Consider the following 72,089-nt stretch of genomic DNA (forward strand, 5'->3'; position numbering starts at 1 on the left):
AAAACTTCTCGTGCACCACATTCTGGTTTTCCCAGTAATTTCGGTACCTTGCTGCATGCCTGTTGAAAACAATAATTTACCACCATGAATAAAGCTTTGGCTAGGCACTCACAATCCGCTCCATGACAGCAACTTTGGCATTTGAAACAGGAAATGTAAACAACAGAAGGCACGGATGTCAATAGTTCCTTAAACTATTTGCGATAATAAGAAATATGTATTTCGAAGTTCCTCATATATGCTCGTCGTCTCAGAAGTTGATATATCAAACAGTGCCAGCGCACGAGAGAAAACGTTTTCCAACTTGCCCGAGATCACGGCACTTTTTGCTAACCATACTTTCAGGCTCATCATTAGCAGCAGTGTCATCATCATTATCAGCTTAGTTATGTCTATTTCAACACTTCGCTGGAAGATGCCTTCCAGCGATATCTAATTAAGGTGTGTTGTGATCAGCCGACTCCATGATAGGCCAAAACGTTTTCCAATCACATCGCGATCTCCAAATTTTCTGCCACCTTCCACTGGGTTCCTATTTCTTTGATATGAATTCTGCTACTCTAATAATCCATCATTATCTCCTCCATATATTGTACATAAGCTAACCAAATTTTCGTGTTCCTCTCAAGCTGAACTATTTGTCCGTCTTTGCTCTTGTATCAATGTCCTGTTCCTGTCTCTTACAGAACCAATAGTGTTTGCTATATCCGCAAGCAGACACTGCGGTGATTTCAAAGCGATATCGATTTCTCGACTTTTCTGCAGCACAAATATTTTCTTGCACTGAGGCTACGACACCAGTACGGGGAAAAGTACTAATCTTGATTGAATATTTGAGGCCCATATTATCCAGTCAAAAAGGGACACCCATTCTGACAGTGGAGCTTACACTGTTGAAATGAAAAGTACACAATCATTGCATTCTACCGGTGCTAACATACGGGGCAGAAATTTGGAGGTTAACAAAAAAGCTCGAGCACAAGTTAAGGACCGCACAAAGAGCGATGGAACGACAAATGGTAGGCGTAACGTTAGGAGACAGGAAGATAGCGGTGTGGATCAGAGAGCAAACGGGCGTAGCAGATATTCTAGTTGAAATTGAGAGAAAGAAATGGAGCTGGGCAAGACAAGGAATGCGCAGGGTAGATAACCGGTGGACCATTAGAGTTACTGTACTAATACCTAGTTTCTAATACAGCTACAAAACACAATGCGACCTTTAGTTATAGGTAATGGGACATATTATAGCCGGGTCAGATGCGCCGTTAAAGGCACAATAAAGAAATATATTAAGTCGGGCTTAATCAATAGAGCGTTCTTCTAGAAATTTATCCTGGTATTCTGTGTGCCAATATATCACCTCGTCGCGTAGAAAATTGCCGTCGAAGGTTCTACTGCTGATCCTCAATTTGAACCGCCCGCGCCAAAACTGGGGAAATGGCGTAATCTCCATATAGCCTCTCTCTGTGCCACCATGTTCTTTTAGATACCTTTTATTTAGTTTATATACGAAGGGCACTGCTTGGCGGCAGCAGGAGTCGCTCTGCGGCTCTCCTTGGGTCCAGGATTCCGGGTACGGCCACTTGAGTCTTGGCGGCCGTAGAGGAGGAGGATGGTTGTCGCCTCAGCGGTTGTAACAGGGAAAGCGATGCTGCTCGCAGTGGCTGGACATAGCAGTCGCTCTCTGTTATTCAGATAGCTGATTCTCGTCTCATATGAGAGTCACCGTAGTCCACAGCAGGTGGCGCTGCTCTGATTTTCCACTTTGGTAATTTTCTCGCATACAACAGCTCTGTTATTGTTACGAATGACGAATTCGTTATTACAGAAGCCTAATCTTTCATTCTATCTCGAATTAACATTTTCCTGTAGCTCTCCTTTAAGGACGTGAAACGGGAGATTTTGTGGTATAATGCACGCTCCGACACAGCTGAATTCTTCTCATTTTACAAGTTACTTCATTTTGAAGAAGTTCGGCGCTTAAATACATTAACTCCTTTTCCACTAGGAACCGACGGCATCATCTGCCTACAAATGTGCTGTTTTCACTCTGTAATGTGTAAACAAACAACTATCTGACTGCATGAACAATGATGGATTGGGCAAGGGGGCACATAAAAGTCAACAAAACAAATTAACTTATTCGGAGTGTGCAGTTAGCCAGTAGTTCATTTATAAAAGCAAGTTATCACATAATATGGCATTATATGACGACGAACTTTCGACTGCTACTGACTACAAGGATTCAGCTGTTTATAACTGCCAAAAACCGCCCCCTTTACGAAATACATAGCAGGAAGTTGCATAAGCTTACCGTGTCATGGGCACAGCTGATAACGTACTTGTACTATTTACGCGATTTAAATACCTGTTGTTGTTATGTTTATTTTTTCGTTCATTTGCTTTTATGCATATCACAATACTTCAGTAATAATACCCCCCTCTTCATGTAATGCCCCATTGGGCCCTTTGTGTACCTAAATAGATAAATAAATGAGTTTGCGTGCCTGAGCCTTTGCCGACATTCGCATTAATTGTGGAATTCACAGTGAAGCAGGCTGCCACTTATTCAAAAGTAAATCGCTGCTCGATAACGTTTTTCCCTGTAATCATACTAATATACATTTGTGGAGGTAAACAAAGCATGCATTGTCTCAAGTCCCTGGTAATGAGACCGTGGTGTTTAAGGGGAAAGCCTGAGATCTCTATGTTTCAAGGTCGCGTCGTGAGGTACAGAAAAATGGAGCGCACCGGAAAAGGGAAACAGCAGCGCCAGAGGATGGTTCTGAGAAAGGGCGTCGGAGCGCAGTCGGAGAGTTGAGAGGAAAAGGCAACGGCGGCACAGTAGGAGCGTGGAGGGAAAGGGCAAGAGCGGCACTGGTTGGAGGAGTAGGGACATGTAAGCGGTGGCGCCTGTAGAACGTTCTGGAAACGGCGGCAGCTAGCGGCAGCACGCTCGCAGCGCGCTCGCGCGCCTTGTATACTTGGCCGTGTGGACTCAGAGCTTCATTTCACATCGCTATGGTTGACAATGCACCAGGCCCTAGTCGCGGGCGGGGAAGACCGACAAAGCACGCCACGGCGGAAGAGGCTAGAGCAGCGCGAAATGCCGCTCGTCGTAACCGCCCTCAGGAGGAAGCGGCTATGGGTGAAGCTGCGGCAGCGGCCCCACGAAAGCAACATGCGGCTCTAATCCGACGCAGGCGTTCTGGGAATGCAGAATTGGTGGAGAGAGAGGCAGCTGCCACACGTGCAAGACGAGTCGCATTGAGAGGTGAAGGTACCGACGGGGGCGAACAGGGGGCCCCTGGCGATGGCGAGCGGCCGGTACGAGCTTCGGAGGGTGCTGTCCAACTAGGCTTTCGCTTTCACTTTTTTAGAAAGTTCTAAGCATCCCCCGTAATTTTGACACATGTTATGACTAATAATAAACATTTGACACTCCATGCATGGCTGGGCTTGGAAACAACTCGTTTATTAAGGCGACAGCGTTGAGGGCCCTCTGTGCCAAAAAATGCGGTGTCGGCGCCGATCGTCGTTTGTCGAGAAATCATTCCGAACCACAACACACGCAGGCCCTCCTCGTGGCGTAGAGGGGATACTAAACTAATTGAATTTCTCAAAGTAAAATGCGTCAGCAAAATCGCAAAGTGCAACTTAAAAGACAACCTACAGACACGATAGCGTCGGATTGTAATTTGAGTATACGAGAAAACATAATTCTGCTGCGCGTAAACTCAACCAGAAAACCCTTTACCAGCGTTTCTACCATTCATAAAGCGGCGCGGCCCGCTTGGTTCCTTGCAACAACACCATCCAGATGGCGCTCGACTTCACGCAGCCACGGCGTGCGCAAGCGAAGGTGGAGAAAACAGAAAGAAAGCTGTGGTTGCTGGGAAGCGTGAGAAACAGTCAGGGATCTTTGAATGCTATCGCGTTCCACTCTTAAAGGCGAAGCTTAAGCGTCCTCCAATTTTTTATCTTTCATATGAATTCATTCATAAGGCGAGATTATGCCGCTCTGTAGAGCTCATTAAAGGCAGCAGTATGACACACGCTCGGTTTAGCAGTGTGCATTTTTGTATCATGTGGAATGTTAAAATTAAATTCTGAAGTTTTACTTGCCAAAACCACGATATAACTATGAGGCACGCCGTAGTGGGGGACTATCAAATAATTTTGACCACCTGGGGTTCTTTAACGTGCACCCAATAGACGGTACATGGGGTTTTTATTGCGATAGCAATTATATGGACACTTGAACCGGATTTCTGCCGTCGGCGTCGTCGTCGCCGTCGTCGTCGCCGTCGCCGTGAGGTTCCGTATAGATAAAATCTTCGCCGCGCGCCGTATGCCCCAGAGGCAGCGTGCGGGGACGCGCGCTATCACGGAGAGCGAACGCACTCAATCTCCCACGCGCAAGCAAGGAAGCGGAAAGCCAGCGCCGGAGGGAGCAGGGGGGGGGGGGGGGGGGGGGGCACTTCTCTGCCAACAACCGCGCTCGTCGCTCGTCCGCACAGTCTCTTATCTCTCCCACGCGCAAGCAAGGAAGCGGGAAGCCATCGCCGGAAGGAGCGGGGGGGCGCACTTCTACGCTGCCAACAACCGCGCTCGTCGTTCGTTCGACCGCACCGTCTCTTATCTCCACACGGCTCTGACCTTTATGCGCATTCGCCGCTCAGTTTCCGTTGAAGCGATAGACCGCACGTACCTTCGCCCGCTGCTGCGGCGTATATATCCGCTCGCTGCCAGCGTTTTGACGGTCGTTGTCTGCAGTCATTCAGTGTGATATATTCATGTTTGTTTGTGCGCGCTCGCACCACGCTTGTTCAATCAGTTAATAATAGTCGGGCCACATTTTCCAACGCACGCTACACATTCAATGCTGCCCGGGTCGGCAGTGCAGCGCTACAGGTGTGTCCCTTCGCACGCGCTGCCCACGGGAAGCGCTTCTCATCAACACCACCGTTTCACACGCGCCTTCTCGTGGTCATCGAGTCTCTCTTCATGTCGGTCTACTTGCGCCGCAGCACACCTGCTTACTTAATCAGCTCATGTTTACTACAATTCATATTGCTACCAAAGCCGCTCACCTTACTTCGTATGACATTGCTGTGTTGCTATCGCATTCATTGCTTCGCCCTTAGGGCGAAACTGTGACATTTTTCTTTTTTTTTGTATTGCGATATCATTGACAATTGTAATATTAAAGCGACTACTGTAAGCAAAGAAACCAAGATCACTGGCATCGAAAAGAAACGTTTTCGCACTCTGAGCTTGGGAACGACAGCAATAACTATATAATACTACTTACGTGTACGCAAACACGCAAATGACAATCAGGAATATGGCCACGTCAGCGAAGCCCAGTAGGAACGTCATATCTCCCTAGACATCAGACGCCAAGAGAGGAGACAGCACCAGCACATAATGCCAGCAAGTGGTATTGCACTGTATATGGGGTCAGAGCAATCAGCAGAGCTAAGCGAAATAATGGGTCACGAGAACAAACATAATACAGCTGCGAGCGACCACGCACTATAGTGTGCGGTCGCCCGCAGCTGTATTATGTTTGTACTATGCCGTCACGTTGAGCACTTGCAAAGAAAATCAGCCATATCATTAGAGCTACCGTAGCTACCAAAACATGTGAACGAAAAAGAAACCGCGAGCATTATGTGCAATCGCATAAGCAACACGAGAGAGGGGCGCTGGTGTACATGTGGCTGGCGTCTATTCTGCTGGTGCTTCATACAATATGACTGCGATGGTGCCTTTGTATGTATATTCATTTTTCCTTCTCTTTTTCTCTCATCACCGAGCTGATAGACAGCCTGACAGCCCGTTTAAGGACCATTTCTTTTCTCATCTTGTTTTAATGCAAACTCTTTTCCTCATTTACGCTGCTACTTACTACACCATCAGTGTAGTTCTACCACTGATACGGCAAGTATCATAGATTTTTTTAGTATGTTTGTGTGGGGAACTTCTATGAATGTCATGCCTAAATGTTACAGATGTGCACTCAGAAGAACGACTGCAACCAGACAACCTACATTCTTGCTCCTATGTGGCTACAAGCTATCTTGCGAAGCCTCTTGTCCATCGCAAACACTTGACAAACACGCTGACCTTCTTTGAGCTCGGGCGGATGTTTGTACAGATAAAATCTCGTTTCTTTGTTTCGTACACGCTTAGCTACTAAACACGACGCTGCTAAAATGAACGTAACTGTCGAAGCTGCAGCATAGTGACAAACTTTCTTGAACAAGATGACTAACAAGTTCTTTTTGTAGTTGCATTTGTTATTATAAGCGGAATAATCTAATCTTTCCAGTAAAAACACATCGAGTGGCGAAAGCGTCCTTCCATATATTGACTAAAGCCCAGCGACTTCTTGTCAGTTTGCCTTTATAAAGTGGGCTAGATTCAGCTCTCGGCAGCGAATACGGCTTTCAATAACTTTTTTTATGTGTGATGGATTCTCAGTGCACGGGAAATACGACAAGCTTTCTGCAACTATTTTATTCGTCGCTATGGAATGCACTAATATTACTTTATTATACCTTAGCTATCTTTGGCTGAATAAAGACTCATTCACACCGGCGACTGACAGTAGTCGGGCGACCTAGTTGGTCGCAGAGCGACCAGTCGCAAATTGCCGCAAATGGTCGCTTTTTTCGAAAAGCGACCATTTTTCGAAAAGCGACCATTTTTTTCAGTCGCGCGACCGTTGTCGCAAAGCTGCTCAACCAATCAGCGCTGCGCCGAAAGTGATGGTATGCGTTTTTATCCGGCGTTGTCCACGCCAAATGCAATGTTCACGCCACCATATGCAGACTACAAGCCGGTAATTGGTGTCTTGTCTTGTGATGCTGGGACGCAGCAGTTGCAGCAACGTGTCGAATGTACGCGGTAGCATGCACTGGAAGCTAAACAGCCGGAAAAGAAAGCACAACACAAACCCTTTCATTTCGATAGCAATTATATGAACACTAAAAGCGGATTTCTGCCGTCGGCGTCGTCGTCGCCGTGAGGTTCCATATGACGTCAATGGCGATGAAATCGTCGCCGCGCGCCGTATGCTGTGTGTGCGAGCGTGCTTTCACAGAAAGCGAACGCACGGCGGAGAGCAAACGCGCGTTCTGCGCCAACGTTCCTGAAGGGCTGAAGAGCATCTCTTTCCACCTTTACAATCACCATATATTTGGTGATTGTAAAGTTTGCTAGTTTGCTTGTGCTTTAATTGTATTAAGTAATCCCCCCTTACTCAATGCCCTTTGGGCCTGTAAGGTATTTTTAAATTAATTAATTAATTAATTAATTAATTAATTAATTAATTAATTAATTAATTAATATAGAGCAAAACGCGTTTTCTTCCGTCACGCGAAACGCCGTGGGGGGACGGGAGGGACGTAGGGGAGGCGACGTTTAGCTGCGGCCCCAAATGCCTATTTATATAAAAAAAAATCACAGCATATCCACGGGGTGAATGATGATGAGTGGGCGAAGCTCCGGAGGGAATCATCGGATCTCCCGCTTAAGGCGACGCTAGCACAAACGCGTTAGAAACGTGCAGTACTCTCTAGTAAGGGGGAGCGGCCACAGCGTCTTACGCAGCCATTTACACATGCCGGAACGTGCACCGCGTTTGCCGACGCCATCACATGACTGCTGAGAGAGTATACCCCCCGTATTCATAAACGCTCCTCGACTTGAACTTGACTTGTCACCGCCTTGGGCAGCGCGTTCGAAACGCGTTGAAGGTAAGGCGGAGAGGCCACAGCGTCTTACACCAGCTTCTTACACGGGCCGTAACGCGCTAGCACAAACGCGTCGCTAGAAACGCGGCCTTTCGGTAATGTTGGGTATTTATTGCCATCGTGGTGCGCTTCGTGGCGTAGTGGTTAGCGCCGCGCGTTCGGAAGCGAGGGGTCCCTGGTTCGATTCCGCGCTACGGACACAACTTTCGGATTTTTTTTTTTCATAAAACGCCGGAAGCGTTCTCCGGAAGCCGGAAGCTGGCTTCCGGAACCGGAAGCGGAACCGGAAGCGGAAAGGGAAGCGGAACCGGAAGCGGAAGTCTGCGTCCGGTTATACTATACGTATACATTTATATGTATATATGGGTATACATACATATACGGACACACAACGCCATCTATTGAGCAATTCATAAAACTAGACGTGGCTACCTACTACGACGGGGACGAACGGATGCCGCTATTGACCCTTTTCGCGGAGCAGTTTGTTTTAGAGAAACGAGATGGCGCTCACGGCGGCGCGCCATACCTCTCCTCAGCGACCGCGCACGAATACGAAACCATTACCGATCCTACCTTGCTTCTGTGCGATCAGCTGTAGGAAATGCAACTGAGTTTTCACTAACACACTGTGCTCCAATTATGCTAGATTGAATAATGTGGATTGAAGACACGTGCAGTAGTTGGCTGCAAAAATAGTGACTGTTATGTTAAGGAATAGAATGAATCTGTGTGGCGAAGTTCGCGGACCGCTGCTGCAACTGTCCGAACGTGTTACCGGCACTTCGTGATGTACGGCTTTCCTCGAGGATACAGAAATTTGCTCATCCACCAGCCTTGTATCGCTAACCTTTAAAGAAAGGGCTTCATCCCCAGAACGTCGGCAACAGTGAGTATGCCACTCGTTAAACAATGACAAACAGAGTAGCGCCGCTTCCTGTCATAGTAAGTTTCGCGCACGTTATCTATACACATCTGTCCAAAGGGCAGGAAAACTTACGCCCACTCTATCGCCGACGTATCAAGAATAAGTGAATGGACGCACACGTGAATATATGCGCACTGTATACACACAATAAATGACGGACTACACCTATGGCGCACCAATGGTCGAAGCTGAATGTTTCGTGACGGTCCACAAGCGTAAGCAAGTTACTAGCTGTAATATATATTTTCTACAAGGTATTACAATGCACAAAATAGCTACGTTTCAAGCCTTGTGCGCAGCAAGAACAAATCTATCGGATTCGGAACTGAGCACACCCGCGAGCGATTAGGCAGAAAATACTCAGATAGTGGCCGCACCGAGGAACTTCACTGAGTCAGAAACTGACAAGCCACTGCTTCAGAATATTTTCCGAATAAATAACAAAGAGCAAAACACACTAATCCTGACTGAATTCATAATCGCAAAGCTTGGAATGCATATTTAGCCCCGCTTTTAGAAGAAGCACCATATAAACTGCCTGCGCCGTTTGGACATAGCTCAATCTGCTCCGAAAGAGCTTTTGCATGTTCTCTCAAGCTGTGATCAAAGCTTTGTGTCGTCCACCTAGTCACCGTCTACGATATCTCCGAAAACAGAGGTTTTCTAAGCCGCGCCGGGGTCATACACTTCCATTGTAAACAAGGAGGCAATGGAGGCAGTTGAGGCAAGCAATGGACGCGTCACCACGTGATCAAATATGGCAGCGCCCACGGGATCGCCGCGAAAAGGGTCAATAAGGAGCTTCGCCCCTAAAACGTTGCGAGGCGAGAAGGTGGTAAAGACTTCGGACGCTGCTCGGTGAGTGCCCCGTTCTGATCTCGTCAAAAACCTCCTAGCCGCCCCCATGAGGCACCGGCCACAGTCACCAACACCGAGCGCGTTCGGTGCGAACGCGGGCAAAACGCCGCCGGCGTCGACAACAGTTCTGCGCGTTGCTGGTGCTGCTACATGTCCTAGTTTATACAGCTGATAAAACTACTATCCTTACTCCGTATAGCTCTCTACTAATTTGCTATCCCAATTGATGCTTCACCTTTCGGGTGAAACTGCGACATTTTTTTCCGGCTGTTGTTCGTTGGATAAGCACGCCACCGAAAGGTGAACAGCTTCGCTTTAATATTATGCACCGAATCCCACCGCGACGCGAACAAGAAAATACAACTTGCTCTCGATAATACTCGTTGTCATGCGTACAAAGTTCGAGCAGGAGGCGGCTTGCGTGGCCGGCCACTTCACGCGAGCGGAGGCACGGGCGCACCCACCAGCGTCGCGTTTTCTTCGGAAGCTTCCGCGCTGCCAGGGCTGACGCCACGGCAGAGCACATCAGCACAAGGACGACGTCTTCCTCTTCGCTAGCATCGAAATCCATAGCTATTGCCGGAAGGCGAAACCAAAGCGAAGTGCGCTAACTGCGTAGATCTCTAGAATTCTCGCTGAGGAACGAGAATCTCCGGGATTGCGACTTGCAGGTCGCGCTCAGCCGCGCTTGCCGGTGTGAACATCAGTCGCCTTCGGTCGCTTTCTGGTCGCGAGTCGCAAATGGTCGCGCGACCTCCTCAAGTCGCCGGTGTGAATGAGCCTTTAGGGTTCAGTTTGTCAACAGTGCACAAGCTTCTTCAGAGTTACATGGACACAAGCACTACGTCGACGCATGAGCACTATGGCGAGCATCAGACGAGGCGGAATACTACATACATCCTAATCTCCCTGCTCTTCTAAGACGCCTGTACGGGCCTAGAAATAGCAAGTATGAGTAATTTTATACAAAAAGGTATGCCATATAGCTACGCAAGTACTGCTTGCCAAGGTAGCTTATATACGTTATGGAGGACACAAATTTTGCGAACATGTAGAGTTGACATCATTAAAAATTCTGGTATTTAACCTCTTTTTCTTTATTTCGCTGTTTTCGATGTATGTATGAAAACTTCAAGACAAGCGTGCTCGAAAACAACAACATTTTGTTTGACACTTCAAGACTACTTGCGTACTGAGAAAATAATCATCAAAGTGGTCACTGAGTATGCTCATTTCGCTGTCAGAGGCTTGAGTATCGACGCGAAGATCAGCCCCTCATGTGATGTATAGCTGATTATGTATAACACGGTAGCCTAGACACTGGGCGGACCTGATAATAGTTCCCCTCCTGCTCTCGACCGGCAAACAGACGACTGATTTTTCCTTCCTATCGTTTGGCTTCATGAAACACAGCGAGCCACCAGTAGGGTTTTGCATTTTTATTGCTGCGACATTGGAGGGAGTTTTCAGGGGTTTATTTTTTGCCACAATAATTGGATTTCATGGACGCTTGCTTTTTCGTGGCAATGAAAAGCGGGATTTTTCAGCCTGTTTCGCATTATTTACCTTGTAGTTTCGCTATACCACAAAAACAACTTTGGTTGTAAGGAAACTTAAGAAATAGTCACTTCTACAATTTTGATATTCACAGTCCACATTTTGCAAAGCGGAATTGTTATCGCCGTTACAATATAAGCGTGCGATAACATATATCTACGTGCATATTTGCCAAGGATGGAATCGGTCAGTGTGGCAGACTCTGATTAACGGAACAATACATCGAGATCGTCATTTAAACGTTCCCACTGAATACATAAGACGCCGGTAGGCCTAACGCAATACTTGAAATAATGGGCCAGTCTCGACCATGTATTCTCCAGGAAACTACGGGCTCACTGATTTCTTCAGCTACGCACTTCCTGTTATCTTAAGTACTTTCTTCACAGAAATGCAGTGTTAAGTCCGCATTGCAGAACGGGAGAATGCGGCTCATACATCTCAAACGCTCTTTCGAGTTAGGAATTCATGTTTGGATTCACAAACTCAGCGGAGTACAAGGATGACTCAGTGACGTACTAACACCGAGTCATCCTCAATTACACTGGCACCGAATTGAAATGCCTGGCAGTAGTCTTCGCCATCCAGACGTTTCGACCATATCTATACGGTCGCTATTTCCAGATAGCGATGGATCATCATTCCCTTTGCTGGCTTGTTGGACTGCTGAATCCTCTGGACGGTTGGCACGCTGGGCGTTACGACTTCAAGAATGCAACTTTTCTGTCGCCTACAAGAGCGGTCGGTGTCACACCGATGCCGACTGCTTGTCTCATCTCCCGTCGCCACACTGCAATGCTAACGACGACGACTTCGATGACTACCTTACCAGCATTACCGAGTTTCCTGACGTCAGTACCTTTAAATGCGAACAACGTCGCGATCCTACACTAGTACCCCTATTGGAGGCTGCCCGCACGTCAGGTCAGACCACGCCGATCACGCTGTGTGACGGCCTGCTTTACAAAAAAAAAATGTGGTTGATCCCTCTTATATAGGAATCGGTATAGAACACGAAAGTGAAACGTGTCTTCACAGAAGTAGTGTAATGTTTATTGCACATTGATATATAATGTCTATTGGTGTTTTGTGGCTAAAGCGCCCTTAGGCGTTGATGCACCCACGCTGACGCCTGGTGGCACGTCTCCTCCATCACGACTACCAACGTCGATGACCATGAGCAACCGTCGTGCATATGGAAGCTGCACTACGCTGCACACGCTAGCACAACGCGAAAGACGAAGCACGTAACTGACACACTAATACAACGCGCAAGACAAAGCACGTAACTGAATCGTCACCGAGTCAAATCAGCGCGTACAGCGCGTCGTAATTGCAGCCTCCGCGATCAACTTCAGAAACATTTTCAGAGCTAATTGCGGAGGCCACGCTCCGCTGTGCTGAGTACGGTGAACGCCACCTAGGTGGCGTTGGTAGTGCTTCTTGATGCCAGCGTCCCTTCGAATGCTGGCATCGAGGCGTCGTAGTACTGAGACCACCGAAGCGTTCACTGTCGGTGCGCGTTAAGGCCGGAATACATGGAGCGAATAACCGGCGTCCGAGCGAAGAACTTCGTCGGGCGGCGAACGTCCGACGGCCGGCGTCAAGAAATTTGCCGTCCGCAGCCGATCTGCCTGTCCAAACATTTTCGTCGGGCGAACGCCGCCGCCGGAAGCGTCTAGCGCGCAGCGGTGGACGACAGCCAATCAGGAGGCACTAGTTCCGGTCGCAATGCATGCTGGTGTTTCGCGCGCGCGCGCCTTTTCGCGTCGTCTGCAATCGCGTTGGTGTTGCCGTGTCTGCATGTCTCTGCACCGATTGAGTAGTTCCTAGTATGATCTCTCAGGAATCGCGTTGTATTTGTACATCCCATATCCGCTGATCTGCGAGGAAACAGACAAGCAGTGCAAGCTCTCTACAACAACCTTCAACAGAAATCTTCTGATCTCAGAGGCCACATGCTGTCGTCATGCCTATCTCCCGACTTCCCCGATAGATGGCGTTGGCATCGGATATTTCTTTCGCTAGGCTTAGACGCGTTCGAAACGAGAAGCGATCTCGAAAACTACTCAAGGTTATCCATAATACTCTGTCGTCGAAGCGGCCTGAGACTAAGCGAAAGCCGTTTACGCAGTCATTTGCTTCCAACTAAGTGAATTCTACAAGGACAACGCCAAATTCAGTTCGAAGCGGGCGGCCGGGACCGCCGCCAACACGGCGGCCAACGCGCGGCGGCGTTCGCCGCATGTATTGCAACACAGCAAACATCCTGCGTCGTGTCGCCGCGTCGTTACTTGACGCGTGAAGTTCGTCGAGAAAGTTCGCTCCATGTATCCCGGGCTTTAGTGTCATAATGCAGTACTTCTCTTTTCTGCTCATAGGCGGCGGCACCGCCCCGAGCAAGAGAAAAAAGAAAAAAGGTTAAGGAAACAGAGAGGGGTCTGTGGAAAACAGGGATGCAGACGAAATCAGCACTGGGCACATACCGAACTTTCAAGCAAGAAATTGCCAAAGAAAATATCTACGATAATTCTAGGGGAAGCTCTTTGTTGTTTGAAGCCAGGACGGGAGTATTGCGGACTAAGATGTACCGAGTCAAGTACCAAGGTATAGACACGTTGTGCTGTGCGTGTGGAGAAGAAGAGGAAACGGCTGAACACCTCGTACTTTTCTGTAAGGGGCTTAACCCTACAGTGCAAGGCAACGGGGCTGATTTTTTCAAAGCATTGGGGTTTAGGGACAGTGAAGGCAAAATAGACTTTAAGGGGGTAGAAATAACCAAACAGAGGTTATCTGATTGGTGGATAAAATTAAGGCAGGGGTGAAATTTCACCCACCACAAAGTACAAATTATGTTAATAGCCATGGCTAGGTGGCGTATGCCACCGCCCGATTTAAAGGGTTCAGCCTCATCCATCCATCCATCCATCCATCCAGAGCGCGGGTACACGGAGGAGTGTTAGATATATAAGGCGCGTCTGTGTAGCTCTCTGCGAATGCGTTTGTGGCGCAATGGGTTAAACGCTCGGCGATCTATCGTCGCGGACCGAGAGGTCGTGGGTTCGATTCCCAAATTTTGCATGTTTGTGGAACTTTTTCTTCTGGTTTCTTTCTTTGTATTATGTTCTATGACGTATTTCCGTGACGGAAATACGTCAGTGAAGTCTTGGTGGACCCCGGAATAAAACACTTTCGTGTTAAAAGAATTACTCTGCTGACGGCGCTTCGTTACTCCTAGTCGTTCCCGAACGCCTGCGTACTGCGATTCCTCGCGCTATGCATGACGATATCACATCGGGTCACCTGGGCTTCACCCGCACGCTTCATCGATTACGCAAGCGCTTTTATTGGCTGAAGCTATGGAAGTGCACAAGAGAATACGTTGCCAGTTGTCCAGGTTGCCAATGTCATAAGAAGTCGGCGAAGCCTCTTGCAGGCTTTTTGAAACCAGTGAAACCTCCTGCTATACCATTTGAAAAAGTTGGTATAGACTTGCTGGGCCACTTTCCCAAGAGCTCTACTGGCCATCGCTGGATTATTATGTTCGTCGACTACTTGACGCACTATACTGAGACTGCGGCGCTTACCACTGCTACTGCCGCCGATGTGTCGTGCTTTCTCCGTCATTCTGTGATCCTGCGCCACGGCGCTCCACGTGTTGCGATAAGTGACCGTGGACGGCAATTCACCGCCGACGTTGGTGAAGATCTGCTGCGCCTTTGCGGTTCTGCTTATCGCCATTCGACGCCATACCACCCACAAACAAATGGCCTCACCGACCGCACGAATCGCACTCTTACCAACATGTTGTCACTGTACGTCTCAGCTGATCACAAGAATTGGGATGCAGTGCTGCCCTTCATCGCGTACGCATACAATACAGCCAAGCACGAAGTAACCGGGTATGCACCTTTCTATTTGTTGTATGCTCGCAGTCCCCAAAGTTTCTTGGACACAATTTTGCCACTCACACTGAACGAAGACACATCCATTGCACAGACATTGTGTCGTGCCAAAGAAGTGCTTCGGCTTGCTCGCCTACGAACACTTCCTTCGCAAGTTTCAACTAAGGCACGCTAAGACGTCGGACACATACCTGTCACTTTTGCTCCAGGCGATCACGTTAGTCCAGCGGGCCCGGGAGGCGGCGACAAGGCAAGGCCTCGAAGTCCCCACATGGGAGACCTGAGCCCGGGTCGTTAAACGTCGCCGGATTTTAATAAAGTTGTTTCCGTCCATCCATTTCTGTGGACACCTCTTGTATCGTAAGTTCATCTCAACGTATAGCGGTCCATTCGCCGATTAAGTGACGTCAACTACGTTATAGCAAAACTCCACCAATCGCCGCTCGTCGAAGACACAAGTGATTCATAGTCAAGAGTTCGACGAAAGCTCGTCTGGTCAGGTAGCATGTTGGGTTAATGAAAAAAACGGTCACTGACCAAGTCAAAAAAGTGTTTTGACGTTTCGGAGCCTGTACAGGTTCCTTGTTCACAATGCAGCGGACGTAGCCTTGTCAACAAGGAACCTGTACAGGCTCCGAAACGTCAAAACACTTTTTTGACTTGGTCAGTGACCGTATTTTTCATTAACCCAACAAGTGATTCATGTGGCCCGCCTGAAGCCCTACCATCATAGGGTTCCCGAATCAAGCGGTACCAAACATGTGGTTCCCTAACTCACTCGGCAAGCTTCGTCTGCGCCGGAGGTACATGTTACGCTGCGCGGTGGAGTCGAAGAAGAGGAGATTGAAGAACTGCGCGTGTGTTAGAAGATGCCTGACTGCCTGCGATTACGTCTCTACGCCCCCTCGATTATCTTGTAAATAAACCCATCTCATCCGTAACGATATATATCTGTCCTCATGTTTCGGAAGTTTCTGATGTAACAATCGCATCTAGCGCAAGCGACCTTAAACAATGATAATTTAACAATGCAATCGCCTGTTAATAAAAACGCAACAGACATGTGGCAATAACCATTTGTATTAGGTTGCGCCATGGCATGTGTACATGCATAATGCTGAGTGTAATTTTCAAGTTCATTACATTACTTTCCTGACGAGCGTATATATGTGTTCAAATCAAATAATAATAATATAATAATAATAATAATAATAATAATAATAATAATAATAATAATATAATAATAATAATAAAATAATAATACATTTTCCTCAAGTATGAAACTAGAGATACAGCACTATCAGCGCGTCTTTTATTGGCACAAGACAATTACTTTTTTTTTCACTTAAATGTTGTATCATGTTTTATTTCCAAGAAAGACACATTTCTTGGTCACTACCACCCCACAATACAAAGTGGATTTTAGTGTTTTCGTGAAATCATATCTAGACGTGTTGATCTGGCCTTCTCCGTATTCCAACTGTGATGTCTTCAGCTGTTAAGACACCCAGTCCTTTCTTAATGGTCAAGGGATCCTGGAAGATTAGAAAACACACGGGCATGCATTGCACAATGTTCACGGTCTATAGAATATTCATTCTCGACTCTTAACTATCCTATTTCTTTACAGAAAGAACTTCTTTGAATAGTTCCATAGCATTGTTTCTTTTCAATAAACTCAGTGCATTCCCCGAGAAAAGCGACTCCACTTCGAATTAGCTGCAGCCAAAAGTATAACGACTCTTCATGCCAAAGTTGATTTCTTTAGAATACCAGCGGCGTGCCTGCGTGAGCAAAGAAGTGTATACGTACCTTTGTTTTATTTGTGCGGACGAACTGAACACTATGTAACGAATGAAGCAGGCAGAGCTTGACGGACTGAAGCGCGAGGCGCATCCCAATGCAGTTCCGTGGCCCAGCACCGAAAGGAAGATAAGTGTACGGCTGAATGGACTCCACGTTCTCGTCGCTGAATCTGCGGAAGAAAGAGAAAAAGGGAGAAACATCTTTTAGAGCAGCCGTTGCTGCTGTAAGGATTGAATGTATAAGAAAAAAATTATGGAGAACCAACCATGGTTGCTATACAAGAATGCGTTTAGCATGCTTTGGGAGATGGTTATCTGTGTCGCTGTGTTGTTCTATGTGTCATGTGCAGCACTCCCTTTAATACCGTGACGCTCCCCTACGCGGGAGTCAGCCGGTACTTCTATCGCCACTTCCCCAAAGACCAATTCGAAATCGCGTGCAGCGTCTCAAAAAAAAAAAAACGCGGTTTGTAGACCTCGGAACGTCATGAACGCGCTCGTTTTATACGCTCATGACCAGGCGCCACCTCCCCCTCATCGTCTGCGCCGTCACGTGCTCAATGACGCAAGCACCAGGCCACACCTGTAGACAGCTATATGGCTGCGACGCAACGTGTGCCGTCACGCACTCACTAGGCACGCCTTTAGTAAGCCAGAACCGTGGAGCCGCCGGGGCGTCGGGGAAGCGTGCTCTGCCCGCACCCCTGAGGCCCGGGTTTGATTCCCGCCCAGACCGAAGCGTACCAAATTTTCTTTTCAAAGCAGTTAATTTACTGTGTTTGCAGGAGTCCCGCCGAGAAACGTGACGTCAATCCGAGCTTTTTTGACGAGTGTTTAGTCTCTGCGGCGTCAGCCATTTCACAGTGAAGCTGTATATGACTAGGATCCCGGGATTTCTTCTTTGTCTCCGTCGACAGAAAACTGAACCACTCACAGCTAAAGCCCCTGGGGCTTTCTCAAAGCGGAAGACACGCGCCGACTGCACCGCTGGGTTCCTTGCAGCCACACCAGATGGCGCTCGCCTATGCGCATCTCTTTACGCATCTCCGCTCCCGCGCCGGTCGTGGGGGAGAGGGGGGGGGGGGTAAGAACAAAACAAGAACCAGAAAACCCTCCTTCACACATAGTATTCACCGCAAGCGTTTCCCGGTAGATTACGGTTGCGAAGGCAGCAGCTCCCGTGAAGCGGCGACTCTAGCATACAAAGCAGGAGGTGGCGTCACCACACTTTCATATGTGATAGAAAAACGCGCCTGACAATTGATTTAGTTTGTGTTGTGATAGCGCTAGGGAAAGGCCACGCATAAGGACTCCCGAAGGGCAGCTAGCGTGAACACGATGAGCGGCGACGGGAACAGCAACGTCATTATGCACAACGGCGTCGTGCTCAGGCTATGCAAGACGCAGCGATTGCCGCCCAAAGCAAGCCACGCACAGTTAGGACGCCTGAAGAGCAGCGCCAGTACGATGAGCGACGAAAGGAACAGCAACATCAATATTCACAATGGCATCGTGCTCAGGCTCGGCAGGACCCAGTTCAAGGCTACGTCACATTGGTCTATCGGATCAGGTGATACCACAGCTTCGCTGGCCAACCGCCTTCATTGCGTGGATTGGAGCCTAACTGTTTGGTAACATCTTTCGTTCAGGCCAACGTATTTTCCCGCAATGGGGCTTTGCATGGGGGGGCCCGCAATGGGGCTTGCATAATACTTTTGCATTAAAACAGTTGTGTCTTTGACCAGAAGCACAGTGCCTCAATGACAGCGTCTCACACACAGCGCGCGCGCGCGCGTGCGTGCGTGCGTGCGTGCGTGCGTGCGTGTGTGTGTGTGTGTGTGCGTGTGTGTGTGTGTGTGTGTGTGCGTGTGTGTGTGTGTGTGTGTGTGTGTGTGTGTGTGTGTGTGTGTGTGTGTGTGTGTGTGTGTGTGTGTGTGTGTGTGTGTGTGTGTGTGTGTGTGTGTGTGTGTGTGTGTGTGTGTGTGTGTGTGTGTGTGTGTGTGTGTGTGTGTGTGTGTGTGTGTGTGTGTGTGTGTGTGTGTGTGTGTGTGCGCGCGCGCATGGTACACATTATGTAAAAATCAGCATTCGCTTGTTAGCTGACGGTGCAAGAAAGCTGGATAATTTCAGTGGTTCTTGGTACTTGCCGTTCTGGTTCAAAGCTCTCAGGGTTGGGGAACAGCTCCGGGTCGTGATGCATCGCGTAAACAGGGATCACAACACAACACTCTTTCGGAAGCTTGATTCCAGTCTCACCAAGAATGTAGTCATCGTACCCTGACCGTTCAAGCCTGAAACAGAAAAGCAAGAAAGTCTTCTAGCATGACGTTGTAGCTGAATTCAAGCTTTAAGTGCAGTTAAATATTGACCCTTTTCGCGGAGCAGTTTGTTCGAGAGAAACGAGATGGCACTTTCGGCGGCGCGCCGCACGTGGCCTCAGTGACAGCGCACGTATACGAAACCATTACCGCTTCTACCTTGCTTCTGTGCGATCAGCTGCCGGAAATGAGTTAGATTTCGCTTACGCACTGTGCTCCAATCATGCTGGTTTGAATCAATGGAATTGAAGACGTGTGCACTAGTTGGCTGCAAAAATAGTGACTGGCACATTAACGAATGGAATCAATGTGTGTGGCCAAGTTCGCGGACCGCCGCTGCAAATGTCCGTACGTGTTACCGGCACTTAGAGATGTACGGCTTTCCGCGAGGATACAGAAATTTGCTCATCCGCCAGCGCTGTATCGCTAATCTTCAAAGAAAGCGCTCCAGCCCCGGAACGTCGGCAAGAGTGAGTACACAATAACAAAGGGAGTAGCGCCGCTTCCTGTCATAGTAAGTTTCGCGCACAGTATCTACACACATCTCCCCCAACTGGCACGGAAACTTATGCCCACTCTTTCGCCAACATGTCAAGAATAAGTGAATGGGCGCATACTTGAATATATGCGCACTATATACTCACAATAAATGAAGGACTACACCGATAGCGCACGAATGGTCGAAGTTGAATGTTTCGTAACGGTCCACAAGAGTAAGCGAGTTACTAGCGGTAACACATCTTTGCTACAAGGTATTACAATGTACAAAACAACTACGTTTCAAGCATTGTGCGGAGCAAGAACAAATTTATTGCAAATGAGTACACCCGCGAGCAATTAGGCAAAAAATACTCAGATAGTGACTGCACTGACGAACTTCACCGAGTCAGAAACGTGACAAGCCGCTGCTTCTAAATATTTGACAAATAAAGAACAAAGCGCAAAGGACACTAATTCTGATTAAATTCATGAGCAGGAAGTTCGGATAGCTTGGAATACATACTTAGCCCGCTTTTAGAACAAGCCCCATATACGCTGCTCGGGGCGTTTGGTCAGCTCTGAAAACGCTTTTGCATGTTCTCTAAAGCTGTGGCCAAAGCTTGCTGTCGTCCATCCATGGCAGTCACCGTCTACGATATCTCCCGAAACAGAGGCTTGCTAAGCCGCACCGGCGTCATACACATCCATTGTAAACATGGAGGCAACGGAGGCAGTTGAGGCAAGCAATGGACGCGTCACCACGTGATCAAACATGGAGCGCCTACGAGATCGTCGCAAAAACGGTCAATAAGACCTTCATGGCAGGAGCAACCAAATGCCATTATTGTCAGACCAAGCGTCCAGCCTTTAATAATTCTATTGACCATTTTCCTTTAACCATAAAAATAGACGACTGCGGAGTTATACCTAATGTCCATAACACGAGTTTGCTTTTCAAAACGCAACAGCAAAGCTGTATAATAAATGAAGGTAGCAGTGTGCGCATACGTCTATATACTGCAATACCTGCTACATTTTGGCGTGTTGTAAGTATGTACTTCCTTCTTGCATTAAGACCTGTAGGCCGCATAGTTCCCAAGCTAGCGTCTTTTTGTTAACAAGCAAAGCGTACAACGGACAAAGAACATATGCTTCTTACCATTTTAATCGACAGTTATTTTGCCTTAATATGTGGAAATTATTTAGCTACGTAAGGAGGAGGGGGGCTATTGCGTTCAACTACAAGAATAGTCTAACTTATTACGGACCTTTTTTTTTGTTTATTACCATATTTCACAAGCTCACCTTGTTGCAGGCGGGAACAAGCGTAACGCTTCCGATACCACGCAGTGCAAGTACTTCAGCTTGAATATAACGTCCAAGCTGGGCTCCGGGCCCTGCGCAAGAACACTACAGCTGTACTTGCTGCAACCGTTTTGAGCAGGAAGCTGTCAGGCATGTAAGTAAGGCATGCTTTGGGGCTCTGAGCCGTGGTTTAAAACAGAGCCAAATGAGCATTAGAGTCTATATTACAATGCCCTACATGAAGCATGGCAAGGCAATGCCTAGTTTGTCAACGTAGTCATGCTTTTGTTCCTAGTGCCCCAAGGCCGTACAACAAAAATTGAAAGCATAACAACGTGACTTTTGGACGAGGACAAAACTGAAGAAGACGCAAGTACAAGTGCTGAGATGGACGAGCAAGACCCAGCTTTGGACTAGATCGGACATAAAGCAGCACTCTTTCAAATTTTAACTAATCCTGAAAGACTCCCAAAACATTTAGGTCAGCTCTGGACTCTCAGTTAGATCGTTTGTAAGCTCAGAAGAGAATATTAGTGCGAATCTATTAGCCTCTAGTTGGTCGAGATTTTTCGCGATGCCATCCTCACGAAAGAAAAAAAGGAACAGAAATTTTCAGCGATTAAAGCGAAAAGTGCATTACATTCTTAGGGTGTCACGTATATAACATACAGCACAACATTCGTTTCATTAAAGAACAAGCAAAAACAAGCATCCAAACCACGTAATTCAGGATAAGGCGCTCCTGCTAACAATGCGAAGCATGTAGCGCTCTCCGCATACTTTTCTTTGTAAATATTACTGTTGCCCAAGGTGCAGCAGCGACGGCAGCTTGCGACGTGAGGAGTGACGTCACTCGCCCTTCATACTGATACATGCATATCGCGTGTTTCTTAGCAAGGGGCGCCCGCGAACGATGTTCGCGGGCGCCCCTTGCTCTCGAACTGCCCCTTGCACTCAAGCTGTCGGCTGAACTGGCCAGCGCTGCAGTTGTCTTTTGTAAATATACATTGTAAATAGTCTCCGTAAATAGACTTCGTTCGCGTAACGATATATAAAATAACCACCCAAGCAACTGATTTCATTGCTGCTGCAGCACCGCTATGGGTAGGCAACGCGTAGTTTAGGATTCTGGAGCCTGGTCGGAAGAACGCATCGAAGTCACGGCATACACTGGGATCGCACGCGCAAAGCGGCCTGACGAAAGAGCCGATGTTGTAGCCATGTATGCAAAGGAACATTTGGCTCTGGAGCCCTGCGAGCTCCGGTCCCAGATGCTCGAGCGAGAGACCAATGCCACCTAATGTGCCGTCGTGTGTGGCGTAAAGACCAGTGACGAAATGCTAGTCTTCACAGCCTGCATCAACCCTGGACCATCCAAAACAGACATTGAGAACTTCGTGTGATAGCACTTTGCATGAGCGAGACAAGAACAAGACACACCAGCGGTTATCGTCGGCGACTTTAATGTCGCCATTGCGAAACCCGACAAGAAGGACTGGTTCCTGGTGTTTGTCAGGGACAACTTTGGACTCGCGTGCTCCAACAACCACCATCAACCGACCAGACGGTGTACTCCAAGGCCGAATCACGACATCATGCAGCATTTCTATAACTTAACATTTGATCGCCTCTCTATTCATTGGCCACAAGCGGTATGGATGCTGACGAACTGGCCGCGCTTATTCTTCTGTTAAAACACGGTGTTTTGAAACATAAAGATCATGTTTAGATTTGGTTGTGGCCACGATTGTAGAGAAATTTCGTCGCGGAACCCATCGCGGTGTACTACAGCGACCACAAAGCGATTGTCATTACCATTAATCAAAAGCAATAAAGCATTACATACACCCCTCAGTAGTTGCAGCGGTTGTTTTCAACAGCTTCGCTGGACATCCACTTTCGCAGGGTTGGAATGACAATTAAAATTTTTTTTTCTTTGGCTGTTAATATAAAAATTAACGTTGTCCTCTTGCACGTACATAACGCAGACATTCTTAACGGTGCCACTTAAGCTTTGTACTCAACTTGTGAACTTTCTTGTAGTTTTTAGGCATGACAAAGGGTACTGATGATCTGAAGCGGGACGAATGACCTAACCCATGCATGCCCGAATGAGATGGTGCGCAGTCAGTGACCTACTTACATTCGCCGTAATGCAATCGTCCACTTCTTTTCGCAGCTTTTCTTGGACGTTGGGATTGAGAGCAAGCAGGTAGGCGGTGAAAGCTATCGTTGACGATGTAGTCTCCTGACCGGCCAGAAAGAATAGTACGCACTGTGCCATGGCTTCGATTTCACTCAGACCTTCGGGAAAGGAAACATGTCCCACACTCTCAAGAGATATTTCAAGAAATCAATTAAAGGGTTGTTCGGCCGCAATAAAATACTGTACCAGAATTATTCGACTTCGTCGGTCTCAGACAAGACGAACGTTTGATCGCAAGTTAGCAAAAAGATAGCCAGAAGTGCGACGTTAACAGAAAAGCTAAAATAATTGCACTACGAAACTACAGCATTGCCTTCTAGCATAATCCATCCTTTTGAGAATGAAAATGTTTTGCATCGTCTCTGTGACCTTTATGTTCTTTTTCGCGGAATTTCTTCATTTGTCTTCATTTTTTTATTTTTCAATTCCGCTAGAATACTTTGTTGATGCGTATACACTTAACTACCGTTCTTCACGACATACTGTATTAATCAGGATTACCTTTGTCCCTGGTTTTAAAAATCTACAATTGAGAGTCCTTCGTACTACTACATATGTACGCAAAACTAAATGGACGAACAAAGGAGTGGTATTCGTTATTTTATTCATTTCTCTCAGGAGTGGCACACTGCGAGTGTGAAAAGACAAAGGAACAAGTTTCATGTAAGCAGCGTTTTATTTGTTCACTTTGTGAGAGGGCCGATAAAGTGCGATAGAAATCACTGTGACCAATGCTGCGGCTTAGTCGAGATGGAGCAGTTGCTCCACGTGCGCGCCATGGTTTGGTTGCAAACCAACTGGCGGCAAGAAAAACTCTATATTTGAAATCATTCTTTCGGTATCTGCATCAGTTCCAGTGGTTTACGGTATATTTCCCGTAAGGCATCAAAGTATTTTGTTACTATTGAAAAGGTTTTCGTCTGGGTCCATATTTTTCTCCGTAACTTCTACTCGCAATGTCAGGAGTAAAATCGCACCCATGCAGTGCTGGGCAGCATCGAAGATGCATGTATTTTGGATACTATCTTGATACTCTTCGGGTATCTTGTACTTCTATCATGATACAATTGCAAAGTATATTTGCCCAGCCCTGTATATAAGCCTGTCGACATTCACAAAAGCCGATTTTCGGACACAGTATATTTTCCCCAGACCCATATTTCATACATAACGCAGCTGCCCATTTGGAAGCCGCTTATCTGACTGTAAGCATGAACATGCAAAATATATTGTAGAATAGTTTATATGGATGTGTGTTAAATAAAGTAATACGTATTTGTATGGTTGTGACTAATAAAAATTGAAGCCCTTGAATAGCCTTATTCTTTTCGCTAATAGTACAACAGTAGTCGCAGACACTTGCAGAGACTTTTATACAACCCAAAACATACAGCGCCGCAAAAAACTGCGTCACTAATGAGACCGATCAACTTGACACACATATGCAAGTGTGACAAGCACTGCTGTTGCTTGAACGCTAGTTTTGTCATAGGACGCGGCAAAAGCGAGCAAGCACCATTATTACATACGTTTAGTAATGCTCGTCGACTCCGGCTTGTTTTCCGAACCAACGTCGAACAGCTTGTTCTCTGGATCTGCTGAGCCATCATCGCTTGAAGCAAGGCTACCTTCTTGAGCATCCATCATGAGCTGCAAAAAATCTTCTTGACGCTAAAAAAGAAAAGAAACGAGATTGTTGCAATAAGCGGTTTCGTGGCTGTTGTTGTTACTAATATTATTTTAGCGTATCGCCAACTCCAGCGATGCTACTTTGACAACCAATGTCATAGTTCTAAATGAAGGTAGCTTAGCGTCATACATGGCGAAAAGGTTTATTCGAGGCGTGCAATTACGCAGGTCTAGGAGCCTTTTCGTCTACTTCCCGTTGGGTATAGGGAAGCATCCCGCATACATAAGCGAGTATCTTTTTTTTAGTGAATGGAAAGTTATGACGATCAGCACCGTCAAAGTCAAGTCACCTGTAAAGTGACCTGAGGGCGGTAGTTTTCTTTAGCTTTTTGACCCGCTTGGCGCTTTGTATGTTTCTGGCCGTGCCAAGGTCACCTTTAAGGTCACATAAACGGCCAGAAACATACAAACTGCAAAATGGGCAGAAGAGCTAAAAAGAAATATCGCTTTAATAAAGCGCTACTACTAGCACCCTAAAGTGTTCTGTATAGTTGTTTTCCCGCTGTCTTGGAAGAACAAACTGTGGCATCGAGTTTAAGTTTCCGGGACACTGATGCCATGGCATTTGTGGGCAAAGTTATTCGAGTGCTCGATTTAATCACGGTCATTGAAATTTATTATTGCAACTGCTCGATAGAAACGGGATGGCGTGAAATTAGGCAGTTATTCTGCAAAGTTGCACAAGCCTGCTGTGCATTTTATATGCATAACCCACATCTGAAATCCCGAGGAACAAATATGCGATGACTTTTCTCATAACACTGGCGAGCTTGAACTGGCGAATATGGGCATCAAGCACGCTGCAGCTTATACGTGGTGAAAGCCGGAACTGCCGGCCACTGCCAGTACAGGCTTTAAGCATCATTCGTGGGCGGCGAATCAATCAGAGCTTATGGCATATGCAGAGAATGTCAACAAAATTATTAAAACGTTATACGTACGTGGCCTTCCTGACGCCTCTCGTTTATGATGCGCTGACAAACATTTCTGAAGTACTCAAACTCATCACCAGTTCCTATTTTAAAGCTGAAATACTTCACCAGTCCCGGAAAAAGCACTGAAAGAGACCAATGTCATTATTAGTCTATTCATAATTCTCAATAGCAGTGGTTAAAACAATATATCCAACTAATTTTTAAAAGTTGTGTATTTATTCACATAATTCAGATATTTTCTAAATTTCGAAGCGATGCTTTCTTTGCTAGCCATCGTCGGGTGCAGTTGACCCTTTGCACACTCTATCAGAACCTCTTGTTCTTACAGCGACAATCTACTGTGCGCGCTAGCACTCACTATTGCCGGCCTCCTTTCTTATTATTTTTTTCAGCGAGTTCTTTGGCAGAGTTCTTTTTTGCATTCTTACTCGTAAACGTAACTAAGATATACCTGCAATAAGCAGCCTCCAGGACATTCTTGCGGAAAATGCCTTACTGGCTTGCGTCACAAACTCGTTGGTGGCGTCCGTGTGGGAGTCAAGTCTTGTGCCAAACGCGCATCTTGCGATCACGTCGAGTGAGTAGTGCCCAAAGAACCTGTCGAAAAATAGCGCAGTGCCAAGGAAACCACTTTGTTTTTGTTTTGTTTTTTTCACTGTACACAGAGGAGGAGGAGGAGGAAAGAGAAAAACAGAAGTGCTCAAAAAAAGATAGCCCGTGGTTTGTCCCCAACCCACAAATTTAGTATATGTACCATACGTGAACGTGCATGTATTTCTTTCAAAGTATCGCAGGCGTTCAAGAGTGGACAAATCCTATTTTCACGAAATAAAACACATCAAGGTTGGCGCTAATGCCTCCAAGCATAAGAGAAGCAGCCGGAGGCACCAGTATGCTTTATAGTCCGTAATGATGGCTTGGGGACACTGACCCTGCTGCCCTCGCGGTAGCTTTGGCAAACCCAAATCGGTACTTTAATTTTGATGAATGTATTATTATTATTATTATTATTATTATTATTATTATTATTATTATTATTATTATTATTATTATTATTATTATTATTATTATTATTATTATATTAATCATCATCATCATCCTCATTACTACTACTACAAAACAATACGCTCAATTTTGTGTATAAAGGCGTTACTACTATCACAGGATTTCTAGGGATGTTTAGCTACGTTTGATTATCTATTTTTGTACTTATCATGCAGCATATTCACCGCCCAACGGGAAGAATGACCTAGCTGAGGCGCATGCAAACAGGGCATCTTTGGCCTTGCTGTCTTAAGTAGACTTTGTTAATAATTCTGAGCGATGTATGTGTATTCAGTCTTATATTCTTTCTCTCTCTCTCTCTCTCTCTCTCTCTCTAACTCCTTCCCTTTCTCCCCATTTCTCTCTCTGAACATGGGTGGTTGTGTCGCCATTAATCGATGGTCAAACGTCGCATTGTGGTGACATTCCAGTTTTCGCTAGAACTAGCGTGTCTCACTCCTCACTGTCAGCTTATTCAGAAGGATTCCGAGAAAAGTATTAGTCGGCAATTTCTTCAATACCTCAGGCGCTTCCTAAATAATACCGCAAGGTGCACTACTAAACCGAAACATATGTGACTGCCTAACCAGTTGACTGATTATTGCTTTTGTGGGGTTCAGCGTTTAAAATCAAACAAGGCGTGCTTATGTTTGTGTGTGACGGATGGCGAAGTCTGGCATAATTCTCTTTATCATTCAGTAATCATTCAGTGATAGATGGCTGCACGAGCGTTCCTTGCTTCCTGCAGCAGCCGGGAGTCAATCCCGTGGCCTTGCATTCAGCAGTAGAACGCCAGAAGCCTTTGAGTCTCCGCGGAGGGTTCTATCGGTGCGCGAGACCTCACCCACCTTTTGACATCGATGTCGTCGTTTCTCTCCGCCGCTTCTTTGAGATGCTTACATGTGATCCTCGCGCAATCCTGAATCAGCGCATTCATCTGCAAAACATCCGGCAACCACAGGTTATATATATATATATATATATATATATATATATATATATATATATATATCGTAAGAAGACAACAAACAACGATACCAAGGACGACATAGGGGAAATTACTTGTACTTATGAAGTGAATTAAAGAAATGATAAATTAATAGAAATCAAAGTGGATGCAAAAACTTGCCCCACCTGCAGCAAGTTATTTTTTCATCCACTTTAATTTCCCTTAATTTATCATTTCTTTAATTCACTTCCTAAGTACAAATAATTTCCGCTATGTTGGTCTTGGTATCGTTGTGTGTTGGCTTCTTATGATATGATTAATCAAAATCGGGCCCCTTGGTTCCCTTTCTTCTCGTACATATATATAGACAGGGTGTCTTAGCTATCACGCAGCACGATTTTAAAAAAGAGGAGCGGCGTTACGCGAAGCAAACCTAGTGCATATTGTTTCCAGTACAGTGGAGTAGCCGCGAGTAATTTTTTGTTAGTGAGATTTAATTAGCTAACTGTAATTAATTATCTAACTCGAGAAGTACTGTCCTAATTATTAAAGCGTCAATGAGAAAATTGTAGAGTAACATGAAAAACTCCCGATACAGCTTTCTGTTGCTCAATACGTGCTACATAAATGTGTTTTTCCGGGGGGTGAAAGGAGCCCGCGAATACATGCATAATTGCCACGCGACTGGTCACTCGCGGCACTTTGCGTGTATTCACGGGATTCTTTCGCGCTCGAAAAACACTTTTATGTAGCACGTACTGAGCAACAGAAAGCTGTATCCAGAGTTTTTTATGGTGCTCTACAATTTTCTCATTGACACTTTGACAATTAGGACAGTACTTCTCAAGTTTGATAATTAATCACAATTAGCTAATTAAATCTCAGTAACTAAATAATTACTGGCGGCTACTCCACTGCACTGGAAACAATATGCACTAGGTTTGCTTCGCGCAACGCCGTTCCTCTTTTTTTAAATCGTGCTGCGTGATAGCTGGGACACCCTGTATACGCAAACAAGACGAAAGGTTTCGCGCCAGACCTGAAAGTATAACATTCAAGACAGAAAAAATACGAACGTTATGACATAACTTTTTACTGACGTTTCGACCGAGGACCGGTCCTCCGGCCGAAACGTCAGTAAAACGATATGCCATAACGTTCGTCTTTCTTCTTTTTTGAATGCTATATATATATATATATATATATATATATATATATATATATATATATATATATATATATATATGCTTGGAACCGCACCTGACAATAAGCTTGACATTTATTAATGTGTTTGACTTATTTATATGATTTGACTTTAAATTTGAGTGCATTTTTGTGTAACTTTTTCGTAACTGTGGCCTACATTATTTGCATTCTATATGAAAGGAATCAGCCGGCGCCGACATCTCCTAAACTTCATATAATAAACACGCACACACACACACAGGTGACGGGGACAATGTCCAGTGAAGGAAAAGTAGTACATACATGCTTCGTAAACCGAGGCATGTGGAGAAATGTTTGGTTTAGAATAAATTTTAAAAGTTATCTTCTTTCATCATCCAACGGCGGTTCTGTTACCTGATGTTGTGCTAAGTCCATACGTTACTGAAGGAACAAACACGGGCGTTGATATATAGTTGTATAAATAGTGACAGGAAACAGTGGAATACTTGTCAATCCTACATTCGACTATATGTAAGCCACCGCCATTGCTGCACAAAGAAGACGCTCTAACGCTTGCACGGAATCATCTAATGTAGGTCTTGCTGAATACAACACAGATATCACTTTATTGCGACAGCAATTATGTGGCACTCCAAGCGCACCAAGCATGGGGACGCGGATGGCGTCGCCATCCGCGTCACCATGATATTTTGTATAAAGTCCAAGTGCCATAACAACGCAGCCGGCCGCAGTATGTGGTATGTGCGACCGAAACCTTGCGAGGGTGACCGTGAAGGATGGTGGCGTGATGCGGCGGTGTCTTCTCGCTCTCGCAAGGAGGGTGGGGGGGGGGGGGGGGGCATATGTGCGTGCGCTAGGAGTGGGGATGGGAAAGGGGACAGGTTAGTGGCACATCTCCTCTTTAGCTGCGCTTGCTGAGCGCGAGCGCACGCGTCCAATCTTAGAAGCAGCCTGCCCTCGGTTCGAAGGCCAGCCGACCTGAGATAGCTGATGGCTTCGCGTGAGCTGTGTCCTCGCGCGCCTAGTTCGGGTTGAAGCGAGAGGCAGGACGGAGGGGAATTCGTTCGCCGCTGCTGCCTCTCATCATCACGCCAGGGTTCTGACAGCAAGTGTCCGCGGTTCATCAAGTGAGATGTGCTTGTGTTTGTGTGTGCGCGCGTGACAACGCGCTCGTTAATTCATTTCGTAAGTCAATGTTTACAGCAGTTTATGCAGCTTATAAAACGACTAAACTTACTTCAGATACCTGTCTAATAATTTTCTATCGCAGTCAATGCTTCGCCTTTCCGAAGAAACTGTGACTTTTTTTTTTTTCTCGTCAAACGACGAGTGCACATAAGTGCTGCATACGTCTAAATAAAAACTTAGTGAACTCGGCGAAAGCTCGCACCCTCTGAGGGATGTTCGACAATATTGATACGGAACAGCCGCCACCGTGTGGCTGCACTGAAGAGGAGGAATACGACGTGTTCCCACTTGATATAGCGTCGCCATCTTGGCCTCCATTGGCTTCCGTGTAAATAAATTGCAAATAGCCCTGGGCATCAGCTACACGCAACGATATCAAACAGAGCATTGTTGAATCAAGTTTCGCTGGGAAAAAATTGACGAATCTCTGCTGTTTTTCTAGCAGAACTTTTCAGCAGTACTTTTCATCAGTCGCGGCTCATCGTTCCCATTTCTACGGAGATCCTTCCATGAACACGACAATGGATGACCTGCCACCGTGGTGCTATACATTTATATTAACATCAATAAGACAGCAAAGCTTCACAGAAGTAAACAGCCATCTTTTGCACAAGAGATCAGTTTCCCTAGGGATACTGTGTTATCTATATGCAGACCCAAGTGATTAGAAAAATGTAGGACGCGTTGCGTTCATCACCCCGACACACCACGGTATTCAAGATGCTCGTAGAAAGAGCAGATTCTTTATTACTCAAGCTATAGGCCAGCTACAATGTAATCCTGGTTTTTAGCGACTTGGCAAACATTGATGTCGGTGAGATCTATAGCCACTCGTTTAGCGCTGTGAAGCAGTTGAAACAAGTTTTAAAACACGATGAGTATACGCGTGAAGAGATTCATGGGCTTCGCATGTTATCTCATTTCAAAATCAAAGTTCACTGGGTGCAGGGTCGCAGTCACTAATAAATATAGCCGACAAGGCCAACCATTCCGCTTGACATTGCAGCCCGGCTACTTCCCTTTGCTTCGACCATCGCTCCATCAAAAGCCAGAAAATATCTTCTCTGACGGGACATACATGCTCTAAACCCTTGTGTAACGGCTGCCTTCCTCGAAATCTCACTCAGGTGGAAGAAGTCTCTGTCTGAAGAATTCGAGCGGGAGAGGCTCTTACCGCTTCCGTAACCTTGGCCTGCGGCCCAGCATCTGAAGACCCTTCAAATTCCCAGTGAGCCCCGCGTTTGCAGCAGGTTCTCGCCATCTGGTTTGACCGTGTTCAGTGGCAAAGGTCACAAGAGAAAAAGTGCTTAGAGGTGCTGGGATACGAATAGACCACTTATGCAGCTTCTTCAAGAAGAAGGACTGCACGCATTTATGTGACCTAATATGCCACGTGGCAAACCGTGCGGTCAAAATAGAAACAAACAATTTCTGTAGATTCAAGCTGGTATTAAGACCAGTGGTGCTTCGAATAGCTGTGCTGACACGACAGTGTACTTGTCAGCATGCTTTTTAGTTTGTATCCACGCGGTATCAGTATAAGTCCAAAAACGATTCCGCATGTGCAACAGACTATCGCTGTTGCTTTCAATGTCACACCGTTACTTCCAAGGAAGGGAGTTTCTGCTAACAGTATTATCGATCATTGCCGCGCAGCGCCAGCAGTCGCTCACCTAACGCGGCAATGGAAACAATAATATTGCGAAAATATCTACCAAGTCACTCAATAAGCGATACCTGAACTACGCTAGCTTCTGAACTTCCTGGTTAGATAATGTTTAGATTATTAGTTTCGTGCGCCCATCAAAGAAGCCAATCCACTAATGCCCCACTCCGTCCTTTGCGTTTTGCTACGTACCTTACGCAGCTTCCCAGTCGAGAATGCCGGACTAGATGCGGGGCGTATTGATCGCCAGCGCTCAGCGGCTGCCATAACCATCATGTTGTCCAATAGGGGGTTTGATGTGCGTCGCAGCTGTAATAAAAAACGGGCAACAGCAGTTGTCACGGTTGTATGTCTGGATTTAATGAATGGGAGAAATACAGCCTTATCCATCCACTCAGTCAATTCCCTATATCTCCGCCTGTGTGTAACTTAGAGCGAAGGTTTCCGTGCCTACCCTCTCGGTTTTGACTTGGCAGCCGTCTGCTGCTCGATCAGTCGTTATCTCGGCGGATATACTCATGTACGTATATACGAAGATCCAATCTGCACCCAATACAGATACCAGCAAGCAGGCTTATATAACCTTCTATGCTGCTCAGCTCAGACTAGCAAGACCAGGTCTGGGCCGTCCAGCTAGCCGAGGCAGCCGCTGAGACCCAGGTGATCTCGGCCGTCTGCTAGGCGGAGGGAAGGCTGCGTCCGCCCTCGTGAATTGCTGGCACCAGTAAAAATTGAATCTCTCTCTCTATGGTGACCGACAACGTGGCGCTGGTATGTGTGCCTCTGTTCTGCTCAATAAAAAAAACTAATTCCCGCATAATATCTAAGCATATATTATCGGCTCATATGTATATCTAAAGCAGACCAACTGCTTAATCTAACACGGCGCTAGGTTCAACTAAACCTTTGTGTACTTTGTTTTCTTTGCTTTAGCCATTCGGCATGTACCCTTAGGTGTGTCGCCATTGTATGCCAATCCTCCATAATGGGTATTTGCCACGGTGACACAAGAGGTACTGTGTGCTTATAGCGGGCTAGATATGTGTCGTACTTCTTTGTGCTACACCTGTCATCGCCTTTTTTTCTCTCTCCACACTGAGTGCGCTTGAGTTGTAGTGCACGTTAAAGAACCCCAGGTGGTCAAAATTAATCTGGAGCCCTCCACTACGGCGTGCCTCATAATCAGAACTGGTTCTGGCCCGTAAAACCCCACGAAGAAGTATCACACATCGCCTTCGTCTTAGTGACATCGTTCCGTAGACATCACACTCGTTGCGTCCCCCTGAGTTGGCGTTTGCATTTCGGCATAGTTTGTCACTGGTATAGTGCATAAACACATAGATAATTGCAAGAAACTAAATTTGTGACCTTTGTGGTGGATAAACATACACATTCCATGAGATTATACGTTGCATAGCATGTAATAAGCAATATTTTCTGTTTGTTGATTAACGTTTATTGCACACCGCTTGATTAAAACCTTGCTTCACATAGATTCTACCATGTTCGTTAGATATGCATATTTATATTAGTCCCAAGCTGATACCTCCCCTATTTTGCATGTAGTCGGATTCCGCTTTTATTGCGTTGTTTCACTGAAAAAGTAATTACTGTCGAAACTCTCTCAAGGGGAATTACCGAGATGTGAAGCATTGTATAGTGGCTGCTTACTTAAATGACCAAACATTACGGTATATGGATTGGTCGAATGATCTCATCCATATAACCGTCTTCTTTCGTCAAGGCATGTTTGCAGTTCGAGCGCAAGAGCAGCACCGGAGAGTGGCGAGCGGCACCCGGTAATATGTGGCCCTAGGCTGCCCTCCTCTTCCCCTGTTGTCCATTCATTGCACCAATGGGAGGGCTCCAGGTGCGCCTCTACCACCCGAAGAGAGCGGATCTTCGGACTTTCTTGCAGGTGCTATGGCCTTTGTGGCCAAAAGACCCACGACCCCCAAATTATCGTATGGTCACGTGCCTCACCTTAAATGAATCTTTACTACATAAATAATAAGATTGGTTATTTTCAAACCAAACTCCCAAGTTAGCTTATCACTTCACACTCATCACAAAACGAAGCTTCTGTCTCATAATTGAGTTTTATTTTAAATGTTAATAGATAACTACTGCATCTGTTCTCATGATTTTATATTATAGACAACATTAGGTCAAGTTTAAGGTTGTAGCAATGTTTCGCCGGATTTGTAAGCAATAAACAGATTTTTTAAAAGTGTACCGAAAAGTTGAAAACAACCTTCCGTGCTCATGACCTTGCTGAGAGCTTCCTATTTAATGCTTCGCAATAAAATAATTCTTGAGCAACTCCCTATATTTAGCGACGTAACTATGAGATGACTGACAAGGAGGGGTTAATGAAGTTGCCGATAGAACGCTTTCTATTCTGGCCCATGAAAAATCAGCTTTCACTAGCGTTAGAATGTTCGACCGGAAGCAATGGCAAGGTTCAGATGTACTCGAACTTGAAATAAGTATATTTTTTTCAACAATTGGTAAAACTGGCTCAGCATATTTTTTTTATCGCAATCATAAACTTAACACCGACTAAGGCGTCACCTTTACTACTGGTCCCTGGCGTGCTAGTATTAGCGCGGCGTTTTCAGCAACTTCACGGGGTGATAGCAAAGTGTGTTTGAGCCACTCACGCGCCGTAGATTGAGCAACGTTTGCGTAATAAAATAAAAAAATAAAACAATATTGAATAAAACTGGCATACCCTCCTGTTTGGCAAAGACGGGAAATCCTTGACGAGGACCCGCTTTATCAAATCAGGTTCGGCTACGAAGAGGCATGGTTTCCCTTGCTCGTACGCACTGCGTCAAATCAAAGCGAGACAAGATGGTCCAGAATAGAGAGTTTTAGATTAGCGGGACGCAAGCGCAGGGGCCTTGAGGCCGCGGTACTGCGTACGCGCAGACCGGTCTGCGCGTGCGCAGTATTGCGGCCCCAAGGCCCCTATGCTTGCGTCCCCCTAATCTAAAGCTCTCTAATGTCAATCGAAAACAGCGCGGCATGAGCTGCGAACATTGAAGTCTGACAGAAACCGGTTTCCTGTATGACACGGCACGACATCTTACAGCAACACAGATAGTGCGAGTAGAAGCACTCGAAAACGTTATACGGTAGTTTTCATGGTGTCTTAAAGAAAGCTATATCATGCACTGTGTGTATATATAGGAAGAATAATGCTATGCTAGGGGTGATGTGCAGGAAAATTTTGAAGGGTGTAGGTCTATCAGGGGCTAATGGAAGATTACTAAACCGGCTGTTTTCTGCCTGTTAAAAAGCGTTATACCGGGTGTTCAAAATTAAGCTTTACGTAACTTTTTTTAATCGCTTGTGGTAGGTACCATAATTCTTATCGTTGACCTGGGTTATTCGAAGAGTCGACCAAGTAGAACGAGAAATCGAAACACATATTCAACTAATTAACAAAAATTAACTAATTAAAATCTTAGTTAATTACCTTACGACACATATTGCAAATTACGAATTGTAGCCGGTGAGTTTGTAAGACGCATCCATTTGAAATGAATTTCCAGGATGACACCAGTTTCGAGATATTATTTCCCAAGGTGTGGGCCGAAATACAGGGGCGTTCTAGTTGCTTTTCTGCTTCAATGTATAAAACAGCATTTTGGTTAAAAAGTAAGTGGAACAACAGTGCATTTTTACGGCGAGTTTGATGGCGCATATCTCCAAACTGGTGTCATTCTGGAAATTAATTCCATGTGGATACGCCTGACAAGCTCACCGGCTCCAGTTCATAAATTGCAATATGTGTCGTAAAGTAATTAACTAAGGAATTAATTAATGATTTTTGTTAATTATTTGAACATGTGTTTTGATTTCTTGTCCTACTAATATCTGCTTCATCGAATAACCCAGCTCAATGATAAGAATTATGCTACCTGCCACAGGCGATTTATAAAAATTCTGTAAAACTTAAAAATGAACACCCTGTATGAAACGCTAACAAAGGACAGGGGCCATATTAAGGTGACGTGCACGGAAGGTTTTTGAAGTTTGTAGGTTAATTAAACCCTTTGTAGGAAATTGCTTATACAAGCGTTGCAGAGCTTCACAAGTGAATATTAAGAAACACAAATGAAGATGTCCTGAAAGAACTTTATGGACTACGATGTTGGAATGTTTAGGCGATGGGGAGTATTGTTTGCGTGATAAGTGCCCAAAGTTTCAAGCGTGTAAGTTAATTACATCTTCCGCAATATAATTCATAGGGAAGTGTTTAAATGCGCCATACGGTCATTATTACCTATGTTTGCGAATGTCTCAAGAGCACTCCTCATAACACCTAGATCAAATTTGGTGGTAATATGTTAATATGGTAATATGTTAAGTGTAATGCATGGCTTTGACATTTCTGGTTTAATTAGAAACCTTGCAAATATTTACTGAACCATCGCACTTTTTTTCCCACATTCAAGCGTTACAGGTGGTTTGTAATTTATTTCCCTGATCTAATCAGGAAACTAAACAAGACACGTTGTTTATTACTGATGAAAGAAACGAAGGTGAATGTTATGGGTGATGTATGGGCCAACTTTCAAATGTGTGTGTTATATTGTGACCTTTGCATTAAATTACATATGTGTGCACTTGTGAGGGTTATAAGTGTGTTTCACGAGCACCACAGAATTTTGCCCACTGCGCTGGCAGAACTACAAATGTCACCGAATTAAAATTTCGCTTAGATATGGGAAACACTATTCCAAAATTGTATGCGAAACTAAGTGAATTTGGACTATAGATAGCCTTGGTGAAACATTCTTTTAGCATCTGTTCCAAAGCCTTATATGGCCCTTAAGTAATGTTTCCAAGTGTGTTAGAGAAAAACCCTACGTCACACCTAGCTTCTATTATATAGAAATGAGGGGAATCCTACGTATAAAGTTTGGCGGAGCTTTTATGTTCCTGGCTTTGACAAATATTTACTTAATAGTCGGTTATGTTTAACAGCGGAGCTGTTTAATCCGACCGTCAGTCCCTGTGTCGCGAAAAATAAATGTCGTTGAACGATGACGTCACCTGCATTGCCTAGCAACCACCTGCCACAGCTGCGCCTCGCGTCTCGTAGCTTCGGCAACGCTCCTTCACCGCCGTGCCAGAGAAGACATCACTGCGCGTTGCATAGCGCAGCTTGCAACACCGACACCGCGTTCCAATGCCGACACTGCGCTTCATCAGACCCGCTTCATCAATGCGGTCGCCTAGCAATCACTTATCCAGCTTCGCCCAACCATGTCATTGCTTCGCGCCGCAATTCTTGCTTTGCTTAGTCACGACAACACTTTGTGATGCTTGGCCATGCCGTCACAGTGATAATAAAGATCATGTCACCGTGACGGCAACACACACAACTCTCGTAGACTTTGCCCTGAGTAAATGTAACATGGTACGACCAAAGAAGTACAAGGCTCCCGAAAAAGAAGCCGCTGAGCTGGAAGCTCGTCGTGCCGCGCCAGCCGAGAACGAATGTGCCGATTGCGTGCTCATCCGGAGCCGAGCAAAACTTAGCCGTACGTAGCAAAACTTAGCCTAGCCTAGCTAAACTGGAAGAAGCTAGGTGATCACCAGCTCCGCTGTTTCTCCAGCCTTGCACAACTTCGTGCAAGCTGCGTAATTTTTTTTTTTCTGGTTTCATGCATTATACGAGGTTCTTAGTAAGTTTGCGCGGTGTGCTCAGTGAACCAAATGAGGCATTTTGTTTATATTAGGTTAAAATTAGAGGCAGGTTATAGGCAAAGTGCAGGCGAAGTGCGAAGTGCGTGGACTAATTACGACTTGAGCAATAAATTACCTATGCAAGCGATTCGAAGCGTTCTAAGTGTCCTTTATGAACGCTGCACAACTTACCTCACTTCCTTTGAAGACATATACATTCCCCCAAAATCAAATTAAATGAGAATGGGGTAACGATATGGTCGATGGTGTCGCTAACTAAAACGTGTGTGTATCAATTGCTGATGTGTGTGTGATGAACATTTGCAAAGTGCACTGTCTCACAGTGCAGCACCAGTACAAACGCCTAGCCTCAGTATAGTACTGCACACAATATTCTATGAAAAAGTAGAAGCACGGGGTAACGGCTTTGCGCTTTTGTGCCAACTCGCCGTGGTCTGTTGTCATGCCAGCAGCCGCCATGACCAGTTTACATGTTTTATTGTCAATTGTGCCGTCTTATGGACAAGGACAGGCGGGTGAATTCTTACCCAAATAATCGTCCGTATTTCTTGTATCTTTCTTGATCACTCAGACACACTGGCTGCAAAAAAAGAAAAAGAACACTGCTCAGTTTAACTCTTCGCTCACTTACATAACGCGGATTTCTAAATACAAAGTTGCATTTGGAGAATTACGTGCAGGTGTGTAACGTCTCAGTAGCAGTTTACCTTTAACAGCAATCTCTTCGCAGGTCCGAATATCAAAGAAAACTTCTCGTGTGCCACATTCTGGCTTTTCCAGTAGTTTCGATGCCTTGCTGCATACCTGTTGACGACAAGATATCACCAGCATAAAAAGGAGAATACAGGTTTAGCTTGGTATTTGTAGTCCGTTCCACTTGGACATGTGAATTTATCTTCATAAAAGAATTGTGCAAGAACCATCGAAAGTGATAGCCACAATAAACAAAGTTTATATAGTATTTTGTACTATACTGTGCTTGTCTCCGTGCTTTTTTTTTTTTTTTTTGGATAGTTGAAGCATCGTCGCTTCGGGTGGCAGTCGCAAAGCTGAGTCCCTCATGTATCACAACGAGACGAGGTGGATGCTCGTCCTCTTAGTCGCAAATGTGCGTGTCCCTTTTCTCTTGTATAGTAGTCTTTGACAACACGCTGCGCCGGACGGTTTCGTTCTGCCACTGGCCTTTGCAGATCCCAAGAAAAATGCACCGTGAGAACGGGGCCGATGCCCAATGTGATATACCGTCTCAAAGCGCTAGGTGCCGCAAGGAAACAGGGGGGAAAATGGCACACTTTTAATATTCGTGTTATTGCTATGCGACGTTACGCCCACGCAAAGCATCTCAAAACCCTAACTTGCAAAATGGAAGGAGTGTGAGGTCGTTGTTCTTTCGTGTCATGCCTGCGTGCGGCCTAATGGCATCGAGCTGCTGCATTGGGGTGGCTTGGCTGAAACTCCACCGTCGAAAATGTGCTTTTATTTTATTGGGAAACATTCTACGGCAGGCATAGCTGTCCTTCGCCATGACACCATACGGCTACTTTTGGCGTTGTGAGCTGGACATTCTAGAAGAACGTGAACGAGAGGTCATCTGCCTGACAGTCAAGGCCTTTAGAGGAGGTCGTCCTACCCTACCGGAAGAGTCTTTCAGCTGTATGTACCCATCCAATCGTCAGCTTGAATAGGTGCGAGTGATCTTTGAGCAAAATGACTGTGTCCGGCACTCGTTCTAGGAAAAGGTTGCGAGCGATCATGTGGCCCGGATGCTGTGTAAGGAGAGCGCGGTGGATGACGAGCCAGTCCGCGTCGAATGATGACGTGATCGACGTTACCACACTGTGATGTGCACCTCAGGCCAGTTCGTTCCCAGCCTCGTTGCCTGTAACTCCTATAGATACAGGAGCAGGCACCCTCTGGAGCACCACATCATAGCACCTGTGGCCATCGGTGTGCTGGAGAAGGTATGAGAAGAGTGGACAGAGTGCACCGTCGATTGGTTCGAACACCACGCTTACGCGGCGTGGAATGATGTGCCACTGCTGAAGCGGCGTTGGAAGAGATCAGACGTAATTGCCGAAAGAGCTTTTCCCAAGAAGATTCTGACCGACGCCGAAGTCGCCGACCAAAGCCGCTGTGCGGCCAATGCGGCGACGGCTCGTCGTGCGGCCTAACGTCCCAAGCAGCGGGTGGCGCGTATGGCGTATAATTAAACACATGCTTCCAAATACCCATGTGCATCTGGGAATTCCCGTGTGGTGGGAGTGCGTCGTGCGTGTAAACGACTTGTTTCCGCAATCACTAGGCTCAGTGTTCAATCACTAGGCTCAGTTATAGCTCGCGCTAGAAACGTGCTGACGACTTCGTAACGCATAAACCCGGCGCGTCAGTACGCAATTACCGATACCCTCTCGCGCCGCTGAGCCCACATGGGCGTAAACCCAACCAGCTACAGCAAACTCCGGTATCGTGGCCAAAGAAACTTGCTTTTTCAAGCGAAGCTTGTATTGCCTCACAAGTGTCGGTGCCGTTGTAGGTGCGACCGCAAAAAACACATCACGCGCAAGTGAAGGAAAACGGCGGGAAAGGCTAAGAATACACCGCTGGTGAAGCACGTGAGACGCGCGTCCGTAACACGTGACGGGAGCACCCAATCAGGAGCGGGCGCGCGCCGGGGGAGGGGCAAGGAAAGGAAAGGGCGTCGCGCGCGTTGCGTCGGGTCTACTTTTCAGTGTACGCTTGGCACGCTCGGCAAACTGGTGGGATGGCTCGCGTTATTAGGTCGGCGACGGAACAGGCCGCTTTGGACGAGAAACGCCGTCAACGTCGCCGGGAGCAGGCTCGCGCTTCCCGTGCGGATCCTGCGTTCAAGCCAGCCCAAGCCTAGGCTCGGTTACAGCGGGAGGCAGCGGATTCCACGTTAAAAGCCCGTCTTACCGAAGCCCAACGTCAACGAAAGGCAGCGAACCCCGAGGCCAGGAAACGCAGCACCCAATTTTGAGGGTACGACAAGGACACCCTAGATACGACAAGCTTCGCGTGACCCCCCCCCTGTTCCCTGTAGGGGAAGGGTCTTAATTTTTTATCATTAATAACTCATCGTTTGCAGTGCACCCTGTTCAGACGCGCTCTCCTAACAGTTCGCACAGCCTCTCAAAGGGAACGCTACTGCGCTTGCATACATCAAACATACCGGCAACGAAACGCCGAACACTGCCCTCGTCGCGATGCCAAGCCGAAGATCGGGAAGCGATGGTGCGTCCACTTGGCTTTATTTGCGCTGGTACCTATTTGCCGTGGGTTCGATGTCACGTGATGTGCTGCGCGTACCAGGACGAAGTAAGATAATGTGCGGGCTACGCACGCACACTTACGCCCAGCATAAGTCTGCGTTCGTGTATGAAAGCAACCTAGTTTGAGACATGCACGCAGACTTCCCGCTGCGTCCTCATCACGCGTGCGTTGTGACACTACGTTCCTTCAGTTAGCGAATGCTTAGTGAAATTTTACAGCGAAGCTGTATACCTCTACCAGCCTCTACCAGCTTTCGTGTCGGCGTAAGCAAAAGACGGCACGGTAAGTGAGCGGCTCGTGCTCGTCGTCGTCTTCCACAGCTGGCTGCGTTGCCGCTCATCATTCGAGCGTAGAATTTCTGTCGTCGTAATGGGGAGGCCGCGTTTACGGGGTTATGAGCCATTGCTTAAAGCACTATGAGCAGCCCATTAGCGGTGCATCACTGCATGCTTCGCATAGAGTTTCATATTACTATAACTAGAGGGCAATGTGGCGCTGCGATCGTTCAACAATCATGGGAATGATGGGAAGTACAGGCTACGGATTGGTATTCTGTTGACTGGCGAACTAGTCTACAGGTATTTTTTTGTCAGTTTTGGTTTCGCTAGTTTTGTTCCAAGCGCAGTTGCTACAATCCACAGTGGGGCAGTGCGGCGCAAAACTCTCGAGCTCTCTGTATTTGTTTGGTCGCTCGAAGTAGCGATAGGGTTCTTTATTCTACGGCGATAGCGTGCTGAGCTAGCGGCTGGAACGAGGCTTGTGTCGCGGCGTGTCTGCCGCGACACAAGCATCGAGAAAGCGACTGCTGACTGCTTGCATAAAGCATTTTGTTTGCTACATAGTTGCTCTTCTACTGGCTTGACAATCAAATTTGATTGAGGGCTTCATTGCGCATTACTCGTTTATGTGTTCATTGAAATGGTTGTTTCAGGACATTTGAGAACACAAAATTACTTGTGGTAGGAAAGGTTGCTGCTTCCTGGCTGTAGTCTGCTGCCGCAAAACGGGTAAGCGCAAAGCCACGACATAACAGTTCCTGGCGCGCACTTCAGAAGAAGCGGTACGTCAACATAAAATATAGTGAAGCATGCTCGTAAGAGGCCACAAGCGTCCAAGATAGCACTGCAGCAGATGTGTTTAAAAGTACTCGAAGACGTTCATCAATCGTGACAGCCGATGCAGCCTTTCGAAAGAGCGAGACAGTTCGCAAGTGCGTCTGCGCAGACGCAAGTGCGTCTGCGAGAAAAGTTCACTTTCCCCGCGTTCGCAGCCAGCAGGCGTCGTAGCAGACGACAATTGTAACATTTCTCTCAAAGGCGCAACACTTTTCTCATAATACAAAATTTTTATTCCCACAAATATTTGATGAGTATTTTTTATATAAGCACATGCACGGTTGTTATTGCTGTTGTGAAAGTAAATAAATAATTATTCAATGGCGCTAAATCAGGCAGAACGCTACATACCCTGGTGGTAAACCATGCTTCAATCTCAAAGTCATACAAACTTTATTCAATGTATTATGCATTATATAAAACACAACATAAATAAAATTAATTTTTGCACGAAAATGTTTTAATACAGCTTCGTTTACTGCGCCGCATGCAAACGCCACCAGTTTCAAGACAGAAGTCAATCCGAAGCCTGTACTTCCCATCATTCCCATGTAGGTTGAGGCGACGTTCAGGAGAACCCCCGTAGACACTAGCGCCACTTTTCCCTCTAGGTTTTTTATTTAGAAACTCTATGATGCTTCGCACCTACCCAGGTTTCACGTTAGTGGAGCTGCATTTCGCTCAACGGGTCATTTGACACTTACGCATAAAATTTTATTCACCGCTCAAACCGAGCCTACGACTTAACTCGTGCTAACTGCAATAACTAATAAAAACTAAAACAGTAACAAAGGCGTCCATAATGAGCAAATTGCTGAGGGAGTTAAAGAAAAATAATGATGGTTTCACAGCATACAGCTCAGCACTCGTTTTCAAAAGAAAAACCACAAATCAAGCATCAAAACCACATGATGGATGATAAGGCGCGTGTGAACAATGGGAACACCCTCCGATGCGTTCCGGTAAAGATTAGGTTTGCAGCTGCTTCGAAAGGGGTTGACGTCATTCAAAACCTTTGTGTGAAATGCAAACCGTATAATGTATGCTAATGAGGTCTGTGAATAATGCGAAGCACGTTCCTTCTCCCGCGTGTTTCCCGGTAAAGATTACGGTTGCGTAAGCTACTCCGAGTGGAAAAGTACCCAACAGCATAGAAATCACGTAGTGACGTCACCACGGTCTGGCAACTCATCAGATCATTTCAGGCTACCATGGGTAGACCACGGAAAGTAGACGCCAAAAGAACAGCGTGAATATAATGTGAAGTAATAAAGGGTGTGGTTAAGTACATTCACTTGTATCTGGTTTCACTGTTTGTTGAGCCACGTGTGTTCATTCAAGTGACATCACAATGGGTAATATTGTGACAGAGCGATGAAGAAGACGTTTTGAGAGCACTTGAAGAAGACGAAGCTCGGGACTTCGCGTGCTTACTATGATCTTGTCAGCCGCTGCCGGTCTTGTAAATACACTGTAAATACATTTCTTATTCCTTTTCCCCGTAACATTTTTGGTGGAGTTTGCGGGCTCAAGTTCAAGACGGATTTACGCAGCGGGCGCTCCTTGGCTGCATCTACCATGCCAGCTCAAGGCGAGGATGCTTCGGGCTCGTCGACCCCCACGCCAACCGTCATTCTGGCACAACCGCGCGACCCCGGCACCTTTTCCGGCACTGACAACACGGATGTTGAAGACTGGCTTCAACTATATGAGCGGGTGAGCAAGAGCAACCATTGGAACCAGACCGCCATGCTGGCTAATTTGATCTTCTATCTCGCGGGAACGGCACTCGTCTGGTTTCAGACCCACGAAGAGGAACTTACCACCTGGGACATTTGTAAACAGAAGCTCACGGATTTGTTTGGCAAGCCTGTTGGACGTCAGCGCGCCGCTCAAAAAGACCTCGCTTCGCGTGTCCAGACGTGCACTGAGTCCTACCTCACATACATCCAGGACGTGCTCGCTCTGTGCCGCAAAGTGGATCCGAGAATGTCCGAAGCTGATAAGGTCGCACATGTCATTAAGGGCATAGCAGATGACGCCTTTCACCTCCTCGTCTTTAAGAATTCTTCTACTGTACAAGCCATCATTACCGAATGCAGGCGGTTTGAAGAAGCCAAGAGCCGCCGCATTGCCCACCCGTTTCCCCGCCTCCCCAACACGGCTGCTACGTCCACCTGCGAAGACCTCCGCAGTCTGCCCACACCCAATCGCTCTGATGACATCGTCCACATCATCCGGCGTGAAATCGAGGCCGCATCTCCTATCCAAACCCCAACCCTTGGCTCCGACAATTGCCAGTCCACCGTTTCCCTGATCCAGACCGTCGTACGCCAGGAATTGGCCAACGTTGGCTTGATGAATGTCTGCTCCGTTAATCGGCCTGACTACGCTTCGTCCGCCTCTGCCATGCGCCCTCGCAACATGAATGCCCCTCCGCGGTATCGCAACCCGACTGAATGGCGCACTCCCGACGACAGGCCAATATGCTTCACTTGTGGCCGTATCGGTCACATTTCACGTCACTGCCGCTCTTCGTGGAATTCGACCCCTTGGCCCTATCTGCCATCCGACCGCCCGCCTCATGCTGCTTCTCGCTTCCCACCGCGCATGCAACCAGTAACTCGTGGCGACTCCTCTCGGCCCGCCCGCTCTAGCCGCTCTCCTTCGCCACATCGCCGCTCCTCCCGCTCGCCCCCATCGCGTCGGTCACCGTCGCCCAGCTCCTTCCGGCGCACGCTTTCGGAAAACTAACAGGTGCAGCACCTAGAGGTGATGCTGCTATACCGCCCCGACGCCAAAATCCTCTTCTGACCCTGCCTACAAATCGGAACCTCATCAAAGTGAACGTGGATGGTGTACCTGTTACGGCTCTGATTGACACTGGCGCGCACGTATCTGTCATGGGTGCTCAGCTTCGCCATCGTCTCAAGAAAGTCCTCACTCCTGCCCCGTCGCCTGTGCTCCGAGTCGCCGACGGGGGAACGCCGGCCGTTATTGGCATGTGTCCAGCTCGTGTGAGTGTCGCCGATCATCATACTTCTGTTTTATTCTATGTCCTAGAACACTGCCCTCACGACCTAATCCTGGGACTTGACTTTCTCTCAGCCCATTCCGCCTTGATAGACTGTTCTGCTGGTGTTGTGCAACTCGCTCTACCTGTTGCTATTGATCCCCCCGATAGTGCTCCGATCCGGCTATGTTCCACAGAGCATATTCGCCTCCCTCACCTTGCCGTTACCTACATAGGTGTTTCACCCGTTCCGCCCATTCCAGACGGTGACTACATCGTATCTCCTAATCCGGATGTCCTGCTCTCGCATAACGTCGCATTTCCTCACACCGTCATTACCATTACGGACAACACGTCCTGTCTTCCGCTAGTGAACTTTGGACTTAGTGCACAAGTTCTCCCGCGCGGCATATCACTTGCGCAAATCACGCCGGCCGAAGACTACCAGATTTCGGGTTTAAATGCTGACGACTCCTCGTGTGCAACTCTTGCTGTGCCTCCTGCCCCTTCAGACTTGAATGCCCTAATGAAAATGATCGCGCCCGACCTTCCGCCCCAGTGTGCCAATGAACTACGTTGCCTCCTTGCCTCGTACTGGGACTTATTCGACCTTGGAGACCGTCCTCTCGGACAAACATCTGTTGTGAAACATCGCATTAACACCGGGGATGCGAGCCCAATCCATCGGCGACCCTACCGCGTCTCTCCTACCGAGCGAGACATCATCCAACACGAAGTTGATAAGATGCTTTCTCGTAACATCATTGAACCTTCTTGTAGCCCATGGGCATCCCCTGTTGTCCTAGTTAAGAAAAAGGACAACAGTTGGCGATTTTGCGTAGATTATCGGCACCTAAACAAGGTAACCAAGAAGGACGTCTATCCGCTACCACGCATTGACGATGCCCTTGATTGCCTCCATGGAGCACAATATTTTTCGTCCATAGACCTTCGCTCCGGGTACTGGCAAATTGCCGTCGATGACATGGACCGTGAGAAAACGGCTTTTATTACTCCCGACGGGCTCTATCAGTTCAAAGTCATGCCTTTCGGGTTATGTAATGCCCCAGCCACATTTGAAAGAATGATGGACGCCCTCCTACACGGTTTCAAGTGGTCCATCTGCCTCTGTTACTTGGACGATGTGATCGTTTTTTCTCCCACTTTTGCGACGCACCTCGAACGCCTATCGACGGTCCTATCTGTTTTTCGTCGGGCGGGGCTACAACTCAATTCGTCCAAATGCCACTTCGGTCGTCGTGAAATTTCTGTGCTCGGACATCTCGTCGATTCTTCGGGTGTCCGTCCTGATCAAGATAAAATCCGGGCAGTGAAAGACTTTCCCGTGCCCACGTGCGCCAAGGACGTTCGCAGCTTCTTGGGCCTCTGCTCCTACTTTCGTCGGTTTGTCCGCAATTTTGCGGACGTTGCACGCCCTCTTACTCAGCTCCTCAAGAAAGACGCTGCCTTCATTTGGGGCTGTGAGCAAGCTCGTGCTTTCACTGAGCTGATCCGGCTGCTTACTTCCCCTCCCATTCTCGCTCACTTTGACGCGTCAGCTCCAACAGAAGTCCGTACCGATGCCAGCGGCCATGGTATTGGAGCTATCCTGGCCCAGAAACAACAAGGACAAGACCGTGTTATTGCTTACGCCAGCCGCCTTCTTTCCCCTGCTGAGCGCAAATATTCCATCACTGAGCGCGAGTGTCTGGCTCTCGTTTGGGCAGTGGGAAAATTCCGCCCCTATTTGTACGGCCGGCAATTCACAGTCATTACTGACCACCATGCTCTGTGTTGGCTTTCATCTCTGAAAGATCCTTCTGGGCGCCTTAGCCGATGGGCTCTGCGCCTTCAAGAATACAACTACTCAGTTGTATACAAGACAGGCCGGTTACACCAAGATGCGGACTGCTTGTCGCGCCATCCTGTCGACCCACCTGACGTTTCTATGGCCGGCATTCCTGTCACCGTTCTCTCTTTGAGTGCTTTTGACGATATCGGAGCGGAACAACGCCGGGACGACTTCTTAAAAGACCTTATTCAACGGCTGACTTCAACGACGCCCGACCCTTCCCTTCGAATGTTTGAACTCCACGATGGCATCTTGTACCGCTGTAACATGCGCCCTGACGGCCCTGACCGACTCTTAGTTGTCCCTTCGCATCTGCGCCGGACTGTTCTCGCCCAGCTTCATGATGTGCCGACTGCCGGTCACCTTGGCGTGTCACGGACTTACGACCGCGTTCGTCGGCGCTTTTTTTGGCCTGGTCTTTACCGTGACGTCTGCCGTTATGTCGCTGCGTGTGACCTTTGTCAACGACGAAAAAAGCCGACCACGCTCCCTGCTGGCCGCCTTCAACCACTTGACGTGCCTTCAGAACCATTCTTTCGTGTAGGCGTTGATCTTTTAGGCCCTTTTCCTACGTCTGTTTCGGGAAATAAGTGGATTGCTGTAGCAACAGATTACGCCACCCGATACGCAATCACACGGGCTCTTCCGACAAGCTGTGCAACCGATGTCGCCGATTTTATACTAGAAAACGTCATCCTTCACCACGGTGCCCCTCGACAGCTCCTTACCGACCGAGGCCGCTACTTTCTTTCGAAAGTTGTTAATGACATTCTACACTCGTGCGCGACTAAACACAAACTTGCTACTGCTTACCATCCACAAACGAATGGTCTAACCGAGCGTCTCAACCGGACCCTCACTGAGATGCTATCCATGTATGTCTCCGCTGACCATCGCGACTGGGACGTTGCATTACCATTCGTTACCTTTGCCTACAATTCTTCTCGCCACGATACCGCAGGCTTCTCTCCATTCTTCCTCTTGTTTGGCCGCGACCCTACGCTACCTTTCGACACCCTCCTGCCTGATAGCCTGTATTTCACATCAGAGTACGCCCGGGACGCCATAATCCAGGCACAAGAGGCACGCCATATTGCCCGACGTCGACTTGTGGACTCGCAGGAAAATCAGCGGCGCTTATATGACACCCGCCATCGTGACGCCCACTACACACCGGGCGCCCTGGTTCTCCTTTGGTCTCCGTCGCGACGCGTTGGCCTCTCGGAGAAGTTGCTTTCACGCTACTCTGGTCCTTACCGCGTCTTGCGTCAAGTAACCGACGTCACCTACGAAATCGCCCCTCTTGACCCCACCGTGGCTCAGCCTCGTTCCGACGTAGTCCACGTCGCGCGTCTTAAGCCGTATCACTCGAACGCCTCCTAACCAGCACCGGGTCGGTGCTTCAGCCGCCGGGGGTCATGTGACAGAGCGATGAAGAAGACGTTTTGAGAGCACTTGAAGAAGACGAAGCTCGGGACTTCGCGTGCTTACTATGATCTTGTCAGCCGCTGCCGGTCTTGTAAATACACTGTAAATACATTTCTTATTCCTTTTCCCCGTAACAATATCATTGTGGGTGTCGTTTACATCTTCGCTGTCCAACCACCTTCACGGCGAGGATTGGAGCCACGGTTTTTTCTCTCCCCGAAAACTTGGAGCCTTATTTCCTATAACATTGCTATAGCTGTCAATGATTCGCCTTTCGAGCGATGGAGCGACGTAACTTTTAGATGCTAAGCATCTTTTGCTCGGGGCTATGTCACTCCCTCCCTCCGCCGTGCGGCGTCCACACCCCTACTGCGCATGCGCATCCTCCTCCCCCTCCTCTCCTTGTCTCATCTGTCATTTTTTTTCGTCGGCACTGCATGTCATCAGGCAGGGCCCTTTATCAATCGTAAATACTCCACTAAGGACAAGCAGAACTCTCTTGTCCCCTTACGGGGTCGTTAGCACGGCGAAGATGGCATCTTTTTCTCTGGTACATTTTTCGCTCCTAAACTCGTCGCTGCTAAAGCAAGTGTATATGTTGATTCTGCAGTACGGAGAGACTCGATCGCAATCAGATAAACAAGTGAGAGGTTTTCTCCTCGTTATTTCATTCGTTAAGTATCTATGGAATGATGCGATCTTTCCAGCACCAACACACCAAGTGGCGATAGCGTCTTTTCATACGTAGGCCAGCGCTCAACGAATTGTCTCTTTGTCTATAGTTCAGGTGTCTACTGAGAAGTGAAACAGGTACGATGCCCGCGGACCTTTATTTTCTTCCTCATTTGGAAATTCATTACTATAAACAACTGCTATTACTTTTTCTAATGCTGATCGATTCAGTTTTGCAATCAAGATTCATATATATATATATATATATATATATATATATATATATATATGAGTTCACGTTCAGCTCAGTCTCCCTACATATAGTTTCGTCGTCACTATAGAATAAAACCATAAAACTATGCCACTCTATCTCAATCCACCCGCCGCGGTGGATGTTTGGCTATGGCGCTCCACAGCTGCGCACGAGCACTTCCGGCCCCGATTGCCGCATTCCCATAGAGAAAGGAGGAGCTGGGAGGGTGCGAAATGCAATAGCGCTGGTGCACTTATATTTATCGGCCCGTTAAAGAGCCAAAAATGATGGAAATAATTCCGGAGCAACTCACGAAGTCATGTCATACAGTACATGCCTATCTTAGAGAAGTCAAACACGATTATTATTTTTTTATTCATTGTTTCAGAAATTCAAGCGACTGTGTTTGCACTAGGCTTCATTTTGTTATCTATGCACCAACGCCTTCAGATATCATCAGCATCATCATGACCCTAAATTTTTTTAAGATCACTGCAGGGCGAAGTCCTCTCCCTGCGATCACCAATTACCCCTGTCTCGCAGTAGCTCATTCCAACTTGCGCCTACAAAGTTCCTAATTTCATCACCCCACCTAGATTTCTGCTGTTCACGACTGCACTTTCCTTCCCTTGGCAACCATTCTGTAACTCTAATGGTCCACCGGTTATCTACCCTACGCATTACAGGTTCTGCCCAGCTCCGTTTTTCTCTCTCAGATGTGTCAACTATAGTATCAGCTATCCCCGTTTGCGCTCTAAAACACGCCGCTTTCTTCTTGTCTCTTAACGTTACGCCTAACATTCTTTGTTCCATCGCTCTTTGCGCAGTCCTTAACTTGCTCTCGAGCTTCTTTGTAAACCTCCAAGTTTCTGCCCCATGCGTTAGCACCAGTAGAATGCAACGATTGTACACTTTTCTTTTCAACGACAGTGGTAAGCTCCCTGTCAGGATTAGGTAATGCCGACCGTATGCACTCCAACCGATTTTTATTATTCTGCAAATTTTCTTCTCATGGTCAGAGTCCCCTGTAATTAATTGACCTAGATAAACGTACTCCTGCACAGACTCTAGAAGCTGACTGGCGATCCTGACTCCTGGTTCCCTTGCCAGGCTATTGAACATTATCTTTGCAATCTGCATGTTAATCTTCAACCCCACTATTGCACTTTCTCGGTTAAGGTCCTCAATCGTTTTTTTTTTTTTTTTTTTTTTTTTGTGATTCGTCCCCAGTGCTGCTGAATAGAACAATGTCATCTGCAAACCAAAAGTTGCTGAGATATTCACTGTTGATCCTCCCTCCTAAGCATTCCCAGCCTAATAGCTTGAATACTTCATCTAAGCATGCACTGAATAACATTGAAGAGATTGTGTCTCCTTTCCTGACCCCTTTGGTGTTAAGTAACTTTCTACTTTTCTTGTGGAGAACCAAGGTTGCCGTGCAATCCTTGTAGATATTTGCCAAGATATTCACGTATGTCCGCCGTACTCCTTGATTACGCAATGCCTCGATGACTGCTGGTATCTCTAGTGAATCAAATGCTTTTTCATAATGTATGAAAGCCATATAGAGAGGTTGATCGTACTCCACAGATTCCTCGATTACCTGATTGATGACATGGATCTAATTTATTGCAGAATATCTCTTCCTAAAGCCAGCCTATCCTCTTACTTGATTGAAGTCAAGACATATATGAGAACAAATGCTACATCGATCCACTAGCACTGTAGAGAGGACATCAGACGGCACGGAATACCAGTTCAATCTTCCCATCCTTCAAATAGTTTTATATTAATTTCTATTTTACCCGTAATAACGCTGCACCCTAACTACACTTATTTCTTTTTAAGCAGATGCATATCTTCACAGAATCCCATACAATGGTTGTGAAGTGTCGGGCTATGCAAATAGCAATACATTGCCAGTTGTACTAAATAAAAGAAACTGTTTCACGTAATGTCATGCTAAGTCACAAACAGAGAGGTTTCCTGTAATATCTCTTCAATATCTCCATGAGCAGGAACATATGTCGTACGCATGTGTATATTTATTTTACTGATCCCCCCTCTTCAGAACAATGAAAAAGGAAAAAACATTTTTCAAAGGTCATGGGTACCCAGAACAAGCATTTCATAGTTACTCACATGTAAAGCAGAAAGCAAGCAGTCACACAAACGATGATCACATCAACTAGGCTAAATGGGAAAGTCATTGCAAAGCCTGCTTCGTACAATGCGTTCAGAACGAATATTCGGAACTGGGGTCGCAAAAGTCGGAGAGTAAATGGGTCCGCTTGTTGGGGGAGCTGTGTTGTTCCTTAGATCGCACCCTCTCTGACGGCGTTGCTTCCAACGACGCACTTGTATGGAGGCACTGGTGAAAAATGTTTGCAAGACAAGCGCAGATTGTGGCAAGGAAACCACGTGCCTAGTAGACTGCTAAATATATATTTTGTCTCACCACCTCTGCCTTTTGACAGAGAAGAGGTAACAAACAGAGCAATGGACATGGTACCCTGTTATCTGCCGTGCGGATGCGTCTGATAAAAGATTGTTTGTGAAGAGTCCCGTTCACGCGTGCTATATCAGCGGCATCTCGCCAGGTAATATCGCCAAAGGTGTACGTGCGCTGCCCAAGAATGATTCACCACTACGGCTTATCCCAAGCCTCGATGAGAAAAATGAGCAATGAGGCAATGCATTTGGTAACGACGACTCCTTATCTACCATGAAATTTTGTGCCCCAGAATGTACAGTTGTTTTTTGTTTTTGTTTTTTTATAAATTTCGCAGTCACACGATACTTTCCCAAATCAAGACTTTCCTTTGAGCTGATATGAGCGTTTCGAAATAGTTCAATTTACTCTGTTCATTGCGTTAAAACAGTCACCTCCACCACCATATCAAGCAAATTTTATGCTATGAAAAAAAATTGTATTAGGATACAACAGAATATCCATAACTTCAATAATGAAACTTTGAAGAAAAGTATTCGCAATAAAATTCACTTCTACAGGATATTATGGCGGTATGTGAAACTGTTCCGCATTTCTGATATGGGAACTGCAAGAACATAGCCCATTATAGAAACCATTCGGGAGGTTGGACGCGAATTATGCACGGTAGCAGTGACAACGCTGTAAAAAATACCAACGACTAATATGCTGTTCTGTAGGCGTGCCATCTTGACAGGCTGAAGTGCCACCTAATTTATGAGCTTCGATGCAACCTGACGCAATCTCTGCTTTCGGCAGATCTCTGATTAAATCAGGTTCGTTCATCATTCACCAAAGACAGTTGTGTCGACATTGAGGTCGAAGTCTACGAGTATAGCAGTTGGGGCATTTTGCATTCGTTGTCCATTTCTTTCGTTTTCCTTCAATGTTTGATCCTCGTCCTTTCTTCGTTCACTGCTGATTGACGCGCTCTCGTACCGAAGCATTGAAGTAATTTTCAAAAATTGTACACCGTCCCTCGCTCATGGGCAATCTTTCACAATCCACTGGAACTACAGCTGAAACCATTGCGTGCGTGCGTGCACTTGCGTGCGTGTGTGTGTGTGTGTGTGTTTGTGTGCGTGTGTTGCGACACCATTACGCTATCAACTGATTTTTTATTTGGAGTCAAGTTATATTGTATATAATTATGGCAGAAGACACAAAAAGTACAACGCTATCTAAAAGTGACTCGGCCTTCCGCCATGGAAAAGCAGTGAACTCTAATCAATGTGCAGGTCATACTTGATAAAGAAGACGATTTAAGAGGTGTCCAACTAAAAGCACAGCAAAAGCACAACAAATGTGTAATACTACAAGAGGGAATCAACACAAAAAGATTGGCAAACACGTGACAACAGTCCTAGCGGCAACAAAATGAAGAAACAATAACAATATACATAATAAGCACTTCCCGGCAAGGTTCCAGCAAGGTTTCATTTTTTCTTACTAGATTTTGTTGTCGGTGGAATTCTTGTCAGGTATTTACCAATGTTGTTTGTTGATTTTTGTTGTAGTCGTGCTCTTCGTTTGTTTCTAGTTTTACACCTGTTAAATCCTCTTCTTTATCAAGTATGACCCTTTCCTTGATTATTTTTCATGGCTTTTCCTTGGCGGCCGGCCATCCTCCTTATATATAGAGCTGACATACCGTACGACTACGAATAAAAAAAATCTATTGCTAGTCAGCGCATTGTCTTGTCTGTTTCACCCACCCCGTCGTCTGCACTATTTAGTCATGTTGGACGTAAGCCAACTAGCCCTGCTCTAAACCCTTGTGAAGATTCTTCTGCTTGAAATTTTGAGCGCACCAAACCTTCGTCTCATTTTCAAGTCACTTGTCGCGGATGTTTCACGTTGGTCTTCTGTGGACTCCGATAGTAAAATCTTCTGCAGTCAAAACTCCCATTCCAATCTTAATCTTTACTGGAAGCTGCGAAGCTTCCGAAGTACAGCTGTCGTCTCATTATTTTAACAAACCTGATTTCAAAGTGTCATTCAGCCCATTTAACAATTGCAATACCTAATTATGGGGTTTTATGTGCCAAAACCGACATCCGATTATGAGGCACGCCGGGCGGCTCCGGATTAATTTGAACCAGCTGAGGTTCTTTAACGTGCACCTAAATCTAAGTACACGGTTTTTTTCTGCATTTAACAATTGTTGCACACAAAATACATTGCAGAGAATTTTCAGTACTACTATACTATTTACAGTGTTATCTTGAGTCATACCTTGTGTCTGGAACGGGATACTATGCCTAGAAATCTAATGTTCATGGTTTTATTTGCCGACACTACATATCCCCGTACACAGCACATTATATTCTATTGTTTCCGTCGAGTTTATACGTTTAACCTGGAAGGTATTTACAAAGCTTCTGTAAAAAAAAAAAGAAAAAAAAAACTGTCAGCCCTTCCACTGGGGTAGAGATGGAAGACCAGCGAAGCTGTACTATGGTGAGAATTATGTATTTCCAATTATGACTGTTACGATGTGATGGTGTAATTGGTTATTTGAACTATTAAAGAATGAGAAATATATATGATCCGGTGCTTTCATTTATTTAGTGACCACAGGGACCATGGCGTTATGGTCGCTACGGTACACCGTCATATGGTGTACGGCATAGATAGATAGATAAATAACTTTATTGAAGACCGAGGGAGGAAAGCCGGGATTTACGCCGACCCCCCTGCGGGCCGTTCGCACGTTGGGACAGGCAGGGAGTACCTGCCCGCGACATCATGGGCCCCTTGAATTGCCTGAAGCTGACGGTGACGATCCGTCCTTTTGATGGCGGAATAAAAACCTTGTCTTGAGATGATTTTAGCCTTGAGTTCCTTGGGTATGTGGGGGCAGCCCCACATCATGTGTTCAAATGTACACACACACGCCCACATTCCGGGCAGTCAGGAGACATATCCATACATACCGAAACGCTAGCTGGACAGGGGTAAACCCCTGTCTGTAGCAGTCTGAGCGTAATTTCTTGTCCTCTGCTGAGATGCGAATGGGTTGGAGGAAAAACCCTACGACCCAAGCGATAATGCGAAGTGACTTCGTTGAATGTAGCTAGAATGTCCCGCGACCCTCGATCAGCCGCATCCCCATTCAGACAGAGGCTTGGCCCCGGGCGGGGCGGAGCGGTCCAACGACCCAGGGCCGTGAAGCCCCGCGCGGAAGGCAAAGGTTGGCACGTTCTTCATAAACACGTCCCCAACGCCGCGCGCGTTCGGTGCGAACGCGGGCAAAGCGCCGCCGCCGTCGACAACAGTTCTGCGCGTTGCTGGTGCTGCTACATGTCCAAGTTTACACAGCTCCTCAGGATTTTGAGAATGACAGCCCATAAACAAATGTCATGAAACAAAACACCGGCAGCGCATGTCCTTTTATGTTAAATCTTCTCAGACTGAAATATTAAAAGTGCGAAAAAAAAAATTACACTACCTTCCCGTAGGGGAACCCTGAGTAGTATGCGAAGCAGCCATGGGGTCGACTCAAGTTCCCATTAGTTTTCACATCGGCCTGTCGCCGCTGCCATTTCGTGGCAGCGGCTCGAGCCCTCTTCTCCGCGGCGCTGTCCACGGCGCTGACACTGGCGTTGACGCTGGCGCTGTCCGTGGCCCTCATCGCGGCGTTGCGGGAGGAGAATGAGAGGACGAAGTGAATGATGATGAGTGGGCGAATCACCTGGGGATCATTCAGGCAAAACGCCGGAAGCGTTCTCCGGAAGCCGGAAGCTGGCTTAAGGAACCGGAACCGGACGTGGAACCGGAAGTGGACGCCACACGGCGGAGGAAGGGAGGGAGTGACATAGCCACGAGCATAAGATGCTTCGCATCTAAACAATTACACCATCTTCCCGTAGAGGAACCCTGAGTAGCATGCGAAGCAGCCATGGGGTCGACTCAAGTTCCCATTAGTTTTCAGATCGGCCTGTCGCCGCTGCCGTTTCGTGGCAGCGGCTCGAGCCCTCTTCTCCGCGGCGCTGTCCACGGCGCTGACACTGGCGTTGACGCTGGCGCTGTCCGTGGCACTCATCGCGGCGTTGCGGGAGGAGAATGAGAGGACGAAGTGAATGATGATGAGTGGGCGAAGCACCTGGGGATCATTCGGGCAAAACGACGGAAGCGGAACCGGAAGCCGGAAGCGGAACCGGAAGTGGACGCCGCACGGTGGAGGGAGGGAGTGACATAGCCCCGAGCATAAGATGCTTCGCATCTAAAATGTCGCAGTTTCACCCGAAAGGCGAAGCATCAATGGCGATAGCGACTTAGTAGAGAGCGATACGGAGTAAGGATAGTAGTTTTATCAGCTGTATAAACTTGGACATGCAGCAGCACCAGCAACACTCAGAACTGTTGTCGACGCCGTCGCCGTTTTGCCCGCGTTCGCACCGAACGCGCGCGGCGTTGGTGACTGTTGCCAAGGCCTCTGGGGGCCGCTTGGAGGTTTATATAAATACGCATTTGGTGCCGCAGCTAAACGTCGCCTCCCCTCCCTCCTACCCGTCCACCCACGGCCTTTCGCGCGACGGAAGAAGTCGCGTTTGCTCTCTATATATGGTGATTGTAAAGGAGGAAAGAGACGCTTAATTCGGCAGTCCTTCAGGGAGCACTGCGCATAAAGCCCGTTTCACATGGTGCGATTTTGTCTGCGAATTCGCACGTGCGAATTCGCAGCTGCGGAAAATAGGCTGCTGGACCCTTCGTGCGTGCGTTTTTTCGATGTTCGGCGTGCTGAACTTCTCTGCGAAAAACGCAGATGCGTTGGTGGCCACTGTAGCGGTGGAAACAGACGACCAATAGGAGGCGGCTCGCTCATACGTTATCGCCAGTCAGAATGCTTAACGAGTATGCGAAAAACGCAGCTGCCGTAGATCCATGTGAAACGGAATTGCGAATTTCGCATCTGCGGAAATCGTAGCTGCGAAAAACGCACTGCAAAATCGCACCATGTGAAACGGGCTTAACGCGCGTTTGTTATACGCCGTGCGTTCGCTCCACGTGAAAGCGCGCGTCCCTCGCGCCCTCTCACTCGCACATACAGCGTCCGGCGCGCGGCGACGATTTCATTGCCGTTGACGTCATACGGAACCTCACGGCGACGGCGACGACGGCAGAAATCCTCTTTGAGTGTTCATATAATTGCTATCGCAATAAAAACGCTTAACCTTGCACTCGGCCGCGCTACGCTTGAAACAGCGAAGCTGGGCGCTCGTAGCCCAGCATTTTCCGGAAGTGCGCGCGAACTTTTCATCTCATGATGATGATAATTTCTTTTCGCACGTCTCGGACTTACGGCCGTCACTGTGCGTTGCATAGCGCAGCTTGCAATAGCGACACCGCGTTCCAGGAGTTCCTCCGTGAATGCGTCTCTCTCTCGCTCTCATAGGGCGCAAAACCTCTTCACCTCGCTGAGCACGAGCGTACGAACGCGCCAGCTGTGGACGAAGACGACGACGCTCGAACGCAATCATATGGTTCGCATAAATGCATGTTTCTGCAAGCGTGGCTCTATACCCTGGTTGGCGCTGAGCCGTGCTCCCTCAAGGGCTGCAGAAGATAGCGCCAACCTTTCCCTTTCCCTCAAGAACCACTTATCATACCCTGGTGGTTACAACGCTCGCTTTGGGTTCGAATCCCGCCTCGGCAAGAAAATTTATTTTCTTTTTATTTCTTGGTAGTGTCTTGGTACGCTCCACAAATTACGGCTTGCTTAAACAGCTTCGCTGTTGAAAAAGACGCAGTTTCGCCCGAAATGCGAAGCATGAATTGCGATAGCAAATTAGTAGCGAGCTATACGGAGTAAGGATAGTAGTTTCATCGGCTGTATAAACTTGGACACATTCGCTTACTAACTGAATTAACAAGGATGGTGTCAGCGCGCACACGCAAACATGAATAGATCACACTCGATAACCGCACACAACCACTGTCAAAACGCTGGCTCTTCTTTATAGCTTCTTTATATAAGCTCAGTTCTGAATGAAAAAAAAAATATCATTAGAAACAAACACACCATGTATACTCATACGGCTGCTAACACGTTCTTTTAGATAAATTTGCGCTTCGTTGTTTTTTATATGCAGCCCGTCGAGGCAGCCTCACTTGCATGCTCACGCGCGCAAATACCGCTGGCGCGCAGCGAAGCATATAGAAGGAACGCGCGTCGTGATAATTTTTTTGGTGACCATACTTCCGTAGTTGCCATAGCGTTGCACCTGATGTATGAAACGGAGTATAGGTTGAACTTGGTAGCAGCTTGGTTCGACCTTGGGTATGCCTTGTTGAGCTTGGTTATGCCAGGTATCTCTTCAGTTATGACGCAATCGATCGGCCAGCGTCAATGTGTCTCCAGCTTTGCGCAGCCTAGTGCAAGTTTTGCCGTTTTTTTTTTTTCTTTTTTTTTTTTTTTTTGTTTCCCTCCACTATCGCCTCTGCGCGCCGCTGCCGTTTTACGCTGCCGTAGGGAGCCTCCATGTACGGCGTTACTCCCTACCCGATGGATGGATGGATGGATGAGGCTGAACCCTTTAAATCGGGCGGCCACCTAGCCATGACTATTAACATATTTTGTACTTTGTGGTGGGTGAAATTTCACCCCTGCCTTGATTTTAGCCACCAATCAGATAACCTCTGTTTGGTTATTTCTACCCGCTTAAAGTCTATTTTGCCTTCACTGTCCCTAAACCCCAATGCTTTGAAAAAATCAGCCCCGTTGCTTTGCACTGTAGGGTTAAGCCATTTACAGAAAAGTATGAGGTGTTCAGCCGTTTCCTCTTCTTCTCTACACGCACCGCACAACGTGTCTATACCCAATTGGTACTTGACTCGGTACATCTTAGTCCGCAATACTCCCGTCCTGGCTTCAAACAACAAAGAGCTTCCCCTAGAATTATCGTAGATATTTTCTTTGGCAATTTCTTGCTTGAAAGTTCTGTATGTTCCCAGTGCTGATTTCGTCTGCATCCCTGTTTTCCACAGACTCCTCTCTGTTTCTTTAACCTTTTTCTTAACCGCTGTTTCCTGGTTTGCAGTCCCAATATTTGGAGTCCTGCAGTCCAAATATTTGATTGACAATTTTCTCGTCAGCTTCCTCCATTTTGTGTCAACATTCCTCATGTACAAATAACTGAAAACTCTCCTTGCCCACCGCTTTTCTGCCATTTCTCTCAATCGCTCCTCAAATTCTATCTTGCTGCTGGCTTCCCTGCCCTCAAATGACGTCCATCCCATGTCACCCTGTACCCCCTGATTTGGTGTACCCTGCCGTTAGGTCCCTGTATATTTCAAAGGTAGCACAAACTCCTCCTCTCCGAGCCGTTTCCTCCTCGCCCCTCCCTCTTGGCCGCCATTAGTGAGCGAAGCGCGCGGCCGCTACCACCCACTTCATATCGTATCGCATGCGACGCGTTGAAGTGCTTGCTTGAAACGCGACTGTTCTGGGCGCATTTTCACAAGGCTTTTCGTACGTAAGATACCTACGTAAGATAAGTAGTATCTTCAATTATTAGTAGAAACTGCATCGCTCAGACGAGGAAAACGAAAGGTATAACAAGTTAAACGCAATTAAGGCATTCTTTACTACTGCTGATTGGTTCTCGGAACCGAATGGAGTTCAGTTTACCTGACGCATTTACGAAAACAAAGAGCTGTATATACATCAAACGATGCACACACAACACGGCGGAGACATTTATGTGCTAAATACCCTCAACGTGTTTTTTTTTTTTTTTTTTTTTTCAAAAATGCATCCGCGCGCTTTTATTTCCCCCTCAGTTATATGCCTTGGTTCCTGTGTGTGCTCGCGCTTTCTGCGTTTTGCTCTTTAATTGGAGACTCTTCCATTATGCTCATTTTATGAGAAGTCATGCTGATATTCATATTGCCAAAATGCGCCCTTTTGTTCGCCGCAGAGCCGAAACCGGGACTTTTTTTTTTTTTTTTTTTTACTCAGTCGTTGGCTGATGGTCAACTCGCGAACGCGCCCACCTTCCCGCGTTCCTCCCTAACTGGGTGAAAACAGCGACCAGAATCTCCCTCAGTAATGACCTCCCTCGGTGGCAGTCAAATTTCTTTCTTCCGATACGGTGGAGCCATATCGTTCGCCGTTTGAGGTTTCGTTGGCCACGAGGAACCGCAAAAAGCTTGCCCCCCTTGGCAATGCTATTCGAACATCAACAGCACAGCAAGTCGGCATCGTGCTGCAGCCGAGCGCGTCTCCAAAAATGTAGAAAGCCTACGCTCACGCACAGCGCACATGTGGCCCTGTGTTTCTCGCTCACTAATGGCGCCGTTTTCCCGCGATAACGAAAGCCGCGCAAGTTATTCGTCACGTGTCAAGCCTCGTCCAATGGGAGACTGGAAAACGGCGAAGAAGTCAGGAGAGGGGTAGAGGGCGGGGAGGAAATTCTCCTTTCCTATTTGAACAATGGTTTGCGCTACCTTTAGAGCATACAGGGACCTTAACCTGCCGAGGAGGCGAGCGCCATCTGGATAGTGTATCTGCAAGTAACATACCCGGGCCACGGCCGGGCTCGACTGGCGCGCCGCTGTGAAAAGGGGTTTGTGTTTGAGTTTCTTCGTAACAGACCTATGTTTTTTCGTATATTCAAATTACAATCCGACGCTATCATGCCTGTAGGTTGTGGTTAAGTCGTACTGTGCGATTTTTCTGAGGTTTTTTAGTTTGAGAAATTCAATTAGTTCACCAGCGCCTTTGCGCCACGCGGAGGGCCTGCGTGGTCGGAGTGATTCACGTTGATTTTCTCCGCCAACGACGCCGGCGCGCCCACGCCGACTTCGGATTTTCTGAGACGGGGCCCTTAACGCGTTAGAACTAGGAGGACGCTTAAGCTTCACCTTTAAGAGTGGAACGCAATAGCATTCAAAAATCCCTGGCTGCTTCTCACGCTTCCAAGCAACTGCAGCTTATGTAACCGTAATGTTTACCTTGAAACGCTGGCGCCAAACACTATGCACGAAGGCGAGCTTTCTGGTTCCTTTTGTTTCTTTCCCCCACACGGTGGGCGCCACCGCTGCCGCGTAGGGAGCCTACATGCAAAACGGCGTTGCATGTAGGCTCCCTACTGCCGCGGAGGCTGCAATGCCATCTAGCGCCGTCTGCATGGTGTTGCAAGGAACCTAGCGGGATGCGGTGCTCCCACTAAGACAGACCTCAAACGGCAGCTGCTAAAGGGGTTTGTGTTAGAGTTTCCACCCCCCTTAACAGAATTATGTTTTCTCGTATATTCAAATCACAATCCAACGATATGATGTCTGTAGGTTGTGTGTCACTCGCACTTTACCAATTTTCTGACGCATTTTACTTTGAGGTATTCACTTAGTTCAGTAACACCTATGCGCCACGTGGAGGACCTGCGTGGTTCGGGATGCATGGTTTGGGATAATTTTTCTCTATTGGACAGCGCCACCGACGCCGACACCGAATTTTCTGTGACACGGGGCCCTTAATGCTGTCGGGTTACTAGACTTTTTCGACACCCGTTCCTTACACGCGTATACGCACCTTGCACACAGTGTGAGGCACACATCGGCGCTTCGGGTGGATGCTATGAGCTAAACGGGGTGGTGGGAATTCTGCCACCACCCTCTAATGGCTAATACATACAGCTGCAACAGCTCCGGACAACACGGGAGAAAGGAAGAAGCCAGAGGCAAAAAGCGCTCGTTCGGGCGTGCCTCTTTACTTTTACACGTGATTTTCAGCGTTCACGTGTTGCACCTCGCGATAATAACAAATCAAAATTCTCATGCAACAGTCTTGCTCATGTGTGGACTAAATCTTTATGGGCGTTCGTGTTATAAAGCTTCACAAGAAACGAAAACACTAAGAGGGATAGATAGGCAGGCGATTGCCTTCAACCACCGTCTTTGGATGAAAACCTATGTGCAATTATATCCAACGACCTCGCTCCTACCTGAAGCCCAGCAACATATAGTTGTGAGCACAAAATGTTGGGTTGTAAAGCCATCAATTAATGTATGCATCGCCTTTCCGTTTTAATCTGCGCGCAGCGAGTTTCTATATTGTCTGCAGTTGCCGTAAAATGTGTTGGCATACAGTTTAGCCTTCATACATGGACATTTGCAGAAAACTTGCATTTAATTCTTCGAGAGCTCGCAGCATGTGAAATGGAATTTGTTTATTTACTTATTGCTTCAACAACAGCACCTGCCTCGCATGAGATAGCGAGAAATATAAACACCAATCTGACAGCGTCCCACCTAGTCGCCGAGCCCATTTATTCTTGCAGCACCAGCCCTGGGTGGCACCCGTGGCACGGTGGATAACTCATGGGGAAGCTCTTTACTTTGCGAAGCGATATCAGGATGCCTTAGAACGGGTAGTTATAAAGCGAGGTACACCAAGGAAGAAGAAGCATGTGCTTGCTGCGGTAAAGCTAGGAACAACCACAACAACCAGTATGTGGCCTTATAGTGACAGTGTCGAACATGGCATCTTAATCAACAGACTTGAAAGTGTGAATCTCCCACAATATATATTTGCGTGGATTCATAATTTCCTAAGCGGACGTACATTTTATTGCTATCAAAACAGTGTTTATTCTGAATGTTACAAACAAACAAGGTGCGTTCTTCAAGGTACAGTACTCTCCCCCGTCTTATTTAATATTTTACTTACTAATCATATTCTGACACAGCATGACGTTCAGGTATACGCATACGCTACGATATCACATTTTTCGCGGGGTCAAATGATATGCTTAGCTTATATAAAGCTTTGCAGTCGTACTTGAATCAGATTGAATTTTGCCTAAAAGGAATACAAATGGCACTAAATGTCTACAAAAGTGCAGTCTGTTTTCCCCTTAACTTTTCCTATCAGAATAACACTGCAGTATGGTCAGGAGATTATTCCGCAGGTACAATCAATAAAATATCTGGGAATACTTTACACAAAAAAGCTTAAATGGCAGACATACATAGAATACATCGCATCTAAAGGAGCACGCGTTATTGGTTTATTACGAATAGTCAGCAGCAGTCGTTTTGGAATGTGCAGGGAGACTCTGCTGATGATTTATTGTATGTGCTCCATTCTAGAGTTTGGATGCGTTTCATTTTCTGGAGGTTAGAACGCGAATCACTACGTCTATGTCTCGGCCTTCCAAAATTTATAGCGAATAATTTTCTTTATCATGAAACTCACCTACCTTTTCTTCAAACTGCTTCAAACCAAACTTCAAAATTTCGTATACTGACAGTCTAAACATTACTGAATATCTATGCTTCTCCCCAGAGACGCTCCTACTATGCGTTTATTTGAGAGCCGACTGCGTTCTTTGAGAATCAATGGCCTAGACTGCATTGTCCCCAGGTAGTTATTGTGCAGAAGCTATTAGAGCCTGATAATACATACAGCTGCAACAGCTCGGGAGAAACAACACAGGAGAAAGGAAGAAGCTTGGGGGAGCTGATGATTCAATATCGACATGTCTGCACAGCGCAAAAGAAAAGGGCCGCGATTTTGTAGCGATGACTTATGACTTATTCTATACTAGTCTTATCATCCACCGCTCACGGCCAGCTGATCCCGTTGATAACGGGAGCGGACCGTCGCTCTGACCACTGACAAAGCGCGATAAGCGCGAAAAGGCATTATTACTGGAAAGGCATCGCTACAAAATACCGGTCCAAGGACAGAAGGAAGAACAGAACACAGGCGCTGACTTCAACTGATCTTTATTTGCGAAATCGCCAGAACTATATACTTTACACATGAGCAAAAGTAACAAACTTTTGCATTATGTTACCCATCTGCTGTTATGTTACATGTTATGTTACAGAAGTCAATGGACGTCGCTGGGCCGAAAATTTTTACGCAATAGTGTTAAGGGCCCCGTGTCGCAGAAAATCCAGCGTTGGCGTAAGCGCCAGCGTCGTTGGCGGAAATAATCATGCCGAAGCACACCATCCCGAATAACCCCGACTGGGTAGGCCCTTCGCGTGGCGCAAAGCGTTAGTAAACAAAAATTAAATTTCTCAAAGTAAAATACTTCAGAAAAATCGTAAAGTACGACTTAACCACAACCTACAGATGTGATTGCGTCAGACTGTAATTTGAATGTACCAGAAAAAAAACCTGATGAGCAGCCAGGGATCTTTGAATGTTAGGGTGTTCCACTCTTAAAGGCGAAGCTTAAGTGTCCTCCAAATTTTTATTGGGCTATAGGTTTAACCCCCCCCCCCCCCTTTTTTTCCTTTTTTTTTTGATTTTTCTGAGCAAACCAACTGGTGTGTTTTCGTTCATTCATGTCATAAATCAGTGTCAGCATGTGCGCGAGAAATTATGTATGCGCCAAACCAGCGCTTTCGAGAGAAGTGATTGGACCTCGCTGGACCAAAATTTTAATGGGCTATAGAATTACCTTTTTTTTTTCATTTTTCTGGGCAAGCAAATCTGCATGCATATGTTCATTCATCGCATAAATAGTCATCAGCACGTGCACTGCGAATGATGTATGCGCCGAACCAGCATTTTCGAGAGAAGTGATTGGACCCGGCTGGGCCAACATTTTAATTATAGGCTTACCTTTTTTTTCACATTTTTCACGTGTTCGCAAATACTTTCCGTGCCTGGTAGTATGTAAGTTGCGCTTACAATGTGCAAGAAAAAAATGAATCATTCGAAGCCCGGCTCGCATTGTAGGAATGCAGTTTGTTTGGCCTTGTTTTTTAAGGAGCTTCTTTAAGGACCAGGTTCCATCATAAATTTTGGTTGAACACTGGTAGTTATAAAACTTAGTAATATGAACTATCTCACTGCAAGTACTTTTTAAATGAAATTATTATTCTTAGGATACTTACTTCACACACTTTCCAGTGTCTGTCTGTCTGACTATGTACAGATCTAACCATTTTCTCACCAACTTCACATGTCATGGTCACATGGGCGAATGGGTCGAGCATCAGGCTGCTCAGGGAGCTCTGTTCAAAAACAGCCATTGGACCAACTTGGGTCAATGATTATGTGACACTGGGTATGTGCCGCTCTTCGATTAACCTTTTTCACACCAATCTGGATTACTGGATATGTGCCACTGGATATTTATTCCTTCTCAAACAACGTCTTTGACACCGACTTGAGTAACTGGGTATATGCCACTCAGTAAGTGCCGCTGTTCAATGAAAAAAGAAAAAGATTCTTTAAATTTCTCTGGTGCTGGGCGGAATAGAATACATATTGAGTAAATCTTGTTTGAATATATATTCACGCTCCACGCCACGTGCGTACTTCGCGGCGGCGTTGCTTAATGATGCAGCACGAGAGAGGAGCCTGGCTGAATATACGCCGAATACATCAGGCGTTTTGGCAGTGACAATAAGCTGTGTCACAACGTTGCTTCAATAATAACCCCATTAATGTCGACATTCATCATGAGAAGGGTCTTGCCCTTCTCATGCGTCCGCATGCTGCTAGGAGGTGAACTTCACCACCAACATAGACACTCTCTCCCTTTGCTTTGACTAGCATCAGGAAGAAACATTCTTTCCCTGCCTTTTCCCCCGTACCAAAACCAAGGGAATATGTCACGTTTACGCCCCGAGCCCCACCTCCATTTTTCTTGCGTTCCTTTTTTTGCTGCACGGCACACTTCGTGTGGTGGTTTTACGCATTTTGCATTGGATTAGTTATCGAAGTCATGTGCCATAATCGGTGACATAACAGGCAGTGCACCTGGAGTATTGCTTTGATCCTACCGCAGGAAGCAGGGCTCCCTTGAAAGGGAGTGTACAAGCACTTGTTTGAAATTTTGGCAGTTTTCGCACTGTGCAGCAGTTTGATACACTAAGGACATGATCATTAGCGCACGATCCATGCACCACGTTTGTCTGTTTGCAATGCCCAAACTTGATGAGGCTGAACCTTTAAGGCAGAACACCACTATGATAATATGAACAGACATCATAAAAGACAGAAAACACACTGCTAACAGATATCGCTATTGAAAACAAAGTGTCTGAATTTGCTTAGCAGTGGAACATGAATATCACAGACCTGAAGGCCTGCACATTTCATCAACCTCATTGTGAATTAAAGGCTTTTGACCCTCTTTCAGCAAAATAACCTAACAAGAAAATTCAAGTTACTGAGACTTCTATCTTTCAACCAATTGCACTCAGAGCAGGTGACTCGTGCTATCTAGCAGGTTATCACTAACATTCGCGCAATGTTGCAGTCTACTTAACGACACCATTCTGGCAGGAAATTCTAGTTTTGCAACCTCAGTGTTGCTAGATGTGAAATTATTCAGAGAACATAAGGGATGACTGCGATTCCTGTAAACCATGATGGCATCTTAGACAGTGCACAACACATAAGGCACCTCATATTTTGAGAGGTTACAAGGACAATGCTTTTGCCTATGAGCAATACAAATGTGGCTGTGGACCATAATTGCCCAGGCATGCAGAGTACAAATGGTGGTATGAATGGACGATGGTCATGTTTGCAGGCTAGTTAATTACATGCTGCTTAAGGCAACGGTGTCCACTGACTAGCAGAGACCATGAGTAGCTGTTAAGAAAGAGAGATTACTATACCCTCAGGAAGCCTGTGGCTATAGAGTGCTTATATTCAGTCACTTTGTGGACCTACTACACAGCAGAAAAGATTTTTCTCCACAGTGCCCCCAATATGAGACACAGCTAGATTAAGCAACAACAAAAAAGGAATCATCAGAAATGTGTTTGTGGATCATCATTTAATAGTAGTTCTTCAATAGTGGAGGCTTGCGCTCTGTTCTGCGTGTGCAAAGAAGAAAAGTTGGGGAAATGGCACTGCAAATTCCTTGAGTAGAGGATGGAGTCAAAATGAAAATTTGTTACTTGAAATTTGAACCAGTTTTGCATTACGTCACTATACAGCTTTCTGTGGGATGTCTTCTGTGCACATGCATTCTTTGCCAGAGCTACTACAATGGCATACAAGACAAAATCCAAGGGTTTTGCTGCCATCAGTTGCAAAGCTGTCTTCTAGCTTTAGGTGGCTTTGCAAAATATTGTAATTATGTGCTTGACCTTCTTTGTAAACCGACAACAGTTCCCTCAACATTCAATGTGCCACGTAGTCCATCTTTGATCAGCAAAGGAACCTGTAAAACATAATTGCATTGGCTGCATGATGTAATCGCCACATAATGTTCTTTTTTTCAGCAAATATATGTACAGTAAAACCCGGTGATATGATTCCAGCTGGTACAAATTTCCGTGTGATATGAATTCGTAACATTCCCCGGCCGAAATACATTGCTCACAATACGAAAAAAATCGGTTGTTCCGAACGCGTTGCGGCGCCACTGCGGATCATTCGAATGCGTGAGCAACAGTGGCGGCGGCCGAGCCAGCGGAGCAACTGGCACAGACAAGCCGGCACAGCAGGATCCACAGTCGCCGAGCAACCGGCTACGTCACGCGGCTGCGCAATCTCTCATTGGTCCCCACGTCGAGCGGAGGACCACATCACAGCCTCGCTGATGCTTAGCGAGAAAGTAGACGAGGACCGCTGCAGCAATGACGAACGCGGCGCAGCCCCGACGGCCAAAACGCTCCCTACACTTGAGTGCTCAGACGTTCAGTGGCGTGCGAAAACATTCCTGAGATCACGTGCGTGCACTTATACGCCTTTCAGAAGGCGATCGTTGACGATATGGGCAAGAAGAAAACGTACACGGTTAGTAAAACCCCGTTGATACGTTTTTCAGAGACCACGAAAAAAAAACGCAGTTTCGCCCGTAAGGTGAAGCAACAATTGCGATAGCAAATTAGTAGACAGCTGTACAAAGTAAGGGTAGTACTAGAGTGTAGACCGCTTATAACGTAAGTTGCCGGCGTCGCGAATATCCGCACTATAAGCGGTACCGCACTATAACCAAAGCAACAATTTTCAAGGCCCGCACATGTGCAAAACATGTGCACCGAGCCACCACGCGTATGCGACAGTCGAGGAATGCGGCTAGAATGTTTGCATTCAATTTACAGTCGAATCTCGTTAATTCGAACCAAATCAGGCGGCGGCGGCTCCGACCGGCATTGCTCCGGCACCGCCATAGAGTAAAAGCTTAGGAGAGACCCCTCAATGTCGCGCACGAACAAAAAAAAAAAAACGCGGCGGAAATTTCACCCTCTTTCAAATGGAAAGGTCGCCGATTCTGCGTTGCGCCGGAACATGCGTGTATACGCGCCAATGTCTCAGCCATGCTACCGTAGCCACGCATAGAAAATGGCAGTGAACCCTTCTTTCTCCTTTATGCTTCCTCTACTTTCTAGTCACGTGTTGACCTTGCAAGCTGCGGCTACGGCGCAGAGGGAAGCAGCAGCGCTGTCCCAGGCCGGCCAACGAAACTGCCCATGCCGGCAAACGCCCGCTTCCCGATAACGGCAGAAAATGAAACTTCGGGGAGCTGGCGCTGGGCCGGCTGGAGGGGCGGCGCCTGCACGGCGGCAGGTGCGCACGGTGACAGTCGAAAGTGAGGGAGCTACGAGGGAGGGCGAGGGGAGCCACCGAAGCGACGGAGTTGCCGAGGCGAAATCCGCTCCCCTGCCGCACTCCTCCCTCACATTCCACGGTCTCCACGTGCGCCCTTCGACGTGCTGTGTCGGCGCCGCCCGCTCCCTGAAGTTTCATTTACTGCTGTTATCGTGAAGCGAGCGTCGGATGGCGTTGGCAGTTTCGTGGCCCTCGCTCGCTATGCGCGCCGTGATATTTCACGACTCGCACTCAAGATTCTGGTTTCAGCCTCACTGGCCGTTCGTTTGTTCGCACCACGTGCCCTTCTCCTCCACTTCGTCTCTCTTTCTTCCTCGAGCACTCCTTGGGGCATCCGTTTGAGGCGAGCGTTCGCCGTCTCCGCTGACTTCCGTACTCCCAGGCAGCCGCACTGCACTGTAACCGGTATTTCGTTTCCTGCAACTGCACTAAAGTGGTACGTGTATACATGGAGTGCTATGGGAAAATTAACGGGAGTCTGAAAAGACTGCACTATATCCGGTCCTGCACTATAAGCGGTTACGTTATAAGTGGTCTATACTGTAGTTGTATTGGCCATATAAACTTGTAAACATTCGCTTAATAACTAAATTAACAAGCACGATGTCATGCGAGCACAGGTAAACATTAACACATCTTGCTCGATGACCGCGGACACTTGCTATCGAAACGCTGGCGGGAGAAAGTGCAACAGCAGCAGCGAGCGAATTGGACCTTTGCGCTGTCTCTTGCTTCAACGCGAACTATACGTCGAAGGCACAGTGCATACGAAGTTACCGGCACTAGGCACACTTTGTCAACATCACAGATCGTTTTGATGATGAATTCCGCGCGGGCGCACACTTTGCACACGTCGCAGATCGCTTTCAAGATACGGCACTTGCGCGGCTGTGTCGTATCTGCAACGTGCCGGTCCCTTGTTGCAATGCATCGGTCACTTGTTGCAACGTACAAGCTGGCTGCACCACTAAATTTATGTGACTGCCACATTAAAACGCAACATAAGATGCAGGAACATTACAGATTGGTGACGTATCACAGGTAACTTAATACATGGAATTCAATGGGATTTAGGAAGGGACTACATAAACGCAACGTAGCAGCCGGGAAAACGTGGCAGCGAGGAAAGTATTCAATGGGGTTCCACTATTAGAAATCTTTTCTGGTAAAAATGAATTAATTTCTTTCTTGACTTTATGTATGTTTGGATGATACGAATATTTCACGCGACCTCGCGAGATTCGTATCACCGAGATTTTACTGTAGTACCGTACCATTCAGTGTATAGGTCGCACCTTTGTATGAGGTGCACCCGCTACTTTCGACGACTTAGGAAGAAAAAATCTGTATATAAGACCTACCGTTGTATAAGACACGCTTAGTTATGGCTCGGTCAGCATAATCAAACAGGATTAAGCGCACTTGTATAATCATCGCAAAATGTTGTTTATTGCCCATTCATCATCATCATCAGCCTATATTTATGTCCACTGCAGGACGAAGGCTTCTCCCTGCAATCTCCAATTACCCCATTACAGGACGCTAAATCTCTGTAATCAAAATTTTTACGAGCTGCAAGTTCTAGCAGGATAAAACTTGAATCAATTCTTCTTTTAGGCCCAGGAAAGCAACATTTATTGTACTTCACTCGAAGTCATCGAAGGACTCATGCTCCGACACACTGTAAAATGTTCAGCCACTTTGTCTGGCAGCATCGCTGGGTTACCATTGCGGGCTCTGAATAACGTGTATGTAATGTTGTAAGCACCTTGGAGCACGTCGCTGGCGTGGCCTCTGCGGCACAGAATGCTCGGGCTGAACACATGAACGACGATCGCATCACGTGTCAAAGCGAAATGGTGACTGAAAGCCAGAAGCACTGCGACTACTGCTGGACTGCCAAGACTTCTTGCACGACCAAAATTTTTTAACGGGCAGATGTCGGGCACCACAACGTAACAATGAAAATTGTGGTGCCTTTATCTTGTTTATTTCAATAGTCCTGTGGCTTTGTCTTTAAAAAACATATCTATTACAGCAAACTGTAACCTCCAATTGCAGAGGCATCTATACCACGGAGGCCACGATGGCCGCAGTTGCAGCAGCCGTGCTGCTTACACGACAAGCACTTGGAGCTGGAATCTGTTGCCACAGTCACTTCACTGTTAAAACAAGATTCGACTTCTTTTAGAATGGTGCCACGTATTGTTATTTGTACCGTGAAAAAATATGTGTACATTGATCGCGCCAACGTGCTTGGTTTTATACATATATAAGGTGCACCGGTTGTATAAGACGCACTGACGAAAATTTGGGGGGAGAACGACATCATATACAGCGGAAAATATGGCATATACACTAGGCTTGCTTGGCTGTTTCAGGCACATCTGATCACGTTTCACACATTAAAATTTTGTACTGAGCCTTTTTTGTAGCTGCACTATAAATAGAAATATTTTCTATGCAACACGTTCCACTGCAGTTGGCCATTAAAATGTGGCACACGTAATTCTGTCTATGTGCTTTGTGAGACTCAGATGATGGTTTTGTTTGATGTCAACACTATGATTCCTTAAAAATAATTGAATGAAATTGCACTCAGATTTCTCTGCGCTGAATTCCCACAAAAATTAAGTGCTGCAATGAGAGCAAGAAGGAAACCCTCAGACCAGACACATGCGCAATGGTAAATGCTCATTTTCTGGACATTCAAATTTTTCAATGCGCTGAGTTATCTGTGTGCTTATTTTTTCATAGAATAGAGAGTTTGTACCTTCGTGTCTTCTGTGCGCACAAATTGGACTCTGTACACTGAGCGAAGGAGGCACAGCTTGATTGATAGCAATGCGAGGCGCATCCCAATGCAGTTTCTTGGTCCAGCACCGAAAGGAAGGTAGGTGTATGGCCGGATTGATCCTACATTTTCTTTGCTAAACCTGTAAGCAAAAGCAGATGCATGATCACCGTTCAAAAATGCACTGTGCAGTTTTCTTTCCCTTATTTTTCTTCAGTAAACATAAGCTCCTCAAACTTTTTTCTAAGCTTCTCTCATGTCTTTGTCCCTTAAACATTTTTGTATACCTCACTGTTGCACCAACAGCACCAGATCGTGTTACATCTCAAAACGGCAATGGGCATTCCTTGACTGCTTCCTACGAGGCTCTCTCCCTTTGCACTCTCTTCATCAGCAGCTGCCAGCACGCTCATGTCTGGATTCAGTGTAAATATGTCAAATAAACCTTTTTCTTTCACTCCTACTCCTAGATGTACTCATCCCTGTGTCTGGAGGATACCTGGCCTAAACGCTACCCCGAGCCACAATAACTAGATGACAGCGGTCAGATGAAACTGGAAGCCAACGCCAATCGCCAACAACTGGTTCGCGAGCGGCTAGATGAATGCAACGCATCACGACTGCATGGTACAGGATGAGTGCCTGGCTTTGTGCTTGAAAGTCATCTGATCTTTTAGCCTAGACTCGTTAAAAACTGATATAGCGTACACAACTGCCTATGATACTGTGGTTGTAGCATGCCACAGCAGAAAGCAGCCTTCAGCATAGATCTGAACCAGCTACTAAAGCCAAACCTTGTACCTATGTGGGATTAAGTGGGACCATGAAGATCTATCGCAATTCTAATCAAATCGAAGGCGACTAAGGATTGACGACTTCTTGCAATTGATTCGATACAGTGGAGGAGAACTTGGGGACTTGGTGCTACTTCGGTGGATAGGCATTTGGTTTCTGCTATATTCGCCAGGCTTGAAATTCTCTTGGGAAAACAGAATTGAGCCACCGGTAGTTTTTAGTTGCATTGTGATTTGTGCAGGTTTTTCAGCAAGTATATATTGTGGGGCAGCTGAGTCAAAGCTTAAAGTAGTGACCGTGGACTTCATGAGTTTGACGAGGGGCTAGCTTGTTGCGG

The 72,089-nt window shown here is 46.7% G+C and overlaps 2 protein-coding genes across 2 annotated transcripts in view; both read right to left on the reverse strand.

The window, feature by feature from the left end:
* Positions 1-16,301: 16,301 nt before the first annotated feature.
* Positions 16,302-51,526, reverse strand: LOC119455670 (cytochrome P450 3A24-like). Its single transcript, XM_037717091.2, has 14 exons — positions 51,275-51,526; positions 38,216-38,312; positions 38,036-38,088; positions 34,519-34,615; positions 31,977-32,093; positions 27,642-27,730; positions 26,201-26,346; positions 25,756-25,871; positions 24,655-24,796; positions 23,063-23,223; positions 20,920-21,011; positions 18,964-19,107; positions 16,824-16,986; positions 16,302-16,546 (listed from the first exon to the last, which is right to left on the reverse strand). Exons 1-14 carry the CDS (start codon positions 51,340-51,342, stop codon positions 16,457-16,459), a joined length of 1,575 nt encoding a protein of 524 aa, XP_037573019.1. The 5' UTR covers positions 51,343-51,526; the 3' UTR covers positions 16,302-16,456.
* A 14,834-nt stretch (positions 51,527-66,360) lies between these two features.
* LOC119456758 (uncharacterized) overlaps positions 66,361-72,089 on the reverse strand; it is a 119,194-nt gene continuing 113,465 nt past the window's right edge. Inside the window, exons 39-40 of the mRNA XM_049669066.1 lie at positions 70,937-71,099; positions 66,361-66,769 (exon numbers count right to left, since the gene is read on the reverse strand). Coding sequence (XP_049525023.1) covers positions 66,683-66,769; positions 70,937-71,099 — 250 coding nt within the window. The 3' untranslated portion in view covers positions 66,361-66,682. The remainder of the gene's footprint in view (positions 66,770-70,936; positions 71,100-72,089) is intronic.

Source organism: Dermacentor silvarum, chromosome 6 (assembly GCF_013339745.2).
Source record: "Dermacentor silvarum isolate Dsil-2018 chromosome 6, BIME_Dsil_1.4, whole genome shotgun sequence".
NCBI lineage: Eukaryota > Metazoa > Arthropoda > Arachnida > Ixodida > Ixodidae > Dermacentor > Dermacentor silvarum.

Excerpts from the sequence above, each read along its gene's own strand:
- LOC119455670 (XM_037717091.2), bottom strand. The coding sequence starts at position 51,342 with ATGACTTTCCCATTTAGCCTAGTTGATGTGATCATCGTTTGTGTGACT. Across the intron at positions 34,616-38,035 it reads AAATACGGACGATTATTTGG|TGCGTACGAGCAAGGGAAAC; the intron begins GTAAGAATTCAC and ends GATTTGACGCAG. Across the intron at positions 32,094-34,518 it reads CGTCTTTGCCAAACAGGAGG|CTGCGACGCACATCAAACCC; the intron begins GTATGCCAGTTT and ends TTTTTATTACAG.